The following is a 72,089-nucleotide window of genomic DNA, read 5'->3' on the forward strand; positions in this document are numbered from 1 at the left end:
TTAAAAAGAGGAAGAAAAATGAGCTATTTAGCTTATTGCTGCCAATGGCTTAATTTGGCCAGTGAGCAGTAAGAAGCAGGGTTTGGCATTGACTGCTACTCAACCATTTCTCTCACAACATTTGTCCTGGATTTTTCCCAGGGAAACTGAACAATAGATCATAGATTTTGGGATATTGTTTCTTACTCTTGTCAATTTGTCAGCATGGGTTTTTGAAAGATACAACTTATAAATGTGATACAATAATAATTTTTTTAATTTCAGCAAATTTAAGCTCTACATATGGCACATTTCTTTTTCTATTCTATCTGTCATCTGTGTCTTAGAGATGGTGAGTTCTATATTTTATGAAATAAAAGAATCAGATAAACTTTTTCATAATAAGAACAAGTAATTCATAATCCTAATCTTGGGTATGTTTGTATTTCAAAGGAAGCCTAGAGGGAGAAACTTTCTATCTAAATAATAAAACTTCAGATGACAGTATCCTAAGTCTACTGGCTAATCTGCCTGTAGGGTCATCTAGGGCAGAGGGTTTTATTTTTGCTTCCTATTATTACTAAATAATTGCCAACCTTTCATAAGTCATCATTGATTGTATCCTTGAAAATGTTGCTATGTTTTAGTTTTCTAGTATGCCACTTAAAAGTTAAAATGGCTACCTTCATTTGTGGGACAGTTGATAACACACTCATTATTCCCTCTCACCTTTCAAATGATCAAACACATTAACTTTAGTTCATTTTTTATATTTTTCGGTTTTAGGCATCAGCTATTGATTTAGTTCTTTAATACTCCCACCACTTACACAAACACTGAACACTGGTATCTCCTCCCCCTTTCTGTCAGTGCAGCTGGAATTTTGAGTTAGATTAATGTTGAGTGTGTATATCTTATAAATATGTAAACACTATTCTCAACCAAACCATACAATATATAATATTATTCCATTTCTTTTCTTGCACAATTTTTTAATGTTTTAATTTTTACTCTATTAAAATGTTTTTTGGAGGCAGAATTTCACTCTGTTGCCCAGGCTAGAGTGCAATGGTTCAGTCATGACTCACTGTAGCCTCGTGTCCTGGGTTCAAGTGATCCTCTTTTCTCAGCTTCCTAAGGAGCTGGGGCCAAATGTGTGAGTCACCCTGCCTGGCAGTTTTATATTTTTATTTTTTTGCAGAGATGGGTCTCACTATGTTGCCCAGGCTGGTCTCAGACCTCTGGACTCAAGCGATCCTCCCAGCTTGGGGTCCCAAAGTGTTGGTTGGGATTACAGGCATGAGCCACCACACCTGGCCTATTTTTCTTTCCCACTTTTTAAAAATTACCAATGTGGCTCTCTGTGTTCTTATCATGACTGCCTCCCCAAACATTTTAGCAAATACTCACTTAGGCTTGACTAGGTGCCAAGTAATTTTCAAATGCTTTACAAATATTCATTAAAAAACTTTGAGATAGATAGTATGATTATCCTCATTACATAATTAAGAAGCACATGGTTAAGTATCATGTCTGGGTCAAATTTATGGTTGATAAGGACAATCTGTCAATTGTATTTATAGCTAAATAAGTTCAAAATTTAAATATTAAACTAACTTTATAGAGATAAAATAAAATTTATTATAATTTGGAAAGAAAATACAAATTTTATCAATACTTAATTCTTCATGATTTTGTTATTTATTCTACCAGGACAACTTGAGCAACTAAATAGAGAGTGAGAAAGTCAGAGGACTCAAGTATTCAATTCCGTGGGTTATTATCTTTCTCTGGGTATTTCAGGAGCATAGAAATGAACTTTATACAAAATTAGAGCTTCATCGAACTATTCTTGAATAGCTAAATATCTCATCACCTGGGAAATTTATACTGCTATTATTCTTTCATAGTAAAAGTAACATAAAACTGAACATCTGTTGACTTTTTCTGAGGACTGAGATCACTCACCCTGTCATCAGTATTGAACTACAAGAGTAATAGAAATAATATATCTACAAATCCACTACAAAGATTAAATAGATATTAATAATTTTCTATAGTTATTTCAGATCCCTCTTTTCTCTCACTCTGTATGTCTGTAGCACTTAATGTAAAATTCAACACATAAAGTTGAAAACCAGCTTCTGTCTTTTCCAGAACTTTTCATCATCAATTTGAATTTATCCTTCAATTTGGTGTCTTCATATACGTAATAATTCTATATTTTATTGTTTTATGTGCATTTAAAAAATGTGCTATTTTATGGCATATACAGACTTATAACTTCATTTTATTTGTGCAACATTATGATTTTGAGATTTATTCATTTTTGTTCCTGTATTCTAGCTTATTAAAAATAAATCTGTATATATAAAATTTCATTTTATGATGAAATTATATTTCATTATTTTCTATTCTGAGATACATAGAGATTGCTTCCACTTTTTATATATAGGTAGGATATGTAAGGGCATAATTTGGCAAAGAAAGAACTAGGTCTTTGGCAAAATTCCATGACAAATAACAAACCCTCCTGTGATATAAAACAAAACATAAATACACACACACACGAGATCATGGAATAGGATTTCATGTAATAAGATTTCTTCCTTCTTTTATTTGTTCCATAAATATTTGGGAGCCTATCATTTTCAGGCACTACTTTAAGCACTTTGGATATGTCTTATTTAGTCTGAGCTCTTATAACAAATTACTATAAGCTTGGTGGCTTATAAACAACAGATATTTATTTCTTACTGTCCTGGAGGCTAGAAGCTTGACACCAGTATTCCAGCATGGTGGGGTTCTGCTGAGGGTCCTCTTCCAGGTTGCAGGCTGCCAAATTCTCATTGTGTCCTTACACGGTAGTAAGAGAGCAAGAGAGCTCTGTGAGTTCCCTTCTACAAGGGCACGAATCCTATTAATGAGGGCTTCGTCCTCATGATCTAATTATCTGTGAAAAACCCCAAATCCCATACCATTACACCAGGGGTTAGGTTTTCAACATATGAATTTTCAGAGGGGAAAAAATTCAGCTTATAATGGGATATATTAGTCAACAATACAAATATCTGGACTAAAGCCTAACATTAATCTAGGAAGTTCATATCTTCTTGGGATTTCTGAAACATGGAAACCCCTTATATTTTGGCCTTCTAGCTCCATTGGTCACTGCAAGTGTACAGTAGTTTTACATTTTCAAGAAATACAGAAGCTTTATTTATTTTTATAATAAAAACAAACCATTTTGAAATGCCTTGAAATAAAACTATCCAGTGGTGTCTACTGCATAGCAAAGACGGCATTATGGGTAAAGAAAATGGCAATGTTAAAATGGCAAAGGTAACCGAATGAATGTTGTGTCCTAGAAATTCCAAGTACTCCGGATTGACTGCAGCAGAGGAGACACGTATAAGGTTCTAATTGTAATAAGTTTGCAAACACAAATTGGGAGGCATTGTACAGTGTTGCCTTGATGATCAGTCTGGAGGTTGGCCACTGGTAAAGAACATTCTTCTTCCCTCTCCACCCACAAAAAACAGGATCTCACTCTGTCAACCAGGCTGGAGTGCAGTGGTGCGATCACAGCTCATCGAAGCCTCCAATCCAGGGCTCAAGCTTCAAGCAATCCTCCCACCTCAGTCTCCTGAGTAGCTGGGACTACAGGCACATGCCACCATGCCTGGCCAATTTTTGTATTTCTTCTGTAGAGAGAGATGGGTTTTGGCCATGGTGCCCCAGCAGGTTTTGAACTCTTGGGCTCAAACCATCCACCTGTCTCAGCCTCCAAAAGTGCTGGGATTACAGGCATGAGCCACTTTGCCTGGCCTATTTCTTCTTAATAAGGGGTAAAATATTTCTATTTATCAGTGTTGCTTAAGCTTTATTTATTTATATATTTTCTGTGTGAATTGTACAAAGGTAAATGTCAGCCTTACACTCTAAGAATTAATAAAATTATGATTTTTATATAAGTATAGTAATCTTTGAGTTCAGTTTATTCTAAAAATACATTAAGTAGACAAAGATTTATTTCACTTATTTTCATACCGATAAATTTCAAATGTTCCTATCCTTCTATATGAAACTGGACAAAGATATTATTGCCAAATATATACAGAAAAATAAAACTTCGGTGATAGAATTTTCTTACCCAAATATGTACTTGTATGTCTTCCTTCCCAAAAAGAGTGAGAAGAAAGAAACACAGAAAATATTAATTGCCATTTGTTGTTTTAATAAACATTCATTGAGTGTCTGCCCAAATTCTATTAAAGCCAATGTAAACATATTTTTCAACTTGTTGCTGACTCCTTAAGCCTGATTAGGTGGAAGAATGTTTATATTCACATTGACTGTGCTGGACATGAAGGAACCCACTTCAACCATCATAATGAAATAGAAAGTATTCGTGGATTATTGTTGTCATTCATACTGTTTGAACAATATTAATAAGAAAGAGACAGAAGACATTCCTTAAGAGTGGTTGTATCAGTGGTCTGCCTAACCGGAAGTGAAGCTGTATTTGAAGTTCCTTTAACAACATGTTAGGGTCAAGTCATTAGATATTTCTCTAGGCAGAATCTATATAGAGTATTAGTTTGTTGAGGATCCATCATAATTTATATTTTCTTACATGCAGGCAGCAGACAGTGAACCCCCCTCTTAAGATTGTAATTCTACTTTCCGCTGACATTAAAATTTCTAGAGATGTTTGTAGCAGAGAGGACTACAGTCGGTATGATGCGAACACAGAAAAGATACACAGAACAAACACATCAACAATGCAAGAATGGTTCAAACTACTTATGTGTCGTGAGGGACAATCATAAATTTGAAACATTATACATAAGCTGAAATGAAACAACCTCAATTCACAATTAATTATACAGAAATCATGAATAATTCTTAACCTAATAGACTCTTTGTCTTTGGTTTTGTTGGTTGCTTGGTCTATTTCAATTTGTTTTAGTTTGTTTTTATTTTTTCATGAATCTTCCTTGTACATAAAAGGTCCTGGTACATCTTTCTGTGCCATTCAAAAACAGTTTTATATAGAAGCTTTTCAGGGAAATCTAGTCTCTCCCAAACAGATAATTTTAATAACCTAATTAGATTGTCTGAGTGCTTCACTGTTACAATGATAGACAATATATAAACACCCAGGCTGTCACCTGAACACTCAGCAGAGCCAAATTTGCATTTGAATGGTTGCCAGAATGTATTTTTTTTTGCTTTTGAATTCACCGCATCATGCATTCTTTTAGTCTTTTGTAAAAGAAAAATCTGCAGCAACATTGCAGAAAGCGTTGTTAATTCATTTTTTAATGAATAACGCCCTTTGGCATTCTCTTTGATAGCCATGGTTTGCTGGAATGAACAGTGTACACTTCTCTTTTTGGATTACTACAGCCCTTTTCAAGCTTGAATATGCCTTGAGGTAAAATAGAGGGTTATCCATTTGTACACAGGAGGGAAAGTACTTAGATGAATACCGAAATAGAGGTATTTGGGGGCATAATAAATTTGCTTAGTGGAGATTGAGGGCTAAATGAATTTGCCTATGGAATAATATTTTAATAGAATGTATAGATCAAGGTTATGCCTTTACATAAAATGTGAATTAAATATTTCAAGTAGTTTTCCAGATAATATAGCATAATGGTAATTTCCAAACTATGTTTATCTATGATTTTGATATTCTTTTACCAGCCAAACTTTAACTTGTTTTAATAAATATTCATTGAGTGGATATAAAGGTCCAGTTACTACACAAAGAAGTGAGGATACAAGCAACATAAAAAGTAATCTCTTACTTTAGGATTTATGTCATATGAGAAGAGACAGACAAGTATCTAGCCAACCATGATGCAATGTAATAAGTGGCATAATAGGAGACACATAGCAAGCACAATCATAACTAAATGGAAAGAACAATTAATTTTGCATGGAGGGACATCTGGACAGATTGCACAAAGCATGTGACATTTGAATTGAGAACTGAAGCACTATTTGGCTTGTGGCAGGTGCAAGGGGAAGTCAGGGCATTCCAACAAAGAGATCACTGCAGGCAAAATCACTGAGTCAGAGGAAATCTTTAGGTAATGGCAAAGAAGATTTAAAAAAAAAAAATGGTATGGAGAAGTACCAGGAAATGGCAAGAGATGAGGCTGGGAAAATAAGATGTCAGAATTAGCTTCTACTTAAATTTGCCTATGTAGAAAAAGCCCACACAAGGATCTGACAATCTGGGGCCCCTGGTGACTCCAGAAACAATTTATGTGTGTTTGTCAATTGTTTTCAAACAGCTGCCAATGAGAATTTGGAATCAAAACATGGCTTAAAATTAATCTCTGATTCTGCTATTTTCTATCTGTATTTTTATTTGTGGCCTACTCCAACAATGACATCAATAAAAGCCACAAATATAAAAATTATATAAATACTTTAAAAGTGAATGAGATTAGATTAAGTGATGGAAGATATCAGAGAGGCACTATTTACGAAGCACATATTATGTGAGCCATGAACCAGTCCTTTATGTGTTTTTTCTTGAATCCATTCTTTGCTTCCTCCATGTGGGGCTCTACTTAACAGAAGGTTGATCCAATAGGTTATATTTGCCGGGTCCCTGTGGCAGCAGACTTAGTGTCTGGGTTAAAGCAATAGGAAGCAGTAGTGAGCGATTAAAGGGTAGAACTAAGGGGGAAGCCAGTGTATTTTTCCTCTTTTTTCTGGCAGGTCCTATATTCCCTCTTGGCTCCAGCTCTGACTAAAAAAGCCCTAAGTGGTTACCTTAAAGGAATACGCTTTTGGCTTACCCATTTTCTAGTTGCCAGTGTTACCACCTTCATATTTTATAATACACTTAGAGTTTGCAATGTCTTCTGCTGGTGTTAATACTTTACTATCTCCAGTTTAGTTTCACAGCTTTTCTACTACCAGGATGACAAGTTCTTTCTATCTTAAATATTTTAAGAGAAGTTTTGTTTTCCTGAGTGAACACTGACTGATCCAACACCATAAAACTTACTGAAGACATTAGGTTCACCTAATTACTTTAGGGGGTTATTACTACTATTATGCATTTCTTACAAATGAACAAAAATATAGGGAAAAGAGGTCTGTAATTCTTGTCACTTTTGAATTCAAAACCAATGCTGCTCCACACTACAAAAAAAAAAAAAATGTCATTTTGTGATAACCCTTTCCAGGAGAGCAAAGGGAAGAGAAATATGAATAAAGTAATGCTTGAACCCTCAGCTGTTTTCACTTATTTCCCTCTTTGCCAAGATGCATAGTAAATCTCATCACAACTCAGAAGTGACTCTTGCCTTTACAATCTACCTCAATGGCATTCATTTCCTCCCACCTCCATCCTAGAAATCAGAACAGAAGAACATTTTCTCCTACTAGTACAAGGTTTTAAGTTGCCAATCATAACTGCACCTCTGTTGAATCAATATGTAAACATATTTTAAAAACCCGATAAAGTATTGGCATATAACCCAATCTTTCTCCATATATATGTAAGGGTATGGTAAGAAATAAAGCCAGTTTTAGTGCTGTATGTCTTCGAGTCTCTTAATAGAGTGCTTTTGTCATTGAGAGCTAATTCCACTGAGGCAACATTAAGTGACCCCTACCTCCTCCTTTTCCAAACTAACTGTATATTTTTGTCTTCAATCCTAAACAAAAATTTGAAGTCATTAAGAAATACCGAGAGAAACTGCTATACTTTGGTTTTACCTAGGTATTTTACATAGTGTTCTCTTTCATTGCAGTTTCCCACCTGCTGCTCAATGACATAATTAAAACATCAAAATCACTTCTTTTATAATAGACAGTATTCCTAGCAAGTTGCATTTAATAGAAATGATATATTTGGTAGTTAACACCAAATCTCTTAATTCTTTATATCTCATTCCCCATGTTTAATACTACTGAAACTGTATTTTCTCTCTTTCCTTTCTCTTTTAGTTTAACAATTTAACAACAACAGTGGTAGCATTTTATTTATTTTGGTGCATTGGTAGACAAAATGCTTTTCACTATCATCAAATCTTGAAGGAGTGACTTTAAGGATACATTTTGAACAGGAGATATTCACTGGAAAAATAACTATGTTTTAGATAGGCTGACTTTTCCATACGCACTGATAGGCTTTTTATAACATTTTTTTCAGGGAACAGTAAACTTTAAAAATAATGTCAAAAACCACTGATTTTAATTAATAAGTCCCTTAAGCATTGAATTGAAAGTCCTATAATTTTCTTAGTTAACAACTAGTTTTCTCCACATTTACTGTATCCCAAACTCTCTTGTGAGAAGTAGATGTATATAGAAGACTAATCAACCACGAAACAATAATTATTAGGTATGCACAAGTATCATTCAGGTTTCAGTTAAGGCAACTTCAAACATTGGCAAGGGTGGAGTATCAGCAGAAATGATAGCCAAAGAGTGTCTAGTTGAAATTTGAAAAAGGAAAATACGTTAAAATTTGAAACAGGGAAATGTGTCTAAATTTGATATAATTTCAGCTCTTTGATTGAACTACTATTTCAAATATTCATGTCAAGAAAGGGTCATATACAAATGAGATTATAGAGAGTGAGGTCAAACAAACCACACTGGTATACACAAAGGACCAATAAAGCAATATTACTTATGGAGTCCCAATAACTTTTACCATAAAGCAAGTCTCAATCAACTCCTTAAAATTACTTTTAGAAATCTGTATATACATGTTTATGTCTTGAAAGTTGATAGGTTCAAATTAAAATCCAATAGTCTATTTTGGCCTCTGAAAAGTTATTAGAGGAAGTGTCTTATTTAGTTGAGATAATGAATTATAACTCCAACCATAAGTATTTCTATGAGCCTGTGTTCTGCATACTCAAGTACTTTACTGTTGTATCTACATAGTATATTTTAGATAATAATTTATTCAATGTGATGAAATAGAAATGAATGTGATTCTCCAACCACAGAGGAATCTATCTCATATTCAGCATGGGGTAATGGAAGGATATCATGTTAAATCTGCTGAGATCTGAATAGTACCACATACTATATATGTTACATTAATCATGAAGTTTATACTCCTTAAACTTATTTTCACTTTGAAGATCATCTAAAACTACTAACTTCACAACACCATTAGAATATTTAAATGGTAATACAAGTTTTATTAATCAAAAGACTATCTCAATGACAGGGAATTTTTAATTTTTTAAAATTCAAATTTTGTCTTCTTAATGCAAAATATTCTTCAAACACCAACACAAATGGATCTTATGAGGTTCACAGTTTAATATTATTAGATATTTCTGAATCACAACAAATAAAATATTATATCAATATTTGTGTAGAAGTAATATTTAACCTAAAAGGAATTATTTTATGGCAACCTATGCCAAGACCATTATTTTTCAAAATAATATTATTTTTTGTATAGCTTATTACATGAATATTTAATAATGAGTTATTGGTGTTGATATAGAGATAAATATTAATTTTACAAAATAAATTGCATAGTCATTTCAGATAGCTGTTATACTTACTTCTTATAGGTATAGATTTTATACATTTCTGTGAAAACAGAGCCTAGAAAAATAATTTTGGGTATGGCTAGTAAAAATGTAATCTGTCAGAAGGTTTTCATTAAAGTAAATCAGGTATATTCTATTTGGTTTCCAAGATCTCCTTCAAACTTAAGCCATGCTGGCTTCAATCTTGAATATACTCCAAAACTAACAAAGAAAACTGGTAAGTGCTGAGGAATTATGGGGAATCATGCAATATCTTTCATATGTAGCATAATGATAACTAAAATGAGAACACTTCATGGTCATAATAATGAAAGTTATTTTCAGAATTCTCAGCTTCCTGGGTTTGGAAAGCAATCAGAACATCTATTCCTGTTGGAGAAAATGTTCTTTAATCCAAGTGTTGTCTGAGAAGAGGCTCTTCACAAACAAACAAAACTGAACTCATCCAAACCATTCTATATCGATATGTAGAATGATAAATAAAGAATAGTTACTGTTTATAGATTCCACATTACAGACACTAACTTTAATTATACAGGAACCTTTTTTTTAACTTTATAGTTTAACAAACTAAGTCACTAAGAACTTGATAAGAAACTTGCCAGAACTCAAAAACTTGGAAAGTAGAAAAGATAGACTTTAAACCTAGGTTGTCTATAAGAAAGTTTGTACAGTTCATCACCTCTCAATACTGTCTCTATATTTCATGAGATCTTATTATTAAGTTTAGCCAGAAAGGTTTCTTGTTGATTATTTTTATGTACAAAGACGGGAGAAACTGACCTTAATGATATCTGTATGGTGAAGGAAAAGAAGAAAAGGGAAACAATGGATGCTGATAGTTTATTTTTTGACAGAAACTATTTCTAAACAAATGCAATGATTAAACAGAAGCAATACTTACCTTACTATTTTCAGGTAAATCTACAAATATCAAAGTACCTTTTATATGTATAAAATTGTGCTAGATACACGTCATCAGAGTTCAAGTTAGTTTATGTGTCATTATGACAGGAGATATACGTATGAAATACAACAACTAACAGTACAAAGCAGGGTTAACTATAAATACTCTAGAAATTTTGAGAAAGTTAATCTTGCTATATAATGATAGAGCAGGTATAAATAAAGTAACTGTGAACTGAACTCAATAATGTGCTATATTAAAATAGGTAAAGAGGAGAGGAGTAGTATTCTGGATGGGATGGCTGTGATCACCAAGGTCCTAAGACAGATCTTAGTTTTAGACACATGGTAGGTATGGAGAGGCAAACTAAAGAGAGCTGAAGAATAATAGGCTACTATGCAATGCCTGGCACATAAAATCAATCAATAAACATTTATTGAATAAAAGCATCAAATATCTACGCTAAATATTTGAAAGCAGGTTCCACTGGGACCGGCAGTAGGTGTGAGCCCATGCATGGTTCCAGCTGACAGGAGAGGAGAGCTGAGAAAATATAGGATGTGATCAGCCCTAGAAAAGTTATAAAGAAGGCCAAATCAACATCTTTAACTTGTTGATAATGCAGAACTGTTAATGTTTTAGATCAGATAAATTGAATAATGAATATCGTATTTTAAGACAGAATAATTTGTGATTAATTTCCCTTTTTTTGTTTTTAAACAGAGTCTTGCTCTGTCACCCAGGCTGTAGTGCAGTGGCATGATCTTGGTTCACTGCAACCTCTGCCTTTTGGGTTCAAGCAATTCTCCTGCCTCCGCCTCCCCAGTAGCTGGGATTACAGGCATGCATCACCATGCTTAGCTAACTTTGTATTTTTAGTAGAGATGGGGTATCACTATGTTGGCCAGGCTGGTCTCGAACTCCTGACTTCAGGTGATCTGCCAGCCTCGGTCTCCCAAAGTGCTGGTATTACAGGCGTGAGCCGTCGCACCCAGCCAGTGCTTAATTTTCATATTAAGCACTCATTTGAGATTTTGGGAGTTCTTTGAAAGCTAAGACACTCTTCTCAAAATAACTATTGTCATTTTCACAAAAAATTCCAATTAAAATACAGAAGTGCGTGGACATTTAGAGGCCAGGTTAGGACAGAGTGTATTTGATATGAACTGAGGTAGAGAGATGACGTAGGAGACTGTAGTAATGCAGATATGAGCTAATAAATTATCTATTAGGATTGTAAACATAAGAATGAACAGACATAAATGAGTGTGAGATTCAAGAAAGAGGGGTCCGCAATACTCGGTCTTTTTAGTGGTGTTGTTGTTTTGTTTTTTTGAAGTTTATATTTTAAATCTAATTCATGTTATTGTTTAGCCAATGTGTTTTCATCTCATCTATTGAGTAATCTCATGTTCATTAGCAAGCAGAACTTTAGGTATTACTTACCTTATCTAACAAATTGAGAAATAGATCTAGCAGGTTTTTTTAAATATAATAAAACTGGAGCACATATTAATTTAATTTTTATAATTTCAGTGTTTGTAACACCAAAAATCATGACCTCTCCACTTAAACTCCACTGCTTAAAGGCTGATACATCTACTTGGTGCTCAATTAGGCCACATAATTTTTTATTCAAAGAGAACCAGAAAGTTGACAATAGAAATACATGGTAGAAAGAAAAGATATTAAGTCCACATCGTTATATAAACTTAGATTGTGTAGTTTTGAAAACAGGATCAGGTTGGACAATTTTAAAAAGAAATAGATGCATTTTATACCTTGTCATTTTAATATGCCACACATAATATTTGTATCTTTACAAATATTTATCTTTAATATGCTATATATAATAAAATTATCTGTGTAATGATATATACAAAGATACTTTTTAGGTAACTGACACTTAATAAGTCCTGTAAATTTTATTGTTTATGCTAATAATGCAAAATTTCAATTAGTTTCTCTTTTAAGGATGATTTACTCTTTTACCTCAAGAAAATCAGAATTGATGCCAGCTATATATTTTCATCAGTATGATTTCTTAAAATTTAACTGTGTTCGTTATCTATTGTTGAGTAACAAATTGTAAAGAAAAAAAAACCTCTGAAAGCAGTGCAAATTTGTTATCTGAAAGTTTTTGTAGGTTACAAATCTAGGCAAGGTGTGGCTTCAGGGTATCATCAGGCTTACATCAGGGTGCTGGCTGAGGCTCTAGTCATCTGGGACATGAAGTCTTCTACCAAGCTTATTGACTATTGGTAGAATAACCAATTCTTTGTGATTATTGGTGGAATAATGATTTCCTTGTGATTGTAGGATGGGTTTTCATGTTCTCAGTAGCTGTAAACAAAGGACAACTCTCAGCTCCTAGAGGCCACCTTCCATTCATGGCTATAGGCAATTCATAACAGCCAGAGCACAGTTGTTTGACATACTCCTCTGTGACCAGACAGAGAAAGCTCCCTGCTTTTAAAGAGTTCATGTAATTAGGTCAGGCCTACCCAGATAATTTCCCTGTCTTAAAGTCAACTGTTTTGGGACATTACTTTTATCTTCAAAATTCCTTCAAGCAGTACCTAAATTATCATCTGATTGAAAAACTAAGAGAAAAAGGGTGCCCGGCAGGGCCTGTGAATTCTGGGAAAGGGCATCTTAGAATGCTGCCTTCTATGCTAATTAAAACAATGATAGTGTAATAAAGTAAATGAAGACATGTGATAATTTTCTCTAAGGAATCACCTACTAACTAATCTATTAATGCCTGTCTCATTTTAATAAAATTATTTTCTTTCTTTCCTCAATATTAAAAATTAGCTTTATGAGGAGAGCAATTGGTGTTATATATTAAATATCCTTAATTAGCACAATGCCTGGTAGGTAAAACAGTCAACATAAATTAATGGAAATCAGGTTTGTTACCAACAATTTCAAAATAGTCAAAACACTTAACCAAGCATTTCACTATGGACAACCCATCTTTTCTTGAGGAGATGATTTTACGGAAAGTATAAAAATCTAACCATGCAGCAAGTTTTGCCCATATTCAGTGATATTTGGCATATGAAGGAAACCAGACCCTATACTCTTTGTGTAGTCACTTCGTGGCATTTTGTGCTTTAATTTTAGCATAGAATTTTCTGACTAAGGAAGCATTTGGATGTTTTTTAAAATGTCAACAGTACAAGAGAAAATGTCATGTCTGCTTTTAATGTTTCCCCCTACTTTATTCCTAACATCTAGAAAAGACCCACAAAAGCAGGCAAGAAACAAAAGGGAGAGGTGGCTTTGAGCCATCTCCATTCTTCACTCTAACATGGGCCTGTCATTGTAACAGCTTCACTGAACATGTTTCAAAATGTTAGTATCTCAACAGTTCTATCACCATTTGCCCCTAATTTTTACCTTTCCTTGGAAAAGTGGACAAACAAGTGGGAAATGTTGCAACATAAAAACCAGAACTTATTAACATCTTCCTTCAATTATCTGTCACTGCATAGAAATATAATTCCAAAGACAGATAAATAATAATTTCTAAAGTGTAATTGACTAAGCAATACTGAAAATGAGAAAAATTAAGAGAAATTTTTAATTTATATTCACCTGTTTTCTGACATTATTCTTTTTATCTCTAAGTACAGATAAACAAATATCTCAGTAGAAAACTATCTTGTATAGGTATTTTCTTCTTCATCTTGTCCAAAGACTTTTCTTAATAGGTATTTTTACCTCCTAGAAATCAAACTTTGAATAAAATGGGATCTAGTCCAGTTGCAGATAAGACATTTCACTCTGAACTGGTGGACAGTCTTCAGTCTTACTCTAGTTTTGGGCTAACGATAAACTACGACTTTTTAATTAATTTTAATTTTTTTTTGAGATGGAGTCTCACTGTGTCACCCAGGCTGGAGTGCATTGGTGTGATCTCAGCTCACTCCAACCTCTGCCTCCTGGGTTCAAGCAATTCTGCCTCAGCCTCTTGAGTAGCTGGGATTACATGTGAGCACCACCACACCTGGCTAATAAAGTAAGACTTTTTTAAATTTCAATTTTTTTTTCCCTCAATCTGGTGAGAATTTTAGAAAATTTCCTCAAATAAGTGAAAATAAATAACTCTAAACCTTAAGTTTGAATGTGAAACAATTTCTCAAGCTATTCAAGAAAATACTTTAAATTTCTGATTAGGATACAACATCCATTTCCATGAAACAATACTAAGTAAGTTAAAAAAATCTGATACAAATGCTTGATGATAAAAGTAAAAATGTCATTTATTTTACCTATTTTATTTTTGACTATATTTTTACCCTGTAAGGTATAATAGTTTATCTGTTTTATGTTGTGATCAAAGGTGGAATAATTTTAGAATGAGATTAAAGCATTTATAAAAACTAAATAGGATTACGTTTCCTAGAAGTAAATATAACTTTTATTTTGAAGTGTAGAAACATCACAACTTTCTTTGGCTGTGAATAATTATAAGGTTATACTAACAAGCCCATTTTAAAAGCAGATTAATTTGAAAATAGACACTTTTTCTCTACATCAGAGATAGAAATAAACACTTTTGTTGCTACAGTCACAAATCAAGGGGACAAATAAGAACTGTAAAGAAGAAATAACTAAAGGAGAACAATGCAAAGAGTAAGACAATAAATAAGAATGTTTAATATTTTTAAGAGTATGATTGTATATTGCAACAAACCAGATTCTATATTACCTTGGAAATGCCAGAGAGAACAGTGTGGTCTCTTTTGGCCATGCTAATTAGCTCTATCAATACCTACTCTAGGCAGCTGGAACCCTCTTGCCTGGGGAATAGCCAGCCTCCTCTAATCCAGTAAGTAGATGATTCCACTGAATCCTATCTCAGGTGAGTGATTTTTATCTCTTATCTTTGGAGAAGATAAATAAAACAATTCATCCAAAAGCAGCTTCAGTCTGTGTGTTCATTCCCTTTCTTATAGTCACACCGACTGGCATCTTCTAACTTTAGCTACAGAGACAGAAAGTGAACGTCAAATTTAAAAAATATCCTTAAATGGGTCAAACTATCTGAGAGGTGCCAGATATTTCTGACTGTATGACCAATTTTAACCAAAAGCATATGTTTTTTAAACATATGGTGAGTACGCTTTAAACCAAGGGGGAAACAAACCCAAACCGGGCACAAATGCCTCATCTTTACACTCAAACATCTAATCCAGGTAGACATAGTTTTTATGTATTACTTCAGGCTGAAGCTGAAATGACATAGGCATATCTATCAAACTGGCAAAATTTATACTATTCCCAGTATAACTAACTAAGTTTTCCACACTGAGAATTACTAAATGATAGAAGAAAACTTTTTACAACATATAACAAGGAAATTACATGATTAAGCTCTTTAAAAAGCAAACTGAAATATTGTTTTTATTGGCATTTAAAAAATGTATAGAAAGCCAAGTTTCATTTTTGGTCAATTTGCTTTTCATGTTCTGAGAAACTTTACTTAATTTTTTATAACAATATCAATTTTATAATTACTACTCTCCAAAAACATCTCTAAATTTTAATATTTATCCTGTATAGTTCCACTTCTATTTTCAATAATGTCGAAACTTTAGTTTGCTATTTTTGTCAATCCTTCAAAACCTGCTGTTGTTTTAGAGAAGATAGATAACCTCTAACACCAGGAATTTCACAGTTCAGTGGAAGAGACAGATACTTGATAATTATTATGTAACTTTGTCAGTGCTATGGGAATTTGAGGTAAAGGTAAATTAAAAAGCACAATAAATGCATTGAGGAGAGACCCAAAAGCCATATTAATCCAATTTTGTAACTTCAACTTAAAATGATTCTTGACTTCCACATTAGTAATACAATAATATCCACATGCTTTGGCATGACATTGAATGACTCCACAATATCCTCTCAACCAAGCAGGCCAGCATCATACCCAACAGTTTCCTTGCCCACCCAGCTTTTATATGCCAAATACACTAATATGGTTATTCTCTCCGTAACATACCATAATATTTCTTGTACTTTTATATAGATCATGACATATCCTAAAATGCTTTTATCTACCAGTTGGAGTTAGTGGGTACTTTTGTTAATACCCAGTTCAAATAGTTCTTCTATGATGTTTTCCACCTTTCAAGGCAAGATTTAGCTTAAATAATTTTATTATTTCACTTTTCTTAAGTGATATATACATATATCATATTATACACACACACACACACACACACACACACACACACACAGACATGTGTTGCTTAATGACAGGGATATGTTCCAAGAAACGCATCTTGAGAAAATCTCACCATTATTTGAACCTCATAGAGTGTAATTACACAAACCTAATGGTACAGTCAACTACACACTCAGGCTATATTGTATAGCCCTATTATTCCTAGGCTACAAACCTGTACAGCACATTATTATACAGAATACTGTAAGCAATTGTAACACAATTCTATTTGTGCATTTAAAGATATCTAAGCATAGAAATGGTACATTAAAATATGATATAGTTTGAAGTCAGGTAGTGTGATGCCTCCAGCTTTGCACTTTTTGCTTAGGATTGTCTTGGCTATACGGGCTCTTTTTTGGTTCCATATGAAATTTAAAGTAGTTTTTTCTAATTCTGTGAAGAAAGTCAGTGGTAACTTGATGGGGATAGCATTGAATCTATAAATTACTCTGGGCAGTATGGCCATTTTCACGATATTGATTCTTCCCATCCATGAGCATGGGATGTTTTTCTATTTGTTTGTGTCTTCTTTTATTTCCTTGAGCAGTGGTTTGCAGTTCTCCTTGAAGAGGTCCTTCACATAGCTTGTAAGTTGTATTCCTAGGTAGTTTATTCTCTTTGTAGTAATTGTGAATGGAAGTTCACTCATAATTTGGTTCTCTATTGTTGGTGTGTAAGAATGCTTGTGATTTTTGCATATTGATTTTGTATCCTGAGACTTTGTTGAAGTTGCTTATCAGCTTAAGGAGATTTTTGAGCTGAGACAATGGGGTTTTCTAAATATACAATCATGTCATCTGCAAACAGAGACAATTTGACTTCCTCTCTTCCTATTTGGATACCCTGTATTTCTTTCTCTCGCCTGATTGCTAGAACTTTCAATACTGTATTGAATAGGAGTGGTGAGAGAGGGCATCCTTGTCTTGTGCCAGTTTTCAAAGGGAATGCTTCCAGCTTTTGCCCATTCAGTATGATGTTGGCTGTGGGTTTGTCATAAATAGCTCTTATTATTTTGAAATACTTTCCAACAATACCTAGTTTATTGAGAGTTTTTAGCATGCATGGTTTAAATTTTATTGAAGGCCTTTGCTGAATCTATTGAGATAATCATGTGGTTTTTGACATTGGTTCTGTTTATGTGACAGATTACATTTATTGATTTGCATATGTTGAACCAACCTTGCATCTCAGGGATGAAGCTGACTTGATCGTGGTGGATAAGCTTTTGATGTGCTGCTAGATTCGGTTTGTCAGTATTTTATTGAGGATTTTCACATCGATGTTCATCAGGGATATTGGCCTGAAATTTTCTTTTTTGGTTGTGTCTCTGCCAGGTTTAGTATCAGGATGATGCTGGCCTCAAAAAATATAAGCAGATACTTCTTAAAAGAAGATATTTATGTGGACAACAAATATATGAAAAAAAGCTCATCATCACTGGTCATTAGAGAAATGCAAATCAAAACCACAATTAGATAATATTTCATGCCAGTTAGAATGGCAATCATTAAAAAGTCAGGAAACAACAGATGCTGGAGAGGATGTAGAGAAATAGGAACACTTTTACACTGTTGTTGGGAGTGTAAATTAGTTCAACCATTGTGGTAGACAGTGTGGCAGTTCCTCAAGGATTGAGAACTAGAAATACCATTTGATCCAGCAGTCTCATTATTCAGTATATACCCAGAGGATTATAAATCCTTCTACTATAAGGACACATGCATACATATGTTTATTGCAGCACTATTCACAATAGCGAAGACTTGGAACCAACCTAAATCCCCATCAATGATAGACTGGATAAATAAAATGTGGCACATATACACCATGGAATACTATGCAGCCATAAAAAATGAGTTAATCTCCTTTGCAGGGACATGGATGAAGCTGAAAACCATCATTCTCAGCAAACTAACACAGGAACAGAAACCAAACACCACATGTTCTCACTCATAAGTAGAAGCTGAACAATGAGAACACATGGACACAAGGTGGGGATCACCATACACCAAGGCCTGTTAGAGGGTGGGGGGCTAGGGGAGGGATAGCATTAGGAGAAATACCTAATGTAGATGGTGGGTTGATGGGTGCAGCAAATCATCATGTTTTGTGTATACCTATGTAACAAACCTGCATGTTCTGCTCATGTATACCAGAACTTAAAGTATAATAATAATAATAAATGATATTATAATCTTATGAGACCACTGTTGTATATCTGGCCTGTTGTTGAGCAAAACATCATTCTGTGATATATGACTGTACATATGAATAATATACTTCAATAGACCTTGCCATATTTAAAGAAATTGTTGTAGAATTATACACAGAATTTGAACTGTAAACTCTGCCATTTACCTAAAACACTGTTGCTTTATATGGAATATCTTCTCTGCTAATAATTCACTAATTTTGATCTATCTTTTATTTGGAAGTAGTGCATGCTTATATTCAAAGTATTTTTGAAAAACAGACAAGTAAATGTAAATGATTGAACAACTGTTGTGCTTATGTGTGTGTTAATTTAAATGTAACCACAACACAACTTATTTTTGTCTCTCACTTTTATTTCAAGCTGCTCAGTAGGATAAAATTTCCCCTTTCCTCTGAAAAAACTTCTGCCTTCTCTGGTCACTTACCTAATCACTTCTTATATTCTGTACTCAGCTCTCCAAAACCATGAGGGAGAAGAAGTCAGAGAATAATGAAGTTCTTCCTTACGTGATGTGCTTCTTATTCCCAAGCTATCTTTGTACTCTGGACCTGGCTGATGTTGAAAGCAGAGCATTCACATGAGCATTTTCTGGGTTCTTTAGAGGCTCCCCTGCTGGAATCCCTCAATTGTAAGTTTCCAGAAGTTGCTGCTGGTTTTCAGCAGTTCACTACATGCAGAATCTCTCCATTGAACTTTAAAAAAATGACCCCCAGACTGAAAATTGCTTTGAATAGTTGCATTCTGACACCTTGTATTGGAACTTCATATCAGCTGTGTTATGTGTCCATGGTGGAAAATTCCAATTAAACATTAAATTATATATAAGAAAGAAAATGAAGTTGATTTCTAGTTCCAAATGACCTACACAGAAATAACAGTTGTATATAGGTTTGCACATACTTTACAAACATTTTTAGGTATGTAGAAACAATGTATACACACACATGCACACACACATTAGTGCAAATGCTAGTGTATGCATATCCATATGTATTGTATGTGTGTATATAGATATACATATGTGCAAATATATAATGTATATGCATATATGCAGTGGATGTATGTGCACATACATCTTCTATGTGTGTGTGTGTGTGTGTGTGTGTGTGTATATATATATGTGTGTGTATTTCCACATATAGACATTTGCAACTTGCTTTAATTGCTTAGAATTTGTGGACATCTTTCCAAGTCTAAATATTAATTTACTTGGGCTGGTGCTTGTTATAGTTATTTTCTTTCTGCTTTTAATTTTCTTTTTTGACATTTTAACCAAGCAAACATTAAAAAGAGACCATCTGTTATTTACGCAAACCTTGATTGACCTGCTTAACTAGGAATCACCGGAGCCCAGGTGGACAGATCATGACAGTTGTGTTAAGGAGCTCTAATGGGCTGAGCATGGTGGCTCGTGCCTGGAATTGCAACCCTTTGGAAGATCTAGATGGAAGGATGCCTTGAGGCCAGGACTTTGAGACCAGCCAGGTCAGCATAGCAAGCCTCATCTCAAAACAAAACAAAACAAAACAACAAAAAAAGAGGATCACTAATGAATGACTCTGGCTGCCACTGTCCTCAGCATGGAAAGGAAACAAAAGTTAATACAATGTGTATTGCTTCATCTTCTCAGTGGCCCCATTGTTCAGAGATGGTGTTAACAACCACATACACCATTTTATATCTCTTTAAATTGCTTATGTTGTCATTGCGTAGACATACCATCTGGTTAAAATGAAGATTTTGGTCATTTATATATTACACAAAATTGTATAAAATATCTTCCCATGCATACACACACATACATACTCATGCATGTATATGTTTTATTTTAAAAGCTGATTGCAGGATTTTTCAAAATACACCAATACATAAGTCATGTAAAAATAATCATTTCCAATAATTTAAATGCCTTTGTTAACATTTTGATATGTTTTCTCCCTGTGTTAATAGATAAAATTCACACTTTTAATTACTACTTAAATTGGAATTATTTTGGATTTATAACTTTCTGTGCTATCTTTTAATAACACTGAGCTCTTAGATTGTCTCTTAGAATTGCTATTACAAATAGGTGAAAGTCTTCCTCACACTATTTGAACTCTGATTTATTTTTCATCATTTAAAAAATGTATAACTAAATAAATAAATTTTACTTGCTTTAATTTTGGCATATGTTACTAGATTGAAACAAATTTTATGTCTCTTTGACTTTTCTTATTTCTTAATTCGTGAATGTTCTACTCTCTCTTCCATAACTCTATAGTTATCTCCCCTATCTTCTGATATTTCCCAGCCTTGTTTTCAGTTGGTACTTTATCTTTGTTTCTACTTTTATATTCTGTTTTTCTCTTACATTGCTGTTTCTATGTAGTTGGCAATTTCTGAGTCTACTGTAACCCCTGTCAAGGAAGAGAGCTTCTTTCATTTGCTTTTAGGCTCACCATCATCCTTTTGTATGAGACAAAATTCACCCTGTATTTTATCCAAGTTTCCAACAATTACCACATACAAATAAGCAACACACACACATAAACACATACACATACACACACACACACACACAAACACACACACAGAGTCATCTAGCCTATTCCACTTAAGCATTTCCTACAGTGTACTGTTTCCCTTACTGCTAACATAGCTAACTCTTCCTTCTGCAAACCCCTAGACATTTCAGTGCCTTCTGCTTGCTACAGGTACTCCATAACCATCAAACCCCCTTTATTCTCATCCTCTACTATGAACAACTGTTCACTTTCTTAGCTTACACTGATCTAGAATCTACTCTCAAGAGATTAGCACTTACTCCCTCACATATTATATTTTTTAGGTATAGAAGTTAGGGCTAGTATCTCTTTGTTTCCCATTTTTGCTTCCAGTCTTTTGTTTATTCATCCACAACTAAACCATATTCCTTTCGAGCCTTTCTTTCTGACTCTTTCACCTACTCTTTTCCTTTGTTACTTTGAGTCCTTGCAATTGCTTTTTGTCTTCCTCTGCACCACAATGGGTGATTTCATTATCTATGTGAAGAGCCCAGCCAATACAAGAGCTTCTCAATTCCTTGACTCATGCGCCTGTACCAAACTAATCACTCTAGCTTCACTTCAGTTACTCACCTCTGAGTAACAAACTCACTCATTGAAGTTTGTTGTACTCTGACAGTACTAAAATCACTAAAGAAGCACTTCACTCTAAGATAGATAGATAGATATAACCATGGAGTCCTATTTGTAAAACTAGTTTCAAATACTCCACAACTCATTTTCAGCCCATTGATCTCTAAAATATCCACTTAAGCAATTCATCTGTTATACACATATACTCATAGTACCACATATTAATTAGATTTTTAATTTAGTGGTAATTTCATTCATTTTCATAAGATTTTGCCAATTTTACTCTGTCTATGTAAACTCCTTTGTAAACCCCATGAAAGCAGGAGCCCCCTGTCTGCTTTGTTCACTTTTGTAGTCAGATGCCCATCAATCAAATAGTCTTGGATCTGTTATAGGTACTTATGCATAATTTTGTGAACCAAAAAGGAATAACTTTTACCTGTTGTTTCATAGAGAACACATTTCTTTTATGTTATTAAGGATGCCAGTTTTGTTTTTCTTAAAACTGATTTTAATGAATAATTTTCTGAAAGATCAGTCTAAGGATTTCTTGTTTTTTTTGCAATAGACTTGAAGTTGAGTTGTCTTCTCTTTGTTCTTTCTAGAATGAGGAAAGATATATACAGATATTTATGTGCAGTTTTATGTATGTGTCTGGATTCATCTTCTTGATTATTTTGGAATTCTCCATGCAGCTCTGCAGCCTGGAAGCAGGCTGAGATGCAGAGCTCTTAGGCTAATTTCTAGGCCCAGAGGATATTAATCGAGTATAATCCTGATAGACAAGACTCTACCACGTTGCTTGTTTTTCCTAAAGCTTTGTTCAAATGAAAAAATTCTGCATTGCCCAGAACATTATAAGTGCTTTTTCTGATCTTGCTCCTACCAAGGGAAATTTATTTTTGAAAATCTTTTACTCTAATATGAAGTGTCATTAAATTTCCTTCCTAATTTTATTAGATATTTTAATCTCTGAATGGATTAATAGAGATAAATAGAAGAAAAAGATAGTTATTTATCTTCCTCACGGTATAGTCTAAGGCATCATGTACCATAGAACAAGTCCTTACTTTATAACTATAAAAGGTAACTCACAAATCAAGGAGCAAAAAGCAAACAAACCTAATAGAAAACTGCACAATGTGTCTGAGAAACTATTTCACAGGAAAACAATTAAAATTATTACTAAACATATGGAAAGACATTTAAGATATGCAAATAAAAGCAATATATGTGGCACCATTTAAACTTGTAATACAGTACCAATTTAAACTTTTGGCCATTCATATTTGCATGATGTTCCCTTTGGATTTATTATCTATTCTTTTTTAAATGTCTTTTACCCATCAATCAGGTAAATTAGGAATTATTACATTTTCTTTCTGGAAGTGCAATATTTTGGAAAGGGACAAAAATTTCTAAAGTATAATAATATATAAAGTGGAAAAAGATTTTGCCCCATCAATTAACTTATAGAAAGTTTTTTCCATCAAGTACACCCAATGAAATACTAATACTTATGTGTGATAATGTTCTTTGTATCATTTTTAACAAAATTTCAACACAAACAGAATATTTACTAATATAAAAGAGATTAAATAAAAATTTAAATCATAAAAGACAATGGAATACCAAAATGTTGTGAAAAAGAGTTTGCTAGGCAAGGGATAAGAACAGACACTTCTCAAAAGAAGACATTTACGGGGCCAATGAACATGAAAAAAGCTCGAAATCACTGATCACCAGATAAATGAAAATCAAAACCACAATGAGATACCATCTCATGCCAGTCAGAATGGCAATTATTAAAAAGTCAGGAAACAATAGATTCTGGCCAGGCTGTGGAGAAATAGGAATGCTTTTACACTGTTGGTGGGATTATAAATTAGTTCAACCATTGTGGAAAACAGTATGGCAATTCCTCAAGGATCTAGAACCAGAAATACCACTTGACCGAGCAATCCCATTACTGGGTATGTACCCAAAGGAATATAAATCATTCTACTATAAAGACATATGCACACATATGTTTATTGCAGCACTATTTACAATAGCAAAGACATGGAACCAACCCAAGTGCCCATCAATGACAGACTGGATAAAGAAAATGTGGCACATAAACACCATGGAATACTATGCAGTCATAAAAACGAATGAGATCATGTCCTTTGCAGGGACATGGATGAAGCTGGAAGCCATCATCCTTAGCAAACTAACACAGGAAAAGAAAATCAAACACTGCATGTTCTGACTCATAAGTGGGAGTTGAACACATGGACACAGAGATGGAAATAGCACACACCAGGGCCTGTTGGGTGGTGGAGGGTGAGGGGAGGGAAATTACAAGATGGGTCAATATGTGCGGCAAACCACCATGGCACATGTGTAAAAAAGAGTTTGATATATACCTATGCTCATAAATAATGCAGGAGTCACGACAGTATATATGGTCTCATTTCAGTTTCTTGAAGAAGTGTACACACACACAAATGGAACATTTCTGGAAACATATACAAGAAAAGATTAGCAGTTTTTACACCTGAACAGCATGGCTTGGTAGGCTGGGAAAAAGGACTGTACTTTTCACTTTCCATGATTCAGTATTGTTTAGGTGTGTGTGTGAGTGCACATGCATGCGTAATAATAAACTTTTAATACTGTTAGAATGAAAACTGTACATACTATAATATGTAGAAGAAAAAAGAAAATTGAAATGGTAGCAATTGTGCTAAAGGGACAGGTGTTCATGTTTTCCTTTTGTTTGTTTGTTTGCTTTGGGTAATGTGCACACTGGAAATTTAAGGCTTAGGAAGAACCTTAAATTAGGGTGCCTGGTAAGAATAGGGTATCAGAATGACAGGGGAGCCTCATTTACCAGTTGTAATATTAAATTCTGTTGTAGATAGAGAATATACTACTCTGATTTTTGTAATTAATTACCTCTCTAATTCAGTTTGCTTTATTATGTTTTTGACATGTTCTTGTTTTCATAAATGTTTTAGTAAATACATAGAGGCACAGTATTAGGTAGTGCTATCCAGATACCATTTTAGATATAGTTCAATAAATGTATTAAATTAAATATTATTAAATAGTAACATTTAGATTAAGAGTAGTTTAAGCTTGTTATTGTAGACACCCTATAACTTGATATATTTAAACATATATTTAGCATTAGGAAGCAAGAGGATGTTCTTTGCCACAGTTCTCACATAATTACCCTTAAGAGCGCACTTATATTTATATCTTGGCTTCTTAATTTGTAAAATGAAACAGTAACGCTACTCCTATTAACTTCAAATGAGATGACACTTTTGAAAATATGTAATGCCTTCTACAAGGGCATAGAGATTATTAACAATGCAAACCAGGTTATGTCAGAAAGAGTAGTATAGGAATGCCACAGTCTCCAGTTGTTACATGAACGTTGGCAGCATCCTCTTAAAAGGTGTCCTGATCTCCAGTGCTGCCTCCTACAGGTCATTTCCCACAAAATAATTTACTGATGTATATTTTTCAAATGAGTTACTTTATATCACTTTTATGCTTACTACCTCCTATTGCTTCCTATCACAGAATGAAATCTCAATTCCACCATAATCTAGATGATTCGATCCAATCTAGACCCTACCTTACTCCCTAATCACATACCGTATTCCCTCCATGGCTCTCATGGCTCAAAGCAGCTTAATGTACTTCAAGTACAACAACCTTTTTCAGTGTTCTTCTTTCCACTGCCTGGAATATTTTCCTCTGGATCTTTGCATTGATATTCCCTCACATTATTTATCTCTGCTTAGAGATCACCTCTTTGATAAATGCTCTATCAAAATAGCCCTGCTCATCACACATTATCTCTTTACCCTAAGCAATGTTGTATATTTAAGTTTACTTGTTTATTGCCAGAATGATTCTCCCAGCACCTAAGTTACATTTGGGCAAAGGGTCTACTTTCACTAACTTATACCCAGAGATTAAAGAGGCAAATAATATGTTCATAACACATATTTATTGAAGGAATAGATCAATGAATATTTGAACAAATAAATGATATGTAATATAACAACTATTTACCTGTTATATTTTCACTGTATTTTTACATAAGTTTTTTTGTTTTTCATTTTTCCATCTAATTAATAAAAATAAGGGTTGCACCTCATTTTAATAATCTATAGCATATCACTTTTATAAACTGGTAATTATTGATTCAGGTTTTAATTGAATTAGAAAATTGCAAAGCAACGTTTTTCATCTGATTTCCCATCATGACAGCTTGATATGTTTTTATCTTTTTTATAAAGTATTTTTTAAAAATATTGATATGGTCAATTTGAAATTGCTCGGTTTCCCACTAATTATTTCTTGCTACTGGTGCAGCGAAATGGATGATATATGTGTGCTTCCCAGACTAACATAGGTATTCAGGCATATACAATATAGCACTTCCTAATGCATCCATTTGTTGTGCTGTGTTAAGATAGCAAACAGAGGCTACAGCTACCAGGCCCTTGAAGGTTTTCTCTCGTTTCACTTAACAGCTTTATGTAGGTGCCTGAATACTGGCATCTGGACAATATGTCCCCAAATGAGCTCAGTGTTGCTTTATTAGCATGGTAGAAATAAATTTGAACTGGTGATTTCTTGTGTCCATTTGGTTTTAGTTTTAGTTTAGCTTAGTTTTGCATTTTATACACACTTGCATTAGTGCTACTATATATACCATATCCAAAGTAATACATTCTTATGATGCCTAAGTATTTATTTTACTTAAGAAACATGGGTCTGAATAATAGCATTATAAAACACTGGTGAATTAATGAACACATATTTATTTAGATAAATAAAATGTATTCAAACAAATAACTATTTGCTATCTATTTGTCTTTTTAAAAATATACCAGGGATTACAGGTTGAGTATTCCTTTTCTGAAATGCTTGGAACCAGAGAGTTTCAGATTTTTAAATATTTCCATATATGTAATGAGATATCTTGTAGATAGGACCCAAGTCTGAACACAAAATTCATGTATGTTTTATATATACCTTATACATATAGTCTGCAGGTAATTTCATGCAACATTTTAAATAATTTTGTGCATGAAACAAAATTTGTGTACATTTAATGGAAACATTAAAAAGTAAAGGTGTCACTGCCTCAGCTACCTGTGTGAACAATCTGTAGTTGTCTGGCATTACCATTATTTCTGACTCTGAAATTATATGCTACTGATAAATAACCATTTTCTTTTTTTTTTTTTTTTTTTTTTTTGAGACAGAGTCTTGCTCTGTCGCCCAGGCTGGAGTGCAGTGTCGCAATCTCAGCTCACTGCAAGCTCCGCCTCCCAGGTTCACGCCATTCTCCTGCCTCAGCCTCCCTAGTAGCTGGGACTACAGGCGCCCGCCACCACGCCCGGCTAATTTTTGTATTTTTAGTAGAGACAGGGTTTCACCGTGTTCGCCAGAATGGTCTCCATCTCCTGACCTCGTGATCTGCCCGCCTCGGCCTCCCAAAGTGCTCAGATTACAGGCGTGAGCCACCGCCGCCCGGCCGATAAGTAACCATCTTCTTACACTAAGTCACACACAGTATTTAATAGTAAAAAAAAAAAAACAACATACCGTTCATGCAGTGAAAAAATAATGTGTCAGCGCAACTAAGCAGCACCGTAGCATCACTACAATAACAGTATCAGCTTTAAATAACAGCAACAAGAAACAATGGCAGGCTTTCAGTCTTCCCCTATGATGCTGTGCTCTGATTAAAAGGTTACTGTACCGCACATTTTAATTTTTTAGGTGAGGAAACATCAGAAGCCATTGAGGGACCGGGAAATAGGTCCCTAGGGATGAAGAGGCATTCCACTGGGTGGCTTTTTAAATGTTTCCTCTAGAGTCATCTGCCTCACTAACAATGGTTTTTGTCCAAGAAGTATCTCTTTGCATAATGGGGAAGCTGCTGTGGGCAGGTCCAGCCTGCACAGGTGCCATTATATTACCCTCTGCGGGTCTGCTTGCCTGTGGGCATGTGGGAGAATCTGGGAATGCACTGAAAAAATATATCACAGCTAAAGAGAGCTGAGAAGGCCTTTTACCTGGTGACAGTGAATGAATTCTGTGTTGTGTATCCGCATTTTGACTGTGACTCACCACAAGAGGTTAGGTGTGGAATTTTTCCCTTATGATGTAATATAGGTGCTCAAAAAGTTTCAAATTTTGGAGAATTTTGGATTTTGGACTTCCATATTAGGGATGCTTGACCTGTATAGGTTAAGTGCTTACAGGTCTTATTTCACTTAATCGTGAAAACAACCCTACAGAATGGGTATAGCTATCTTTATTTTATAGGTGAGGTGAGTAGGCCTGAGAAAATTTAGATAACTTTGGCCAATTTACACAGCTGATGAATAACAGAGCCAGGCTATGAACTCATGAATGACTGAAAGCCCGTAGGGTGCTCCCTGTCACCACTGTGTAGTCTTGGAAAAATCACTTAGCTTCTCTGAGCCCAGGGTTACACATCAATAAAATGCAATATTTTTTATCTTTCTTAACTATTCCTGTATAAGGCTGGGCACTAGAAATCTTGTCCAGCATAGGCTTCTTCCCCTAGCTTGAATCTTATGCAATGTTGTGTTACCTTTCCTTTTTTTGTGTGTTTAGGAACATAATAAAGAAACAATTTCAACACTTAAAAACTAAGAAAACTTTAAAAATAAGTGATTTATTACATTTAACTAAAAATATTCTCAGAAAACTAAAGGAATACAACATGTATCAGGTAGGAGAGACCACTTTACGGCTTTCACCATTCACATTCCTCTTGGAGTATTTTGCCGCCTTTGATGACCTGTCATTCTGCATAGAGAAGAATATAACATGGGGAAAAGGATTCTGAAGGTGAAGTGACAGAAGGTACCTGCATAGTCCCTAATCTGAATAACTTCATGAATTTTTGTTGTTTCTTTGTTTCTGAAAGTTTCTGAAGCATTGGGAAGCTGCCATCTAAAATGACCAGTTGCACATTTGTCAGGTTAAATATGTTATATGATGGATTATCCAATTGCTAGTAAGCAAGAAAGGGGCAAAGAAGTCAGTGATTGGGCCCATTTCATGTATGGTTTCCATTGTTATGTTGATTGACAACTCAAATAAAAATGGATGTTTAGATTAAAACTTCAGTTCAAAGGACTGAAATGTTAAAACAAAAACTCTCCTATCTACCTGTAAAGAAACAACTGAAGCAAGCTTGGGTGTCAAACTAGGAAATGGTAAGGACTGTAGTGAACTGAAGTGCATACAGCCTGCCAAATCAGCCACAAATAATTTCCAACTGATTTTTGTCAGAAAAGAATGTGGGTACAGATTTGCCAAATCTTTTTATTGTTCAAGAGAAAGCAAGAATTTGAATATTAATCCAAACATTAATCTGAGTTATTTTAATTTTCAAAGGCTAGTCACAAATTAAAATATTGTGAAAAATATTGTAGAATAATAAAAAAGGAAAGAAAGAAATTACATCCAGTAAAAATTCAGTCTTCTGGTCACTAACTTGAAAATGCTGGGGTAAAGAATAAAATCTTCTGTCCCTCAATTTTACTAAGATATTTTTTCAGTGTTTATTTGGATAAATAACTGTAGCCATTTATCCAAATCAAAGCCTAATATATTGGCTCAAAGTTGTACAGCAACTTGGGGTTTTAGGATGACGTGTATAACACTGTAAGGCTGGGTATGCCTGCAGAACCTAAATATATGCAACATATCTTGTGGACCTGTATATTAATGTACCTGGATTTTGTAAGAATTAAAGAAGATAGTAATTTTAAATCAGCTATTAAATTTATTGTAGGAGAAGCTAGATATATAGAAGTTGCTATAGTATTTTTATAGTCATTTACTAAAGTATTATAATTATTAACTAACAAAGTCATTGTATTGAGTACTTAAAAAAATCAAATCCTACCTAGAAGACAGGAAGAACAGTTATTATTTTGATCTGTACTTTATCAGATGAAGAAAGAGAGACTTAGGATGTGTGGAAGAAAGATGAGGGAGATACAGAAAGACAGACAGACAGACAGACACAAACATACATACGAGAGAGAGAGATTTACTCAAGATTAAAAAGAATTAGACTTTGATCTAGATTATCTGATTCAAGGATTCAGACATTGTTGAAATATTCTTGTGTCAGCTCTGACATGTAAAAAGCTAGGAAATTCTCACTTCCATTTTTGCAAAAAAAAAAAAGCTGAATAAAGTAGAAATCAACAACTTTTCAGAGATCAGTCACAGAAGTCAGGTTGCAGGGCAAACCACCAGTGTGAATTTGGAGAGAGAATGAAGTCAGATCCACAACTGAGATCTGCTTATTGGTAGCAGAAGCCACTGAAGCCAAAACTTAGATGTAATTTTGATGGACTTCTGGAGGCTATGCATATGCTAGCATGAGAGTAAGAAACTCCTGGAGTCCTCACACTAAGGGAGTATCCCAGATACGATTTTTACCCTTCAAAAACCTCAAAGCACCTCATGACAAAGATTAAAGGAATAAAAATAATATTAGAATATGATAGTAATGAAAAATAAAAAAATAATGTGGTAGAAGGTAACAGGAACTGTTCAAATGAAAATTTTTTATAAAGAATGTCCTAGAGATATTAGAAACAAGAGTTTAAGAATGAAACACTTGACATGGAAGTACTGCAGATTTTTTTGCAATGTAAAGTCAAATCTATAACCACAGAGTGGTTGAGATAGTGTGCAGGACATTCAGTAAGAAGAATCTTTTATATGATAACAAAATTACCCAAATTTATGATAAAGGTAGTATTGGAGAGTGGGACAGTATTTCAGAACACAAATCTTCATAGAATGAAGGGAGATACTTGACATTAGATGACTGTATGTACTAAAAATATTAGAAATATTAAAATAAATGAGCTAAGCATTCAACTTAAGAAGTGCATATGAAGACGGTCAATATCCAGAGAAATATTACACAAATCCGAACCTTTTTATAATCATTCAACACACACACACACACACACCATCACACATAAAGTATGATGTTACCAAGATTTAAAGAAATTTGAACTTACATACACTGCTTATGTGCCTGCAAAGCAACATAACCTCTTTGGAGACAAATTTTATTGTAGCTAATCAGTATGACCATGTCTTGTCAGACAGGCCCAGCAATTCCACATGTAAGAATTGTTCCAAGAGCTGCATTTCCCATACTACCTTGGACTTAAAAGTTGGGTGGTCAATTAAAAATAAAGACATGGAATCAACCTAAATGCCCATCAGTGATACATTGGATAAACTAAATGTGTTATATATACATGATGGATTACCATGCAGTCATAAAAACAAGAACGTCTTTTGCAGGGACATAGAAGGAGTTGGAAAATATCCTTAACAAACTAACACAGAAACAGAAAAACAAAAACTGCATGTTCTCACTTCTAAGTGGGAACTGAACGATGAGAACACGTGAACACACAGAGGGCAGCAACAGACATTGGAAAATACCAGAGTGGAGGGTGGGAGGAGAGAGACGATAGGGGAAAATAACTAATGGGTACTAGGCTTAATACCTGGGTGAAGAAATAATCTGTACAACAAACCCCCATGACAGAAGTTTACCTATGAAACAAACCTGTATTTGTACCCTTGAACTCAAAAGTAAAAAGAAAATCAAAACAAAACAAAAAACCAGATGCTTAAAATGTAAAACAAAACAAAACCAAAACCAAAAATCTACCCAGGCTTCTCTAGGGAGGGTCCTGGGAAAAGGTTGTTAGTATTTAAGAATTGGCTGGGCATGGTAAATCACATCTGTAATTCCGGCACTTTGGGAGGCTGAGCCGGGCAGATCACTTGAGGTCATGAGTTCAAGACCAGCCTGGCCAACTTAGTGAAACCCTGTCTCTACCAAATACCAAAATTAGCCGGGCATGGTGGCAGGTGCCCATAATCCCAACTGCTCGAGAGGCTGAGGCTTGAGAATCCCTTGATCCCGGGAGGTGGAGGTTGCAGTGAGCTGAGATTGTGCCACTGCATTGCAGCCTGGGGGACAGAGTGAAACCCTGTCTCAAAATAATAATAATAATAATGGCATTCAAGAACTAAGTAAAAATAAAGTGATTCTTACCACTCAGGCCCCACTACCATAGAGAAACCCCAGCACATAGGAAAAATGAGAATGCTAAGAATATTTATTGACAAAAAAAAGTTCATCACAATAAGAAAGTATCAACTGAAATATATGTAAAAAAATAAGTACATAAATAGTGGCACATTTATATGATGGATTATATAAAGTTCTCAAAGTGAACAGGTAGATATAACATAAAGGAGTGAATCTCAAAAACAAAATATAGAACCAAAATAAGAAAGACTACATGTTCACAAAATGTGATAACAAGAAACATGTCAAATAACACTATGTTTTTCCTATAGATGTGTATACAGATAAAAAATTAGAAATTCTCACCGTATTCCACATATTCCAGATAGTGTTTATCATGTCTGGGGTATGTTACAAAGAAAAATGGCAATGGAAACAACCCATAGAGTTTCAAATCTACCTAAAATATTTTTAGTTCTTTAAATATATCTGAAGCAAATATGGCAAATTATTAATACTTTATGAAGATGTACAATATTTAAAATTTTAAGTTTATATACTTTATATTAAATTATAGTTTATTTCTACATAATTATATTTGGACAACTTTATTCACTTTTAAAATTGATTAAATAAGATAACTAAAAATTATCTGTATGGACAATAGCCACAAATAGAGCATATACTCCATGACAGTGATAGTTTTCATCCTTTGCTACAAGGAACACTTTCCATATAGTTTTAATACTTTGTTATCCAAATATAAAAATTAAATAAAGCTGGGTGCTGTGGCTCACGCCTGTAATCCCAGCACTTTGGGAAGCCGAGAGGAGGGGATCACGAGGTCAGGAGATGGAGACCATCCTTGCTAACATGGTGAAACCCCGTCTCTACTAAAAAAAAAAAAAAAAAAATTGAAAAATTAGCTGGGCTTGGTGGCAGGTGCCTGTAGTCCCAGCTACTTGGGAGGCTGAGGGAGAGAGTGGTGTGAACCGGGGAGGCGGAACTTGCAGTGAGCCAAGATCGCGCCACTGCACTGCGGCCTGGGTGACGGAGAGAGACTCGGTCTCAAAAAACAAAACAAACAAACAAAAAATCAAATAAATAACTTGTTAATTATGGTTAGTCTATAAAATGGTTGTTTGACTTGTAGACTAAAATAAACATTATAAAATAGGTTCTACCCATAAATCAATAAGCAATCAAAAGCTTGCTATATATGTTTTTAGATTACAGAAAATAAGGTTCAGTGTTTAGAGGAAAACTGACTACACAATAAATAATATCATATTTATTTTTAAAAAGAGTTAAAAAATTTTTTTCTGCGTAAGTGTTGCCAGAGGGAATTTTTATGACAATTCTTGTACTTTGGATCCAACTGTATGCATCTACTTTTCTGTTAACTTGAGGTTCTTGAAGGCCAGGGTTATTTCCTTTATTTTTGTTACTCCAGAAGCTGCACCTCAGACTGAAACATCCTAGTGGCCCTATAAAGGCGCAAATTGAAGCCATCTCAGATGCAATAAGGGGGAGGAAAGACAAATAAAACAATAACAATTCACAATAAAATCCCCTGATTAGCTCCGTAGGCTCTGTCTTTACACTGATATTAGCACAAGATCACAACCAAATATAAAAAGAGCCTTCTGCTATTTAAAAAATCCAGGTTATCATTGTCCTTAAAAGTATTTTTAGGCTATCTTTATTATACTTCAATATATACTCCACACAATATGTGACATGTCTGTTCTTTCCAGAAAATTTAAATCTACAAATGGCACTAAAAGGAGAAACATTAAAAAATAAATTCCTTGATAAAAAGAAGAAAAATGGAGGACAAGAACTTCCAGACCACAAATGGAAAAAAGTAAGTGAAGTTCTTGAGATTAAATTGCTTTTTCTTATTAATTAAAAACATCGTCTCTGTGTCAGAGTAAATTTTCTCAGTGCGGAGAGATGCATGTTTAGTGATGTTTTAGGAATTTCACACACAGAATATTTAATCACAAATAGACACTTTATTCAAGGATACAGTTGGGATTGTATAAAAAGGCAACTAAATTTCTATAGAGTTTGCTATTAAGACTATAAAATTTGATGTTCTCTTACTATAGGTATTGCAGCACTAAATATTACTTACTTTTGAGTATGCTTTTACTTTCTTCTGTCCAGTAGGTAATGTGCTCTATTAAGAGATAGTCTTTTATCATCTGCTTCCAAAATAAATAGTTAACACTCTCTGCAGTGCAGGTGTTCAACATTGTAAACCATTTCTAGCCAATAGTAGTAAAAAATAATGAATTTTTTTGACAAGCTTAAAAATTATCTTTTCAGAATGATTTCCTGAAGGCATATCTTTGGGTAATATGAAAGTAAAATCTAAAAATATTTTTGATTACCTGGCATATATGCTTCAACAGTAGATTTATATTACAGAAAATCCTTATTTTTCTTTAAAAATTGTGAGCAATGTATATATACGTTTTGGCTGATCTCAATATTCTAAATTTTGAAACAAATCTCAGAGCATATCATAAAAAATCATAACTAAATCTAAATGAAGGCTTGCTGATATATCACCTAATTTCCTTAACAAGATGGTAAACAAAATGCCCTTTTGTCTGAAAGATGTTAGATGGATTAGGGATGGTTGATATGTGAAATGTCTCATCCTGTTCTAAGATAGTTTGCTGATTTCCGTTTGATTCAGTTTCTATATGTATTTGATCTCAGTATAGACTTATTGTATTGATAAGTTATGTTCACATTGAATGACTTCTTACTTTTCTCAGGTATTAATATATGCAATATTGATGCCAGTGTGTGTGTGTGTGTGTGTGTGTGTGTGTGTGTGTGTGTGTGTTTTCTACATAGCCGACTGCTGTTCTTTAATTTTTTTTTCTATGAATGAAGAGGCCCTGAGACATTGATTATAGCTAGTTCTTACACTTTACAATGCTACAATGCTGTTTGTCAAGTTGACTTGCTTCAGAGAAAAGCCTAGACAGACTAAAAAATCCCATTTATGTTAATCCAAATAACATAGTTGGGAGCAACTCAGGGTCTGTGTTTTGTTTTGATGCAATAGATATTTTAAAACTCCATGATATTATAGAGATAACAACCCACAGTGACACTACTCCATGAATAGGGCATGAGACATTCTAAAGTTACGTCATCTCAAAATGAAATAATTTTGAACTTAACTTTTCATTTCTTTTGGTAGGTAGTTCCATATTAGACCTGTTTTCTGTCAAATATTATTTTATACATTATTACATTGCAGTCAGTTTTACATAAGCAGTCAGTTTTACATAAACACACAGACACACACACCAAAAACCTGACTATGTTAGAAATAATCCTTTACCATTCCTTCTGAAACTATTTCAATCAATAGAAAAAGAGGGAATCCTCCCTAACTCATTTTATGAGGCCAGCATCATCCTGATACCAAAGCCTGGCAGAGACACAACAAAAAAAAGAGAATTTTAGACCAATATCCGTGATGAACATCGATGCAAAAATCCTCAATAAAATACTGGCAAAACGAATCCAGCAGCACATCAAAAAGCTTATCCACCATGATCAAGTGGGCTTCATCCCTGGGATGCAAGGCTGGTTCAACATATGCAAATCAATAAATGTAATCCAGCATATAAACAGAACCAAAGACAAAAACCACATGATTATCTCAATAGATGCAGAAAAGGCCTTTGACAAAATTCAACAGCTCTTCATGCTAAACACTCTCAAAAAATTCGGTATTGATGGGACGTATCTCAAAATAATAAGAGCTATTTATGACAAACCCACAGCCAATATCATACTGAATGGGCAAAAACTGGAAGCATCCTCTTTGAAAACTGGCACAAGACAGGGATGCCCTCTCTCACCACTCCTATTCAACATAGTGTTGGAAGTTCTGGCCAGGGCAATTAGGCAGGAGAAGGAAATAAAGGGTATTCAATTAGGAAAAGAGGAAGTCAAATTGTCCCTGTTTGCAGATTACATGATTGTATATTTAGAAAACCCCATCGTCTCAGCCCAAAATCTCCTTAAGCTGATAGGCAACTTCAGTAAAGTCTCAGGATAAAAACTCAATGTGCAAAAATAACAAGCATTCTTATACACCAATAACAGACAGAGAGCCAAATCATGAGTGAACTCCCATTCACAATTGCTTCAAAGAGAATAAAATACCTAGGAATCCAACTTACAAGGGATTGGAAGGACCTCTTCAAGGAGAACTACAAACCACTGCCCAACGAAATAAAAGAGGATACAAACAAATGGAAGAACATTCCATGCTCATGCATAGGAAGAATCAATCTCATAAAAATGGCCATACTGCCCAAGGTATTTTATAGATTCAATGCCATCCCCATCAAGCTACCAATGGCTTTCTTCACAGAATTGGAAAAAACTACTTTAAAGTTCATATGGAACCAAAACAGGGCTCGCATTGCCAAGACAATCCTAAGCCAAAAGAACAAAGCTGGAGGCATCACACTACCTGACTTCAAACCATACTATAAGGCTACAGTAACCAAAACAGCATGGTACTGGTACCAAGAACAGATATATAGACCAATGCAACAGAACAGAGCCCTCAGAAATAATACCACACATCTACAACCATCTGATCTTTGACAAACCTGTCAAAAACAAGAAATGGGGAAAGGATTCCCTATTTAACAAATGGTGCTGGGAAAACTGACTAGCCATATGTAGAAAGCTGAAACTGGATCCCTTCCTTACACTGTATACAAAAATTAATTCAAGATGGATTAAAGACTTAAATGTTAGACCCAAAACCATAAAAACCCTAGAAGAAAACCTAGGCAATACCATTCAGGGCATAGGCATGGGCAAGGACTTCATGTCTAAAACACCAAAAGCAATGGCAACAAAAGCCAAAATTGACAAATAGGATCTAATTAAACTAAAGAGCTTCTGCACAGCAAAAGAAACTGCCATCAAAGTGAACAGGCAACCTACAGAATGGGAGAAAATTTTTGCAATCTACTCATCTGACAAAGGGCTAATATCCAGAACCTACAAAGAATTCAAACAAATTTACAAGATAAAAACAAACAACACCATCAACAAGCAGGCAAAGGATATGAACAGAGACTTCTCAAAAGGAGACATTTATGCAGCCAACAGACACATGAAAAAATGCTCATCATCACTGGCCATCAGAGAAATGCAAATCAAAACCACAATGAGATAACATCTCACACCAGTTAGAATGGCAATCATTAAAAAGTTAGGAAACAACAGGTGCTGGAGAGGATGTGGAGAAATAGGAACACTTTTACACTCTTGGTGGTACTGTAAACTGCTTCAACCATTGTGGAAGACAGTGTGGCGATTCCTCAGGGATCTAGAACTAGAAATACCATTTGACCCAGCCATCCCATTACTGGGTATATACCCAAAGGATTATAAATCATGCTGCTATAAAGACACATGCACACGTATGTTTATTGTGGCACTATTCACAATAACAAAGACTTGGAACCAACCCAAATGTCCATCAAAGATAGACTGCATCAAGAAAATGTGGCACATATACACCATGGAATACTATGCAGCCATAAAAAAGGATGAGTTCATGTCCTTTGCAGGGACGTGGATGAAGCTGGAAACCATCACTCTCAGCAAACTATTGCAAGGACAGAAAACCAAACACCACATGTTCTCACTCATATATGGGAACTGAACAATGAGAACACTTAGACACAGGAAGGGGAACATCACACACCAGGTTGTGGGGTGGGGGGAGGGGGGAGGGATAACATTAGGAGATATACCTAATGTAAACAACAAGTTGATGGGTGCAGCCCACCAACATGGCACATGTATACATATGTAACAAACCTGCACATTGTGCACATGTACCCGAGAACTTAAAGTATAAAAAAAAAGAAATGTCATCATAGCACAAGATAGAGTCTCTATTTCCCAGTCTCTGTAGGATGGTAGAGACCCAAACTCAGGAGGCAAGCACCTTGCTTTAAGTTATAAAATTAATTTTTCCTTTGGGTAATGTCAAAGGAAACAGAGATAGCCTGTGATCCTTTTAATCCCAGCTCCTAAAAATTTTCCTGCCCTTTGTATCAGCAGAGTTGAGCTCAGACTGAGTTCTGATCTCTCTCTCAGAGATCAGAAGATTGCACCAGACTTGAATAAATCTTCCTTGCTTGTTTATTTTGGTACAATGCAATTTTTGCTTTGACAGTTTTCATTGTAATTTTTTATGGTGTTTTCTAAGAACCTAGAATAGTGCTTGCCTACCTATTAGGTACTAAAAGGTAGTTATTGAATGAGGGAATGAGTAAATGAATTATTTTTCTTTTTTCTAGTGGCCAGATTTCGAACTTGTTGACACAAGACTTTCTAAAGAATTCTTTCCTTCAATCTTCAAATCCTAAAATATTCAAAATGGTAATTGCTTAATCAGTCTCAGAGCAAAACCGTTGGCTTATGGAGGGTAAATGGATAGCACGAATAATAAGTTATTGATTTTGGAAGCCACTGAGATTTGGGGGTTATTTGTTATTATAGCATAACTTTGCATATCCTGATTGTATTGGGCCTCTAAAATCACGTTGTAGAAGGAAATTATGGAAAATTAAAATAAAAAATTGATGAAAAAAATATTGCTCAAAGAAGTAACTAAAACGTACGTTTTCAAATCAAGGAATCACATAAGGATATGTTTTCTACAATAAAGATAAATCTAAAAATAATTCTTTAGAAGATCATTATATTTGTTTGTAAATTTCCCCTTGACTACATTACTAATATATGTGTAAGAATGGAGCATAAGAATATATCTGCATGGTTAGAAGGATTGGGACCATAATATCAACATTTTAACCAAATTTTTACAGAATTTTCAAAAGCCATATGAGGAAATGGTAAATAAAAATAAATGCATGCTTTTTACATGGACAGCATTATAATAATTTAAAGTCATTTATTTTAGTTCTGAGTCTACCAATGTCTAGTAAATTACGGGTCAAAAAATGTTTATAAATGTAATTAAAATTTTCGAGGCATCATGTGCTTATGAATACAAAAGAAGTCACATCAGCAGTAGAACCTGACTTTGACTGGCTTATTACTTCTGCTTTTTAATTGAAAGGACTCCCTTGTTATTGAGAGAGTACTTGAAGAGATCTTATGAATGCAGAAATTCCACAATGCCTACATTGCTCCTCTCAGCAGCATCAATATTCTGCTGCTCCACACCAGTCCCGTCTGGTGCTGACCTGCTTTGTGTTGCTTCACCAGATGTGAAGGTTGCTGCCATTATTATATTAAAGAACATTATTCTGCCCCTTGATGCAGAAATGTTCTGTGCTAATGACCTCCAAGAGCCTCAAAATGGCAATTCTGAGCACTGCTCTGAAAGTCAGAAAATGGTCCTCCTCATGTCGTGTTAATGACATGCTTTTTAGGTCTTGTGATTTTTTGCACATTTCAGTAGCACATCTATTTTGATTTTGCTCACAGCATGTTCAAGACTAGATTCAGGTGTATTATAACTGAAATTTTCTTTAAAGTACTTTGTAGACATATGCGTGTCACATATGTTTTATCTATACCTTTTCAATAGTTTTAACATTGAACTTCCTTAAACTAACCCGAAGCTCACATTCCAGAAGGAACTATGAACAGACTTTAGCACTCTTTATCTCTGATCAAGCATGGGTATTACTAATTAACATAATGGATGCTAGAAATTATTTTACAGGTTTAAAGATTGGTATTCAAAACGTAGGAATTGAGTAACTTTTCTTGGAAAAAAATATAGCCAATGCTCTTTGGAATGAGTCTGTTAAATTAGGATTCAGGGCAATCCCGTGTACAAATGATTATCGAAGAATTCTGCCTCCTGACTCTGAGTTTAAGTTTGGATGTATGGTGCCTGAAGAATACTGATGCGCTTGCCTCTAGTGAAACTTTTATTCTAGACGCTCTCAGAACACCTAAAATGATAGGGAGTTGAGGCTTTGCTGAGATTACAGAACAGTTCGTTTGACTGTTTCTGTGCCTGTTTACTAATAAATGTATGTACAGCAGAATTCAGTCTGTAACTTGGTTCCATTGAACATAACTAGAAAAGGGAAGGGGATGGGCAAATAGGGTGAGTGCCTACATGGTCCTCATGTACATTTTACAATTCAAGGCTAAAAATGTTTTCTAGTAAGATTTCCAGTAATCCTTAATGTTGAAATTAATAATGGAAATAGTACAGGTCAGTTTGCACAAGGTAACAGCCAACAAACACAGTTCTACATCTCTCAAGAGCTTTGATGCTGAATCTCACTTGTGGTGCCCAATTTCTTATTCTCCTAGAATGAATTATAACAAGGTCAGTTGCACAATATGCATGTAAATTAACCAAAGGTGGCACAATTGACAAATGCATACTTCAACATATATTCAGTGATGTCTGCATTTCCAACTGGACAGCTTGATTGTGTTCTTCTAGTTCCTCTGTACACACTCAAACCATTTATAAGAGGCCTGTTCCGCCACTTTTCCACTTGGGTCCAGGCATAGCCAAACTCCTAAGAGAATAAGGTCATATCTTCACCATATATGACAAATCTATACACAATAAAATATGAATTACATGTGATTCAAAACACAGTATTTTTTTCAGTGTGAGATTAAGCTACAGACAATTTAGGGGTATCACCAGTCAGACTCCTAGGAAATACTGGTGCTTGTCAGTTTTGATATCTTAGGATCTGAGCTAATTTCAGTCAATTTAATTGAAAATGAAGTGTTTTGGGCATTTTTGCTCTCATAAGAGTCATCTGGGTTAGTTAATAGGCAAATAAACAAAACAAAACAATTTATTTTTCTAAAAGTCTTGTTTCTTCATCTGTGTGAACACAGAAAAACTTCCTCCCCAATGTTGGTGCCAAGGTTCTATCTTGAACTGTTAGATAAAACACAGGATGCCAGTTAAATTTGAATTTCAGATACACAACAAACAATATTTTAGTATAAGTATGTATGATGAAATGATGGAGATATATTTAAGAATTGCTTTTCATCAAAAATCCAAATTTAAGTGGATTTTCTGTATTTTTATTTGTTAAATCTGGCAATGCAGATTATATAAATACACACACATATACACATACACACAGAATTATAGATTTAGACAATTTAGGGACTAAAAAATGATCTATAATGAAGCAAGTGGTCTTTTATATATCTTTCTAATCTGTATACATTGAGGACTTGTTTATTCTCCTGAAAATTCTGCAGATACATGGCACATATAGCCCTTACCCAACTGCACTTTCCATGGATCTTTTAGTTTAAGAATACTTTGACTTCAAAAGCCAATAAATAATCAGAAATAAATCCTTCTCCTGGGCACAAATGTGAACTAAACTCTAAGCTGACTGATTTGGAGAGCTCAGCTTCCCATCAGCTAGCAAGTCTTTACTTTCAATTACTTTTTTTTTGCATTCTCTTTCTGTATACAGCATTTTAGGCCCTTTGCTCTTAATCTTGTTAACTGAATTAGTCACAATAACTGATTTTTCATTTTACTTTTCTGGCTTTTATCTGTTAGATAAACTGCAAATATAGACTGTCTGCAAAAGAAAATGCTTCTATGTGCTGTACTCCATCTTTTTCTAGTGCCTCTCTACTCTCTTTCCTTCGCAAATGTGAGATATTCTGTATTCTCACCAATTGTGTTAGGGACCAAAAGAGCCTCAGTGCATTTCTTTATAACAGGTTATAAAGTTTTAGACACCTTTCTCTAAGGAACTCAGTAAACATTACTAACATTATCTAGTTAGTTCTCACAGCATACATGTAAGGCTTAGTTATCCGACTCTTGTAGCTTCTGAATGATGAAATGACCATAAGGTCACGAAGCACATTATCAGAACTTCTCAAATTGTTAAAAGGAGCTCATAGAACTTCTGATAGTTCCTCTAACCGTTCTCTCATTTAAAATCTAGACATGTCTTTTTTCTGAGTTCTTCCCACAGGTTTCTCCTTTTCATAGCCCTAATTCATGCTCCCGGATTATTTATTTTTTAAATAAATAAATATCACTGTGACGTGCTATTTTTAAATAAATATATCACAGTGGCAACAAGGACTGCACTTTATAGGTTCTTGGTAAACTGTGCTACTATGTGGGCAAGTTGTACAAACTTTCTGAGCCTCAGTTATTTCAAATGTGAAAAGTACTTTTTTTTTCTGAGTTGTGATAGGAATGTACAGTGCTGAATATAAAGCACTAGATATAGTTTCCACTGATTAGAAGGCTGTTGGTAATCTTCGTTGTTATTAGGTGTATATCCTTCTAAATTTTACCAAAGAAATTTATGTGTAAGAAAAAACATGGCAGAACAACATATTTAGGTTTGAATTTGGGGTACATTATTTACTCTTATAAAATCTTAGTTTTTTCATCTGTAAAATAATTGAGATAGCAATCATATCTTGCACTTGTAAAAATTAAATTGCATAAAATTTGAAGATGTGTCCAGCATGGTGTGGATAGATGGGCAATAAATTAATGTTAGTGAAAATATTAAAGAGGAGAATATCTTTAGAAAATTTTAGTGTCGGGCCCTTTAAAGCTTTTACTGGCCTGCAAACTTACTTATAGATATTTTGAGCATACCAATTAGTAAACACAAATAATCGTTTTTGTTATTAGCACTTCTTAATTATATGATTTATGTATTTTAAAAATAGTGATTATTTGTGGAACAAAATGCAATTCTCTGGAAAATCTTAAGGTCCTGAAAAGTTATGTTCTAATTTCAACATAAAGAAGTATGTTCTAAAATAAAATGGGTTCATGCTTTCATCAGTTTCTCCAATCTGTCTGGTCTTTGGAAACTAACCTATTTGATCATATAACACACTATACCTGGGGCTATTTATAAGTTTAGTAATGTTAATTTCCTATGCTTACTTCTAGGGGTCATCTTTAAGATTTTGTTCTGACTGCTTATTTTAGTGTTCACTACAATATTTTACATATTACAACTACACATAAAGACAATAAATACCACTTCCATTTTGACCTGTCACCTTGGATTTTCCATTTTGGTTTTAAAAATTAAAATTAGTTTTTATTGTTATCCCAAATTATGACTTACTATCTTTCTCTGAATTTAGAGTTTGTGTTTCATAATTCATATGAGAATGTGATGGTCAAACCACCATTTAAATAAAAATAAAAAATTAACTTGAAACTCAGGCAAAAAAAGAAATGGCATATCATATTTATTTCTGCTTTACAAAATTTAATTTATTAATTATTCATTGTCTTTTAAAGTGATAGAAACTGAATTTTAAAATTAAATTGAAAGTATTTGAATATTATAGAGCAGTTTGTTTTTTTGCATTTTTTTCCTAGCCATTTCTAAACACTCTAAACTTCCCGTACTCTTTTAGTAAGATTTTTATGTATAATAAAATTTTAGGAAAGCTATAAATTTTATATTTGAATAGCATCAGTCATGCTTTAAATTGACCCAATGGAGTGGTTTTACATCATAAACATGAATGATAAGAGAAAATTCTACTCAACTTAAGTATATGAAAGATGTTTTTAAATCACACCCTTCACTGAAGTTATTGGTTTAAACCTTAAACTCAACCTCAATAAAGATGCGAGCGTGGGCTCAATCATGCCTACAGTTATTCATGCAAAAACCCTATGGAAATCAACTACTTATTGCTTAGAGTTTTGTATGACTTTTTGAGAGTAGAAATTGGCTAATTCCTGTTTAAATCACTCCAGTCTTAACTTGGAATGTGATAGGAAAATTTGTACCTCTCCTTGGGAAAATAAAATTGAAAATTAGTTAAAATGGAAAATCTTCCTTTTACTCCCTCACATCTTCTGCTGAACTATCTTCTTGAACATATAAATGACTTTATTCTGCACTAACCTAAATTGGTGGCAAACACCCTAATTATAAATTTATTTGGCTGGTATTGAATGCCTATAAATTAAATATAATCTTCTATAGGCCATAGACAGACCTTGTATAAATTAGATTATTCAGTCAGAAATAGAAGGTATGTAATTCTGAGTGTATTTTCTCTCACATGATATGAAATGTAGTAAACCAATTTCTCTGGCTACTCTAACTTGGCAATGTCCATACAATTATCACAGAACTCAACCTTAAGGGGCTTCAAGGACACACAGATGCATCACCAAATCTCCCCTACATGGCTGAGGCACACGTTCCCTCAGCTGACGGGAGTGCTGGCTGCAAAACCACATCACATATTGTCTCTGGATTACCCTCAGAGGAAAGGAGATGCCACCCTAAAGTTTATGGCCTTTTTCTGGGGCAGCTCATATCCAGTGACTATTTGATGAAAGAGGTACAAAACCTGGTTCATTTACCTGAATTTGAGAGAAATCTATAGGCCACCCTAGCTCCAGGGTTTGCCAGTGGATCATCTGAGCCTTCTGTTGAAACACTTCATAGTTCAGCTTCTCCCTCTGCTTAATCCTGCTTCCCTTACCTTATGTTGGGTGTAGACCCTGAGTGCATTCTCAAACTTGGTCCTGGGTACACAAACAATGGCAGAGTAGGGTGTACCTCCATGAAGAACTGGGGATTCACTCTTTCTCTGTGGCATTATCAGGAGTATATTCTTCAAAATGCTTGGTGATTAATTTATTAGTAAACCTATGCAATTTATTAGTAAACTTCTAGGTTCAAATGATTATTCCTTTCAGTCAACAAACTCAGGCCAGGCCTTTCTAGTGTGGCCTACTCCTTACTATTCATGGTTCAGTAATGTTTGTCTCGTGCTTTAAAAGTTCTGAAAAGTAAAATACCTGTGTCCTATATTTGGGAAGATACATAAGTGAATAAAAGCATCCAGTCATTAACTCATTTATTCATGTAAGATATATACTATTTCTGCCCCTATTTAGCAGATAAAGAAACTAAAGCGCATACTACTTTAATTTACCCAAAGTCATGCAGCTCATAAGTGGATAAGCTGAGATTTAAACCCCAACTGTCTTGCCATGAAGAATTCAGGAAAGGAGAAGGAAATTTAAAAGTGTGGATGTGGATGTTGAATTATGTAAAATATATTTAAGCAACAACATGTTCAATGGTTCTGTGGAATATGTGGCTGGAAAAGTACATTGATGACAAAGCACACGGCCAAGACATTTGGTTTTTACTCTATGTGAGTGCAGTCAATGACTAAATTGTTTTGGAAAGTAAACTGAGAGGATAACCAGGGTGTGTAAGAAAAGAATATTTAATTTTTTCATAGCGATTATTTTAGAAATTGGCTGAACCTAGAAATCCTTTAACATCTAATAAGTTCTGTTGTAGCATGCTTTAACTCTTCCTTCCTCTCTTTCATTTCTAGGTTAATGAGGGCTCCTCTGAATAGAGGAAAGATGCCTCATTTGAGCCTTTTATTTGGGTGCATTAATTACTTTAATGGTAGTAAATATAAATTTTAAAGGTAGAGAAATGAGGCTTTTCTTAATTAAATAACTCATTTAGGGGTATATTTATTCTAGGGTGGCTATTCTTCCTGAACAGGGGACTACCTAAGAATGAATGGCCTGCTGAAAAGAATCAAGTACCATGAAACTGAATATTAAAGAAAATATTTAGCAAATAAATATCTTCAAGGAAAATATGTGAAGATTATGATTGATTTATATTTTCAAATTTTTTATAACAGACATGTTCTAACAAAGGCATTGCAATGAAAACCTGAATGGAAGATTGGTCTCCTTATGGGAAACTCATGAGAACCTTGTGGAGTATAAATTAAAATGAAATATAATTTTTACTACTGTAGAATATGTCATTTTATTCTTTCTTCTATTTTTCTACTTTAATGATTTCACTAATTTTTCTTTCTTATCTGAAAGTGACCATTACATTTTCATCTAAAAGTGTCAATGTCCCAAAAGTGATTGATAGTAAAAATGAAAATAAATACACATATAAACTAATAAAAAATCATAACAAGCCACATTTGTGGTAAAAATAAATAAAAATTGATTGCTCTTGCCCTTAAACTCACTTAACTTTCTTTAATTATGAAGTATTACACAAAAATACAATTCTTCTTTATTTTAACTATGAACACAAAAAATAATTCACGCATAATTGTTTGAATATTCTCTTGAAGCAAAGGATTTGAAAATATATCATAAACATTGAGTTAAATGCTGCAGCTGGATACTTGGATATGTACCAGATTCTCTCAATTTCCACTAATGAGTGTGTCATTACTTTCTGTTTATTATAATAATAATCTCCTTTCAATACACCATAGAATATATAATAGAGCCAAAATTTTTAACATATGAAAATGCCTAACCTTATGTATCTCTTTCTGTCCCTTCTAACTTTTATTGCTCTATATGTTTTAATAATTTATTATTTTCATTAATGCAACATTTTATTCCTTACAGTAGTTAAAAATTTATTTACAAAAATATTATTTTCTCTGGTTATTATTATGTTGCTCTCCGTAAGTTTTTTATTGGTCCTATTTTTTTTTAAAAAATTTGATATATTCATCTTATTTCCTTTCTACTCTAGAAATGTTTTCTTTCTTTCTTTTTCTCTTTCGTTTTTTCTTTAAACTCAGCTTAAATATATTAGTCTTTTGTGTTCCCTTTTTCAATTATCAGCCTGTACATTTTTCTTTAGTTTCCTAAACCAATCCTCTGATTCAAACTCCTCATCAAGACTCATTTATGCAAGAGAAAGCAAAATAATGGAAAATAGCACTAGCGACTGAACAATTAAGAAAGAAATATTAGGTGGTTTCGGGCCAGGCGCGGTGACTCACGCCTGTAATCCCAGCACTTTGGGAGGCCGAGGCATGCGGATCACGAGGTCAGGAGATTGAGACCATCCTGGCTGACACGGTGAAACCCCGTCTCTACTAAAAATACAAAAAAATAGCCGGGCTTCGTGGCGAGCGCCTGTAGTCCCAGCTCCTTGGGAGGCTGAGGCAGGAGAATGGTGTGAATCCAGGAGGCGGAGCTTGCAGTGAGCCAAGATCCCGCCACTGCACTCCAGCCTCGGCAACAGAGCGAGACTCCGTCAAAAAAAAAAAAAAAAAAAAAAAAAGAAACAAACAAATATTAGGTGATTTCATTATGTTATTATACTCAATATCTACTAAACACCTATTCTATTGCAAACATGGTAATATAATCAAAATAAATGCTGTCAAAAATGGGGAATCTTATGTAAACTTTTCTTCTAATCTCAATTCTAAAGCAGAATAGTTGACATTAGCAAAAGTATGGTGTATCTTGGAAATGTTAATACAGTTGATTACTCCAAAAGCAGCCCTACATATTGAGATTTTCTCCTGATTTTTTTGGTCTTAAGTTAATATGCCAAGAGCGTGCTTTGGGGAGCAATTTAATGACTGGAGATATTGCCATTATCTGTAAAAGTAGACTAATTTTTTTTCATGTAAAAATGTACAGTGGGAAGTTCTGATCTCACTGGCATAAATGTTCAATTGACTTAACATTTGTATAAATTAGCAGAGATTCAGGTTATCAAAACTTGACCATTAATATAAAATTTAATACATCCTAGTTGAGTTGAAATATTTTAAACATATTTTAGAAATATACTTTTTTGTTCAATAAGGGTATTTTATATCAATAGTAATGCTAAGACTATGTTCAGTGTTAAGCTTCACTCTTCTAATTTCAAGCTTCTGGATTTTTCTTGTCCATTTAAAGTTTATATTAATCTCTAAAGAAGGTCAAGTGTCATTGGCCCATGTAATCTGATCAAATGAAAACAACATTTTTATTGTTTGGATTTTATTTTCTTAAAGTGAAAATTTAAATTATATAGTTTGTTGCAAATTTGATACGAACACATTGTTGCTGCAGAGCTTTTATCAAACTCAGGAAATTTCAGTTATGAGATGATAAAAATCCAAGCAATTAAAGATTTCCAATATGAAAATTTAAACATCTTTTTTACATTGAATGATTTTACTATTTTCAGATGCATTATATCTAATTAGCTAATAAATATTATATATGTTGACATAATTATTCTAGTTATCTGTTTGATAAATGTAAATATGTCATTTGAAAACGTAACATGTGCCCCTTTCAAAATACTAAGGTTTGCATTTAAAACCAAACATTTTCCCAAGTGGCATAATTTAAATTAACATGGTATCATATGTTGATTTGACCCAAAAAATTAATAATGGTTTATATTAATGAGTATTTTCTATCTTCAAGGAAGTTTTGTAGGGTCTTTTTCCATAAATTAACCTATTCTAACCACATGATAACTAAAGAAGTTACGCATTAAGATTATCTTCATTTTATGGTAGAGGATACTGAGGCACAGAACAGTAAAATAATTTGCCCAAAGTCATAGAGCTACAGAAAGTTACAAAACTAGAATTTGACTATTTAGGTATATATACATAGATATATATATTTCTGAATATTACCTTTTTATCTAGATATTGCCCATTTACATTTTAGTGGTCTCTTTCCTGCATGTAATTATACTGTATTTGAAAGAAATGTAGACATTTTTATTTGAAGAGGGACTTGATTATAACTGTCCTAAAGAATCATGAACTTTTTACTCAATACTACTTAAAGTAGGGAGCCTGATTTTATATATATATATATTTATGTTTTTATATATATTTATATATTTTTATATATTTTTATATATATTTATATATATTATGTATATGTATGTCTATGGAATTAATCAGCTTGGGAATTCTAACAGAAACTGCAAATAAAAGATATCCAACTTTACACAAGCAAAGAAGAAATTCTTGTTCTATAATTTGTGAATCCAGTTAAGCAAATTTCAGAATTGCTATAATAATCAAAGAATTTGAGCAATTATTCAATAATCAATGAATATCACTATTTAGTGTTAAGCACCCTTCCAAGTACTTGGTAAAACAGATAAATAAGACAGTTTTTTACAAAAGAAGGTAACTGTCTAATGAAGAACACACATACACACTTAAACAATATATTACATTACTTTGTAAACATTTTCTACAATAGAAGAAGTCATTAGTGCTATAAAAATACAAATATGATCTGTATGATGCGGCCTGGTGACTCTGGAAGATTTTATTCTCACCTTCTTCAAAAAATATTGAGGACCTATTTACATGCCTTATACGGTTGTTAACCCTTAGGATACAAAGATAAAGCAGATCTCCTGCACTTAATATTTCATGGTCTAAAAGTCAAGAAAAACAAACAATTGGGAGGCCGAGGCAGGTGGATCACGAGGTCAGGAGATCGAGACCATCCCGGCTAAAACGGTGAAACCCCGTCTCTACTAAAAATACAAAAAATTAGCCGGGCGTAGTGGCGGGCGCCTGTAGTCCCAGCTACTTGGGAGGCTGAGGCAGGAGAATGGCGTGAACCCGGGAGGCGGAACTTGCAGTGAGCCGAGATCCCGCCACTGCACTCCAGCCTGGGCGACAGAGCGAGACTCCGTCTCAAAAAAAAAAAAAAAAGAAAAAAAGAAAAACAAACAAATATATAGAAAAAGTAATGAATGTTATAGTGGAAAGTTACGTAACAAATTTATGGGATAAACATGAATATTAAAGAGGAAGTTTCCAAAATAAAATATCAGGTAACAGAAAGCAAAGGAACACATATGGAAAAAAACAAATTTCAGGAGAATACAATGTACAGAGGAGTGTTTCCAGCAGAGCGTGCCTATAGGAATTAGCCAAGGAGAAAACTAGAGATATGGGCAAGGCCAGGTCAGGAGGGCCAATGAAACTATGATTGAGAATTTTGGATCTTTTTTTTAGCTCATTCTTTATGTTTTTGCTTCTAAATTTTCTTTCACATAAGAAGCAAACATTCTGATATTTTGGGTTACAATTATACCTTTGAGGAAAGTTTTCTAAGTGATGGGAAGAACTGAAATTAGAAGATTATTACAGAAGCCAAGATAATAAATGATAGAAACCAGAACCATGACAATAGTCAAGAAGATTTAAAAAAAAAAAGTCATCTATTTAAATAATCAAAAGGTAAAACTAGAGTGCCTGTTGGACGGACTGGTGAAGAAGAACAAAAATAAAACTGATAATTATTTTTGATCACGTCATCTCATATTCTTGTGCATTAAATATGGTCATAGAGATTTTCGTTCTGCTTTGCATGAATAGAATAATAGCCTAGTGGTAAATCATAGTTCCTAACCTACAATTGTGAACTGTGTTAGAGATGATTTTATGTGGGGGAACAAAAAAAAAAAAACACTTTGGAAGGTTGAGGTGGGTGGATCACCTGAGGTCAGGAGTTCAAGACCAACCTGGCCAAAATAGAGAAACCCCATCTCTACTAAAAATACAAAAATTGGCTGGGTGTGGTGGCAGGCACCTGTAATCCCAGCCACTAGGGAGGCTGAGGCAGGAGAATCGCTTATACCCGGGAGGAGAGTTTGCAGTGAGCCGAGATGGCGCCATTGCACTCCAGCCTGGGCAAGAAAAGCAAAACTCCGCCTCAAAAAAATAAAAAAATTAAAAAATTTAAAAAAAGTGCTTTGCAGCATGTCATAAATTTTATTTAACTGTTGTATAGGAAAAGCAAAAATTATATTTACCCAGTATTATTGGCATTGAAATTGGACTAAAAATTTTGAAACGTACCTGTCATATTTTGATCACGTATTAACAATGCAAAAGCATGTAAATGACTGCCGAATTTGGAATGTATCTTCAAATGTGATTAGAGCACTTGGTTAGGATCACAACTGAGGAACACTAATAGCAATGCCTGATGTAGTTAGACATGCAACTGAATTTAGGAGTGCTGATTTCCTGCTCTCCGTTTACCTCTCACTGAGTTATTTTATACTCCCTCTCATTAATACCATTAGATCAATTTGAAAATATGTCTACTAGTCAAAGAAGATGTCCGAGATCAACAGTATGGGAAGGATGTGAATGAAAAGAGAAAACTACATTAATTGCTTCATTCAATTCATTTAGCATAGGTGTCAAGTTGCCTATTCTTTAAATAAATTAGGATTGTAAATGGCCTCTATTTGGGTCATTCCGGCTCTACTTATAGGATATGATTTATATCTTTCTTATTTTCTCCTGTTATGTATTTCTGAGGACACTTAAGTCATCCATAAATTAATCAAAGAAGCACAAGACCCATGATTAATTTTTTAAAAAAAGTTAAATTTGTGTCTTGGAGAAAAACTTTAAACTACAGTGCTGGGATTGAAGTTTTTAATTAAATTGGTTCCTGTGTTCTTTCCTCCAAATATGTTTGGTTTACATTAAAATTTGACATTTTAATCAGGCTGACTGCAAGCGAACTCCAAATTAAATCTGTACCCAATGTACCTAAGTGATAAGAGATGTGAAACATGTCACTTTTTTGAGAAACCACAAATATCAAAAATTCATCAAGCACTATTTCCTGAATTTACAAATACTTGTATTCATTAGATGGGAATCTTGTATAATTTTAAAAAATATTATCACTTCCATGTGATTTGATTTTAAACAATATACTTTTTGTCTATTTTATTGTTGTAATATTTCTAGCTATGAAATAATTTTGCTTATCAGATTATCAGTGTTGGATGACAAAAAATTTCCTTCCGTTAACATTTCAACTCCTCTATGAAGGATTTAAGCATTCTTTATTATAATCCAATAGAAGCTTGAAGTTTTTTTGTTTGTTTGTTTGTTTTCCCACTACTTCACAACGTGCAGCCTGTACTCTACCTAAATTGGAATCTTAATTCTGTGCATGACTGAAAATCACCTCCACGTCTTCACCCATGTTGTTCTCACTAGCATGTCTTCCTCTGTTTAAATCCCTTCCTTTGAGCATGTTTAAGTATCTTACTATCAAACAGTTAATAGTTCCTTTCACCAAACTTGTTCCCTCCCTTCTTGAACTAACATAGTATCATATGTATTTAAATCATATGGTATTATAAATATTGCAACAGTGACTTATATGCATACTTATTTTGGAGTTGTACCATTGTTAATCTCTTCTATTGTACTGTGGGGAAAAAATGTCCCTCAACAAGTATTTAAATTTAATTATTCTTCCCTGGAAATGTTATTCTTTGTTTCTTTTTATTGCACTGAGTCATTTCTACTCTTTTTGAATGTATAATTTCCCACTATTTAACTACTTAAGTATCTTCTTATAGTGTTATTAGTAAGCTTTCTAAGATCTGAGAATGTATCTTATATATTTTGGATCTGCTCAGATGCATAGCACATTATTGCTCAGTAAAATACAAAGGTTGTTAGATTTCATTCCTGTGAAAATTATTCTGTTTAAAAATCAAGAATGCTCATTTGATGTGTTAAATAGAATCAGTTTCCTTGGTACATTTAAGATAATGAGGCATTGTTCAAATCATAGCACCTCAAAGAACTTAGAGTGATTTCAGATAAAACAATATAATGAATATACATTGTGCAAATAATCAAAATATTATTAATATGATACTAGAGATTAAACACTAGGGCCCATGATCTGTTTACTCAAGATGTTTACAGTGAAATGCAGCATAGGAAAGAATTCAGAGTAAGTTTGCATTACCCCCAAACAATGTAAAATGCTAAATTGCTAACATGTTTTTGGTGGATTTTAAGTTAAGGATGTCTAAATATAATTCATTTGGTTGATCCCCCACTTTTTTTCATGTGTGTAAAATAGAGTGAAATAGTCAATAAAGTTAATTTACTGTTACAGTGAGATCCGGAAAGCAAGCAACTATGAATCTGAATAGTTTCTGGAAGCATCCGATTTATATCTTTTCCTTCTTTGTGTTTTGTTGTTTATTTCTTCATTTTTAAGCAATGCATTTTTGACCTACAGCTTGGCAGCCTCAAAGCAACAACCCTTTTATTCTTTCTTAACCTGCAATGGCCTCACTTCCAGAGCATTATGACTTTATTCACCAGCAGGTTTGTTTTAAGACTACAACGAGTCCTACTTCCTGCTCAAAAAATGTGCTAAAGTTTCTGGCTGGGCCTTAAGACATTTTAGAAGCTCCTCTTTGCAGGAGAGAAAAGGCACCAAGCCAGTTACTATGCACATGCATAAATCTGTCAATTATCTAGAATCTGGCACAAAATTCATGTCACTTAGAGGAAAAACATGCTGAGAGGTTGCAGTTCCAACACAGAAATTGCTATTTGTTTTTTTGTTTTTTTTTTTTTTTTGGTTTCATGAATGAGGTTTGTAGTTTGTAGTTTGGTCCCTTAAAATGGACAGGGGGAAAACAAGAAAGATAAGCAAGCATAAAAAGCATTCACAGAATGTTAATGCACTCTGATTTTTAGGGATAGCTTATAATCTCTTGAATATGTGCATAGTAAAAAGGCTTCATTTCTGATATATGAAGATCTATGAATTGTTAGAGTGGATGAAAGCAAACAGTGTAGTGAATTCAACCTTTAGTCTTTTGAACATTCTTAGTTTCTATTATCTTCTTTGGTGGTAATTGTCATTTTGAATTCACTTGGGGTGATTTCACTAATTTAATTACAGAATAGGTATGTAGATAGAAAATGAGGTGAGGAAGGTGAGGAGCTAGAGCTAAGGAAATCAGAGCAGATATGTTCTACCACGTGAAATAGTTGATGGAGTGCTATTATTGGCACCATTTGTAACTAAAATTGAAGGTGATCGCATCCTAATGTAGTCACATGCTTGAGGTGCTTACTTAACCCGACAGCTAGCAAAGTGTCTGCACTATAGAAGACTTCAACACATGAGTGCTATAAAACATTCCAGTTCGTTGTCTTTGTGCCCAATTGTGTACCTGCATTTCAAATTCAGAGCTCAATACTTTTATGGAAATGCAACTCTTGAGAGTGCTGAAAGACGCAGGCAGATCATGCTGCTCAAATGAAGAGAAAAGGAAATGTTTCTAAGACAGTTATACTAAATACAGTGAGCATGTAATGATCAAGAGAGGTTTTTCAAAGCTTTTAGGTGCAAATCAAATCTCCTTAAAGGATAAGCTTGCAAATTATTCAGCATTATACTTGGAAGAATGTATCCCTAAAGCTGAAGTTGAAAACAGTTTTCTCTGAATTTATTTAGTTTATCTAAGTTGTAGGACAGTTGGTGATTCATCCTTGGGTATTTGTTCTTGGCAAAGCTTCTGATTTGATGGTAATTTCAAAAGTAAGAATAAAAGCACTACTTTAATAGTAAATTCTCAAGTACATTTCATTAAAAGTGGTCCAAAGCAAATTTTAATTAAAGGTTAAATGCTGTTTGCCATGCAAGACACGGCAGAAGTTAAAGCAAATATGTCATTCCTTCCAAATTCTACCTCTGTTTTAATAAACCATTCTAAAATCACATGCACTTTAACACATTTTCATTATCAGAATTATTTATTCATCCTTTTGATCAATTAAATGAATGATACTTATGATCACCACAGAAATATAAAAACTTAAACAAAATGTTAAACATAACAAATGTGATTGATAGGAACCATTGATCTGTTTTCCATTTTTATAATTTTGCCATTACAGGAATATAGCAAGTTTTATATAAGTCAATAGGTTCTTAAAAGAATGCATATTCTGCTACTGCTGAAGGGAGGTGGTCTATAAATGTCAATTACATCCTGTGGGGTGATGGTATTGGTCTTCCAAATCTTTGTTGATTTTCTGTCTAGTTATTCTATCAGTAGTTGAGAGAGGGGTGTTGGAGTCTCCAACTACAGTACTAGATTTGTCTATTTCTCCTTCTATCAATATATGCTTCAAATATTATGCAGTTTTGTTGCCTGTGGTATACACTGAGGATTGTTATGTCTTTTAGGTTGATAATTGTTACTAGGTAGTATCCCTCTGTGTCTCTGATAATTTTTATTTTGTTTTGAAGTCTACTTTATCTGACACTAACATAGGAATTCTTGTATTCTTTTACTATTTCATGATATAACTTTTTTCATTATTTTAATTACCACATAACTACGTTATTATATTTGAAGTGAATTTCTTATAAATAGCATATAGTTAGGTCACTTTTTAGAATCAACTCTTCCAGTGTCCTTTTCTGCACAGGTTTATCTATGTCATTTACAGTTAATGTAATAGGAACCGGCATTATTTAATAGTTTAATGTTTTGTTTTATTTCATTTTGTTATTTTATTTCAATAGCTTTAGGGGTGCCATTGATTTTTGGTTTCTTCAATAAATTGTACAGTTATGAAGTCTGGACTTTTAGTGTACTTGTCATCCAAATAGTGTATTTTGCCCCATCTCCTTTCCATTCTCCCCACTTGTGAGTCCGCAGTGTCAATTAGACCACTCTGTAAGCCTTCGTGTACCCATAGCTTAGCCCTTACTTATAAGTATATTATTAGGCATGTGTTTTTTGTGTAGCTATTATAAGTGGGAGTGGGATTGAGTTCTTTTTTTTTCCTACTTTTAAGTTCTGGGATACATGTGCAGAATGTGTAGGTTTGTTACATAGGTATACATGTGCCATGGCGGTTTGCTGCACCTATCAACCCATCATCTAGGTGTTAAGCCCCGCATGCATTAGGTATTTGTCCTAATGCTCTCTCTCCCCTTGGTCCCCACCCCGCAACAGGCCCTGGGTGTGTGATGTTCCCCTCCCTGTGTCCATGTGTTCTCATTGTTCAACTCCCATTTATGAGTGAGAACATGTGGTGTTTGGTTTTCTGTTCCTGTGTTAGTTTGCTGAGAATGAAGGCTTCCTGCAGGGATTGAGTTCTTGATATTGTTTACAGCCTGGCTGTTATTTTCAGCAGTGCTACTGTTTTTCGTACATCCATTTTGTAACCCAAGACTTTAGTGAATTCATTTATCAATCTAGGAGACTTTTGAAGGAGTCTTTAGGGTTTTCTAGGTATAAGATTATAGTAGGCCATTCACGCATTGCTATAAAGAATTTCCTGATACTGGGTAATATTTAGACAAAAGAGGTTAATTGGCTCACAAGAAGCATGATGCCAATTTCCACTTGGTTTCTGGGGAAACTTCAGGAAGCTTACAATCATGGGGAAGGTAAAAGGAGAGCAGGCATATAACATGGCAAAAGCAGGAGCAAGCAAGAAAGAGAGAGAGATGTCACACACTTTTAAGTGACAAGATATTGCACAAACTCACTTTTGTGAGGACAGTACCAAGAGGATGGTACTAAACCACTCATGAGAAATTGCCCCCATGATTCAATCACCTCTCACCAGCCCCCACCTCCAACATTGGGGATTACAATTCAAAATGAGATTTGCATGGAGGATACAGATTTAAACCATATCATTCTTCCTCCATCCTCCATCGAATCTCATGTCCTTCTCACTTAGAAAAATACAATCCTGCCTTCCCAATAATCCTCCAAAGCCTTAACCCTTAAGGCATTAACTCAAATTCCAAAATTCAGAGTCTCATCTGAGACAAGGGCTGGTCCCTTTCACCTATGAGCCTGTAAAATACAAGCAAGTTAGTTACATACAATATAAAATGGGGGTGTAGGCATTGGGTAAATACTCCCTTTCCAAAAGGGAGAAATTGGCCAAAAGAAAGGGCTACAGACCCAATGCAGTTTGAAACCCAGCCAGGCAGTCATTAAGTCTTAAAGCTCCAAAACAATATCCTTTTACTTCATGTCCTCCTTCCAGGGCAAACTGGTGTGAGGTGTGGACTCCCAAGGTCTTGAGCCACTCCACCCCTGTGGCTTTGCATAGATTAGCCCCCACATCTGCTCTCACAGATTGTTGAGTGCCCACAGATTTTCCAGGCTCAGGGTGCAAGTTGTCTGTGGATCTAACATTCTGCAGTCATGAGGATGGTGGCTCTCTTCTCACAGTTCCACTAGGCTGTGCCCTAGTGGGGACTCTGTGTGGAATTCCAACCTCATATTTTCCCTCTGTACTGCCTTAGTATAAGTTCTCTGTGAGGGCTCTGCCCCTGAAGCAAGCTTCTGCCTGGACACTCAGGTTTTTCCATACGTCTCTGAAATCCAGGTGGAGGCTTCCAAGACTCAACTCTTGTATTCTGTGTACCCAGTGGCTTATCACAATGTAGAAGCCACCAAGGATTATGGGTTGCACCCTCTGAAGCAGTGGCCTGAGCTGTACCTGGGCCCCTTTGAGTCACTGTCAAAGCTAGAGTTGCCAGGATACAGGGAGCAATGTCCTGAAGCTGTTCAGGGCAGTGGGTACCTAGGCCTGGCCCACAAAGCCATTCTTCCCTCCTTGGTTTTCAGGCCTGTGATGGCAGGGGCTGCCCTGAAGGTCTCAAATGCCTCTAAGGCCTTTTCCCATTGTCTTGGCCATCACACTTGGCTTCCTGGTTATTCACATATCTAGAACAAGTGGTTGCTCCACAATCTGCTTGAATTCCTCTCCTCAAAAGTCTTTTTATTTCTTTGCCACATGGCTAGACTGCAAATTTTCTAACCTTTTATCTTCGGCTTCCCTTTTACATATAAATTCCAACTTCAAGTCATTCATTTGCTCCTGCATCTCAGAATAGGTTGTTAGAAGTGGTCAGGTAAACTCTTGAACATTTTGAACACAAATTCCTTTCACCAGATACCCTAAATCAGCATTCTCAAGTCCAGATTTCCATAGGCACTCTAGGACATGGACATAAAACAGCCAACTTCTTTTCTAAGGCATAGCAAAAGTAACTTTTACCCCATTTCCCAATAAGTTTCTCATTTCCAACTGAGAACTTTGCAGCCTGGACTTTATTTTTCATATTATGATGAGCATTTTGATCACAACCATTTAACCAGTCTCTAAGAAGTTCTAAACATTCTCTCATCTTCCTGTTTTCCTCTGATCCCACCACATGCTTCAAAATTCTGCCTGTTACCCATTTCCAAAGCTGCTGCCACATTTTCAGCTATCTTTGTAACAATGCCCCACCCTTCAGATACCAATTTTCTTTATTAGGCGGTTGCTATAAAGAAATACCTGAAACTAGTTAATATATAAAGAAAAGAGGCTTAATTGGATAATGGTTCTGCAGGCTTTACAGAAAACATGGTGCCAGCAACGCCCCCTTGGCTTCTGGAAGGCCTTAGGAAGCTTACAATCATGGCAACAGGTGAAAGAGGAACAGGCACATCACATGGTAAAACCAGGAGAAACAGAGTGAAAGGGGGGAGGTGCCACACCCTTTTAAGCAACCAGATCTCATAAGAACTCACTCACTATCATGAGAACAGCAGAAAGAGAATAGTACTAAACTATTCATGTGAAACTGCCCTCATCATTAAATTACCTCTCACTAGGCCCATATCAAACACTGGGGATTAAAATTTAACATGACATTTGGGTAGGGACACAGATCCAAACCATATCAAAGATCATATTATAAGCAAACTGGGATAGTTCGACTTTCTATTTTCCAATTTAGATGTTTTTTACTTCTTTCTCTTGCTTAATTGCTCTGCCTAGGACTTCCAGTACTATGTTGAATAGAACTGGTGAAAGTGGGCATCTTGTCTTGTTTCAGTTCTCAGGGGGAATACTTTCTATTTTTACTTATTCAATATGATGTTGGTTGTGGCTGATATGGTGATGTTGTTTGGCTCTGTGTCCCCACCCAAATCGCATTTTGAATTGTATTTCAATAATTTCCATGTGTTGTGGGAGGGACCCGGTGGGAGATAATTGAATCATGGGGGTGGTTTCTCCCATACTGTTCTTGTGTTAGTGAATAAGTTCACGAGATCTGATGGTTTGATAAGGGGAGACCCGTTTCACTTGGCTCTCATTCTCTCTCTTGCCATCACCATGTAAGAAGTGCCTTTCACTATGATTGTGAGGCCTCTCTGGCCACATGGAACTGTAAGTCCATTAAACCTCTTTCTTTTATAAATTGCCCAGTCTTTGGTATGTCTTTATCAGCAGCATGAAAATGAATTAATACAGTAAATTCGTACCAGTAGAGTGGGGTACTGCTGAAAAGATATCTGAAAATATGGAAGCAATTTTGGAACTAGGTAACAAGCAGAAGTTGTAACAGTTTAAAGGACTCAGAAAAGACAAGAAAATTTGAGAAAATTTGGGACTTCCTATAGACTCGTTGAATGGCTTTGCCTAAAATGCTGATAGTGATATGGACAATAAGGTCTAGGCTGAGATATTCTCAGATGGAAATGAGGAACTTTCTGGGAACTGAAGCAAAGTGACTCTTGTTATGTTTTGGCAAAGAGACTGGTGGCATTTTGCCCCTGCCCTAGAGATTTGTGGAACTTTGAACTTGAGAGAGACAATTTCGGGTATCTGGCAGAAAAAATTTCTAAGCAGCAAAGCATTCAAGAGGTGACTTTGGTGTTGTTAAAGGCATTCAATTTTATAACGAAAGCAGAGCATAAAGGTTTGGAAAATTTGCAGCCTGACAATGCGATAGGAAAGGAAATCCCATTCTCTGCGGAGAAATTTAAGCCAGCTGCAGAAATTTGCATAAGTAACGAGGATCTGGATGGTAATCCCCAAGACAATGGTGAAAATGTCTCCAAAGCATGTCAGAGGTCTTCACAGCAGCCCCTCCCTTCACAGGCCTGGAGGTCTAGAAGGAAAAAACTGGTTTTGTGGACTGGGTCCAAGGTCTCCCTGCTGTGTGTAGCTTAGGGACTTGGTGCCCAGTGTCTCAGCCACTTCAGCCATGGCTGAAAGGGGCCAACATAGAGCTTGGGCTGTGGCTTTAGAGGGTGAAAGCCTCAAGCCTTGGCAGCTTTCACATGGTGTTGAGCTTGCCAGTGCACAGAAGTTAAGAAATGGGGTTTGAAAACCTCCATCTAGATTTCAGAGGATGTATGGAAACACCTGGATGTCCAGGCAGAAGTTTGCTGCAGGGGCAGGGCTTTCATGGAGAACTTCTGCTAGGGCAGTCTGAAAGGGAAATGTGGGGTTGGAGCCCCCCACAGTATCCCTAGTGGGACACCACCTAGGGGAGCTTTGAGAAGAGGGCCACCATCCTCCAGATCCCAGAATGGTAGATCCACCAACAGCTAGCACTGTGCACCTGGAAAAGATGCATATACTCAACACCAGCTCCTGAAAGTAGCCAGAAGGAGTGCTATACCCTGCAAAGCTACAGGGGCAGAGCTGCCCACGATTATGGGAACCTACCTCTTGCATCAGCATGACCTGGATCTGAGACATGGAGTCAAAGGAGACCATTTTGGAGTCTTCAGATTCAACTGATCTGCTGAATTTAGGGCTTACTTGGGACCTGTAGCCCCTTTGTTTTGGCCAATTTCTCCCATCTGGAATGGCTGTCTTTACCCAATGCCTATACCCCCATTGTATCTATGAAGTAACTGATTTGCTTTTGATTTTACAGGCTCATAGTCAGAAGGGACTGGCCTTGTCTCAGATGAGACTTTGGACTGCAGACTTTTAAGTTAATGCTGAAATGAGTTGAGAGTTTGGGGTGCTATGGGGAAGGCAGGATGGTTTTGAAATGTGAAGATATGAGATTTGGGAGTGGCCAGGCATGGAAAGATATAGTTTGGCTCCTATGTCCCCACCCAAATCTCATCTCGTAGTTCTCATAATTTCCAAGTGTTGTGTCAGGGACCCGAAAGGACATGATTGAATCATGGGGGCAGGTCTTTCCCATGCTCTTCTCATGATAATGAATGGGTCTCACGAGATTTTATAGTTTTAAAAAAACTCTGCACAAGCTCTTACTTTGCCTGCTGCCATCCATGTAAGATGTGACTTGCTCCTCCTTGCCTTGCACTACGATTGTGAGGCATTTGCAGCCATGTCGAACTGTAAGTCCATTACAACTTTTTCTTTTATAAGTTGCCCGGTCTCAGGTATATCTTTATCAGCAGTGTGAAAACGAACTAATACATATGGCTTTCATTATTTCAAGGTGTGTACCTTCTATGTCTAGTTTGTTGAGGGTTTTGATCATGAAAGGATGCTGGATTTTATTAAATGCTTTTTTTTTGTATCTGGGGAAATAATATGGTTTCTGTTTTTAATTCTCTTAACGTGGTGAATCACATTCATTGGCCTGTCTATGCTGAACAGTCCTTGCATCCCTGGGATGAAACCCAATTGTTTATGATGAATTATCATTTTGATGTGCTGGTGGATTCACTTCGCTAGCTTTTTTTTTTTTTTTTTGAGAAATCTTACATCTACGTTCATCAGGGATGTTGGGCTGTAGTTTTCTTTTTTATTGTGTGCTTTCCTGACCCAGTATCACTCTCAGGGTCATAATGACTTTGTAGAATGAATTAGTGAGGGATTCCCTCCTTCCTGATCTTTTTTTTGGAATAATTTTAGTAAGATTCATGTGACTGCTTCTTTTAATGTCTGGTAAAATTTGGCAGTAAATCCATCTGATCCTTTGCTTTTTCTTGTTGTTGGGAGGCTTTTTATTACTAATTTAATATCATTAGTTGTTACTTATCTGTTCAGGGTTTCTGTTTCTTTCTGATTCAAGTTTGGGGGGTTGTATGTTTTCAGGAATTTATCCATTTTTATTAGATTTTCTAGTATGTAATGCATAAAGATGTTCATAATAGTCTCAGATGATTGTTTTGTATTGCTGTACTATGAGTTGTAATGTCTTCATTTTCATTTCTTATTGAGCTTACTTGAATCTTCCCTCTTCTTTGCTTGGTATTTTAGCCAGTGACCTATCAATTTTTATTTTACTTTAAAACAATGTTTTTTTATTGTATTGATCTTTTATATTGGTCTTTTGCTTTCAATATTATTTAGTTCTGCTCTAATATTTGTTTCTTTTTTTTTTTTTTTTTTTTTTTTTTTGAGATGGAGTCTTGCTCTTGCTCTGTCACCCAGGCTGGAGTGCAGTGGCATGATCTCAGCTTGCTGCAAGCTCTGCCTCCCGGGTTCACACCATTCTCCTGCCTCAGCCTCCCAAGTAGCTGGGACTACAGGCACCCATCACCACACCTGGCTATTTTTTTTTTTGTATTTTTAGTAGAGACAGGGTTCACCATGTTAGACAGGATGGTCTCGATCTCCTGACCTCGTAATCCACCCACCTCAGCCTCCCCAAGTGCTGGGATTACAGACGTGAGCCACCATACCCAGCCCCATATTTGTTTCTTTTCTCCTGCCATCCTTGGGTTTGGTTTGTTCTTGTTTTTATAGTTCCTTGAGGTGTGATATTAGGTTACCAGTTTGTGATTGTTCTGTCTTTTTGGTGCAGGCATTTGGAACCATAAACTTGCCTCTTGCTACTTCTTTTGTTGTATCCCAGAGATTTTGATAACTTCTGTCACTGTTATCATTCATTTTGAAAACTTTAACAATTTTCAGCTTATTTTTTTCATTGACCCAAAGATTGTTCATGAACAGATTCTTAAAATTTTCATGTAATTGTATAGTTTTGAGAATTCTTAAAATTGATTTTAAATTTAATTTCATGGTTGTCTAAGAAGATACTTGATAGGATTTCTTTTTTGTTTTGTATTTATTGAGACTCATTTTGTGGTCTGTCATATGGTCTATCTTAGAAAATATTCCGTGTGCTAAGAAGTATGTATAATTTGTTAGTTTTTGGGTAGTATGTGCTATAAATATATGTTAGGTACATTTTTTTCTAAAATCCAGTTTAGTGTTTCTTTATTGACTTTCTGCCTTGATAATCTGTCTAGTGCTGTCAGAGGGATGTTGAGGTCATCACTATTATTGTACTGCTATCTATCTCTTTTCTTGGGTCTAGTGGTAGTTAATGAATCTGGGAGCTCTGGTGTTAGGTGCATATCTATTTAGGATTGCTGTATCTCTTGTTGAATTGATTCCTTTATCACTATATAATGACTTTCTCTATTTTTTTTCTCTTACTCATTTGAAAGTCTGTTTTATCTAATATAGGAATAGATACTCCTGCATGATTTTGGTTTTCAGTTGTGTTGCATATTTTTTTACACCTTTTTACCTTGAGTCTATAAAAATCTTTATGAGTTAAGTGGGTCTCTTGAAGCCAACATTTATTTTGCTTTTTTTAAGTCCATTCTTACAATTTATTTCTTTAATGAAGGGCATTTAGGCCATTTACATTCAAAGTTAGTATTCATGTGTTGAGGTACTGTTACAGTCATCAAGTTGGTTGTTGTCTATTTACTTTGTTGATTACATTGTTTTATAAGCCCTGTAAGTTTTATATTTTCAAGTGTTTTATACTGGTGCATATATCCTTAATTTCAATGTGTAGAACTCCTTTGAGTGTTTCTTATAGGACTGGTCTAGAGGTGGAACATTCTCTAAGTATTTGCTTGTAGGGGGAAGATTTTGCTTCTCCTTCATTTATGAAAATTACTTTTGTAGCCTATAAAATTCTTTGTTGACAGTTGTTTTGTTTGAGGACTATAAAGATAGGACCCTAATCCCTTCTGGTTTGTAAGGTTTCTGCATGAGAAGTCTGCCAGTAGCATAATAGGTTTTCCTTATAAGTTGTTTGGTGCTTTTGTTTCACTTTAGTTAGGGGAAGTACTCAGATGTCACAGGTGATGGGAGGGGCTGTGGAACTCTCAAAAGTCTCTGTGTTCTGCTACCAAGGCAGGTAAAGGGGCAAAGCTGGGTGAGGGCTGGATCAGACAAGTCTGCAGTCTGGCTCCCCAAGTGTGAGCACACGTGGAAGCCCCAATGGAACTCAGAGGGCATAAAAGTAGTACTATAGCATGCAAAAATCAAAGATTTAAGAGACTCATGGATATGGGTTTTGTAACCAGTTCTATGTTTACTAGTTGTATGAGTTAGGGCAAATTATTAAGCTAACACACACACACTTCAATCTCAAATCTCATATTAACTTCTAGATTTTACATCATAGTTTTCCTAAGGATTAAAATGAGATATCATACCTGCTGTAGCTTATGAAATATGTTACCCAATAAATCATATCTAGTAGTAGCATAGCAACAATATATGTTGGATCACTAACTTATAAATTAAAACTCTCTCACTTATGTATTAAAGATAGTTAAGTTGTTTTATATTCCATGGAAAGAAAACTTTTTTTTCATACATTTCATCAAATACAATGTCAAATAATTTACAAATAAATGAAAAATACACAATGTTCAAAAACTAATGTTATTTTATTGAACTGAAAATTTTAATGGTTCTACAAGGATAGAGATTCTTACTCTAAGTAACAGAACCTATATAAGAGATTCTCAACTCAGCTGTTCACTTTAATGCAGATTCCTGGGTCTCACCCCTGGAGGTTCTGAATTAATTCAGCTGGTAGAGAGCCTGGGCATTGTGATTTAAAAAAAATATTCCCAGATAGTTCTTATGTGTTGCCTAGGTTGAGAATCCCTAGTCTAGATTACTCTTTCTCAAACTTCAGAGAGCATACACATCACTTAGGGATATATTAAAAATTGTACAGTCTGATTCAATAGACACAGGATGAAGCCTAAGATTCTGCATTTCTACTGAGCTCCTATATATTGATGATACTGTTTTACCACATTTTGACTAACATAGATTTAGATGATTATATCTGATTGATTCCTGTTAATTGTTAAAGATGGATTCTAACATTGAAAATGTTTCACACTTTAAAAAAATCAAAGGAAAAAATTATTAAAATTGAAAACAGAAGCAAATAAGCCTAATTCTACGAGTGAGATTTACTATAAGGACACTGAAACTGCAAAGCAAGCAGCTGTATTGTTAGCAAAATTATTGTCATATTGAAACTCCATTAGCAATATTGTAGTTAAAGCAAATAAGTAATTATATGAATTGTTGTAAAACATGATTTTTATGTAAACAAGAAAGATATAAAATCAGAAAACTTGAATAAAACTTAACTTTTAACATTGTAATATTAAATGTGAAAAGGAAATATCAGTGTAAACTCTTGATTGATATGTATGAAAGAACATATAGACAAAGGCACCCTAGCAGTAATGAGCACCCCTAGTGCCTAGTGTTCTCTAAACTACCATCATACATCCACTAAGTATTTTTAGATACTGGAAGAAACTGAGGCTAATTCCAGGTCTAAATCAGGGAAAGCATAAGATATGGATCCATTCAAAATGGATCCTAAGAGTTTTTATTATATTATTCTTGCAACTTTAAAAGTTTGAGCATTTTCATAATAAGGTGTAAGGAAGGGATCCAGTTTCAGCTTTCTGCATATGGCTAGCCAGTTTTATAATACCATTTATTAATAGGGAATCCTTTCCCCATTGCATATTTTTGTCATGTTTGTCAAAGTTCAGATGGTCGTACATGTGTGGCACTATTTCTGAGGTCTCTGTTCTGTTCCATTGGTCTATGTATCTGTTTTGGTACCGTTACCTTGCTGTTTTGGTTACTGTAGCCTTGTAGTATAGTTTGAATTCAGGTAGGGTGATATCTCCAGCTTTGTTCTTTTTGCTTAGGATTGTTTTGGCTATGCAGGCATTTTGATTAGGTAGGATTAGAATAGCATTTGGTCTTAAACTAATTTTCACCACCACAGAAGAGTAATTCTTCCACATACTATACCTGATACTGCATGAATTACTAATTTTTTTCACCCTCAAGAGTGATGTCAGGAAATATTCTCACCCCTCTGAGAGTTTGGGACATTTCTCCCTCTAATCCTTTCAGGTAGTTATTTTGCTAGCCTCTGTTAATTTTCTTAGACATGTGCTCTAATAAGTATTTAGCTGAAGGCTCAAAAAAGATTCTGTGAAGTTCCTCAGATATCACTCTCTCTTTCTCTAATTCTGTCTCTCTCTTTGTTCTCTTCAAACTTCCAGCTTTGTGTCTTCAACTCAGTAAGATTACTAAGCTTCACCTAGATTCTATTCTCTTTTACTGCCTAAAAACTCTGTCTTGGTATTGGGCTGTGGCAATCACAGTACACACACCTCACTTGTTTGCCTTCTTTCAGTAATCATTGTTCTTTGTTGCCTGATGTTCATTATCTTAGAAACCATCATTTTATGTATTTTGTCTGCATTTTTATTTGTTTCAGATGGGAGGTTAAATCCACTTTGATACTCTTATCTTATCCACTAGCAGATATTTTGCGTTTTAGCATTATATACTTGTTCAGTTTATGTTACCTATATTTAACCCATTCCACTTCTTATTGCCTTTTTGTTTAAACATAAACCCTCAAAAAATCTGAAGACTATAGTAAGAGAAGATCAATACTGTTTATTTTCATAACATTAGAATAAAGTAGGTTGAGATAATCAGATTAAGTAGGAAGCAATAAGGACCCACAGTGATAATTTGGGGATTAGGTAAAAGACCATAGAGTGAGCAGAATAGGTTTTTGTTTTTAAATAAAAGGAATGTACTTAGAACTCACATATAGGATATCACATTGTATTTTAAAGAATATGGAAAAAGAAGGCAAATACTGCATGGTGAAATATACTTTTTTATTTCTGATTTAATTCTTTCATGAGAAACCTAGATATAGTTTTCAGAAAAAAATCATTTTTAAGAATATGTAATATATGTTTAGTATATAGTTTCATACTGAGCCACTGTAATCCTTGCAAGGATTATTGAAGAACAATTTACTAACTCATGTAGTCAAATTTAGGAAATTCATAGAAGTCAACTTATAGGGTTTAGAGGGAATAAAGTTGCTATTATGCTACATGAATAAATATATTTTTTAAATATGCTGGATTCTGGCTATTACTTTTAATAATAATTATACTTCAGGGATTATAGAGAGGCATCTATAAGGTGTTCCTACTCATTTCCTTTCCCATATTTTCAGAAAGAACTAGAAAAAATAGAGATGCACAAATATATTACTTAAAAGATAAGCATGCACAGGCCCAGACACACACACACATACACATAAATACCCTTCCAAAGATCTGTAGAATAACAAGAAACAGGCTTGCTAATTTTCGATAACAATGTCTTCATCGTTGCTCATTTTTAAACATTTAAAAATTATATAAGTTAACAAAGCCTGCCCCAGTTTTTTTAAATAAGATAACTGTTCTGAAGGTCTTGTTAATGATATAACACTTCAGCTTCTAACCAATGGTATTTCTCTGTTTCATTAGTTGAAAACCCTTTGAACTGACAATCTTTTGTGCACTCAAATTCTCAATACTGAAACCAGTAGTAATACCCGTGCTTAACTAGATGAAGAACAAAGAGCAGATTATAATAAGATTTTCTTTGTATAATAATTGAAAAGTAAAGAAAAAATACTACACTGACAAGAAACTTAGGGCATGTTTTATACTCTCATCAATTGTAAAGCAAATCTATTAAGGACTGTAATAATGTATTTATGCAAACAAGGTGGTTTTCTTATTATATAGAAGATGTCTTATTTAACGATAATAAGTTAGGAATGAAAATACGCTTTTTTGTAGCAGAGGAGGTGCTTATGAGTGAAGTATCTCATAGAAGTACAAGTTGTAAATAGTGGTATTTATTTGCAAACCTTTAATTTCTAGGTATATATTTTTATCTGTAGAAACATGATATCACATTTATGTTTCAAATTATGTTATTCCTGCATGTTGCATTGCAATATAAATTGTCACAAATAGCAACCAATTTTTGGATAATTAAAATAGATCTTATTTACTGCAACTTGAACTTTTCACATGGGAGCAATAAACATTTATTTACCATCACTCAGGGTGTTGATATATTTTAAACATTTTGCCATACTGTGCTCTTGAATCTCAAAAAGATGGGCCATCACTATGTTGCATATGTTGCTATATATATTAAAATCTTCCTAATGCTAAATTTAACATATAAGAGGAAATTCAGTCCCTAAGTATTGTCAAAGGAGAAAAAATTGTGTTCCTGAACAATGACCATCTGTCAAATGAAACTATACTAAAGTAGTATGTGGTAGCCACATGATAGGATCTCATTTACTGAAATTGAACTGGAAACACTGAATGAATTTCATATAAGTAAGGGCCTCAATTTGACCATGGAGAGACATATAAAAGAGAAAACTCACTCAGCTTGCAGATACATTACTTGTATTTTTCTCATTACCCTACCAAGATATTTAATGAAGAAAAAGAAAGTTGGGGGACAGGGAATCATACAAATGACTCTTCATATATATGAACACATTTATCTAATTTCTATATAGGTCCTGTAGAAATGTTTTATATGTGATAAGCTGGAAGAAACACCTGTGTCAGGTTCACCATAACACACACAGTAAATTCAAAAATGTAAAAAAAGTCTTTGAAACCGATAGGACCACACTAAGTCTCTTCCCATTTCAATGGTCCCATATATAGTCTGATTTTTACCCCTTCAGTTTTTCTTTCAGGCTCTATAAGCCAAATAATTTAGGTGAATTTTGTGCCCTCTGTATGCCAAATCTATTTTGGTCCCTCTGCTATTTAATATTGGCATTTTGCAGAGAGAGTATTTTAAGTCTTGATGCTTTTTCCATTTGTATATATAAAACAGACTTGTTTTGTTTCTCCCTTATCCAAATATAAAGATAGTCAAGTAATTTTATTCTTTCTAAATTATTGTTACATAAATGCAGTTATCAAAATTGTTATAGTCCAGGCCAACCAGAAGCAAATTAAAAACAAATTATTTGATATAGCAACTGTCTTACATAATAGTTTTCAATGTATGCTGTATCCATTTAATGTAGCAATTGCAATGTTTTGCCTTATGCATTGGCTCTTATTTAGAATTCATGATTGTTGCTCTATTACCCGAAATTTTATTGCAAAAGAATAAAATATTGTTTGATTTCATTTCGTTGACACTATGTTTTGACACCTGCACATGCAAAGCCTACACATTCTTTGGTACTTCTGGTTGAATCACTGACATTTCCTTCAGTTCTATCTTTCATAGGCTTTTGTAGTGTCTCCAGTTTATTCAGAATGTTAATTTTGCTGATATGCTTGATATTCATTCTAAAAGGTATACCCACTTATTCTTCACACAGAAGTGTCTTCCTTTTTCTGCCTAACATTCAACATTGATTAAAATTGACTTGTTAGGTATTTCTCCTAATACCTAATGTAGATGACAGATTGATGGGTGCCGCAAACCACCATGGCACCTATATAACAAACCATGTATACCTATGTAACAAACCTGCACGTTCTGCACATGTATCCCAGAACTTAAAATATAAAAATAAAAAAAGTAACTTGTTAATGCTGTTCAAAGCACAGTTTCTCCCTCAGGTAAAACTTACAAGTCCTTGATATGCCTTTTATCAACACATCTACTTAGTGTCCAGTATCATGTCTAGCACTATGTAGATGACCAATGAATGTTTGATGAATTAATATACTAACAAATTGATGACTGTTACATCATCAAAAGATAAATTTGGTGAATTTTACCTTTTACTTGTCTGTGACAATCTGATGTAAAAACTTTTATTCAGACTGACCGCTGATCATGTCAGAGGCAACTGTCTCTTGCTCTAGCTTGGAGGGAGAACAGACAGATTCCACCTCCACTTCTGTCTTCCACATATAGCTATCACATCTTGGCTGGGGGCTACACTGCTGATGCTGTCCACAATGCTCTATGTCCTTAGACACAGTAGGGTGGCCCACACAGGTCTAGCCCAATATGCACAATCCTGATATGTCAGGGAAGCTAAAACTCCAGGAGCTAAAACTTGACCATTGTGGTATAGGAGTTAATGGGCAAGTAGACAAATTCTTCTCCATTTTTGCTCCTTATAAACACTTGTGAGACACAGTTTATATGGTTTCTCAGGGGCGTGGTCTCACATATCAGACCATCAATCACCTGCATGGTAGAAGACAACTTGATAATATATCTTCATGGACTGTCTCTCATTTCTTGATTTGATTTTCTTATTTTTTATCCTTCATTCATGGAACTGTATTATCGCATAAAACAATATACACAAGCTCCATGTCAATGGCTCTGGCTTCTGGAGAACCCAAGCTAAGTGCACCCTTATCAAACTAACCCAAAATTTCCTGTGCCCCTTATTATTTCTAGGTTTTCACATTATAATAGAAATCTATTATACTTCAAATATCCCCTTCATTAAAGCAAAGTTACCATTAAGTAATGCATTTGTACAACATAACTTTTATAGGTTCTTCAACTAAGTCACAGAAACTCTAAGATAAAAAGACATGTCTCAATTTTTAAAGTTCCTAGATCAAGAAGAAGAAACATGCAATAATGCAAATACGATGCCTTACAGAACAATACACAGTAAGATAGAGTGAATGGGATTCCCAAAATCCCCAGCTATTTAAAATAACTAAGATTAAATTTAAATGGAATAACATGTATCTCATATATATGTATCAGATTAATGTTTTTGGTCTCTCTACTCTCTGACTCAGTGTCTATTTCTGTAATGGTTCTGCCCGCAGGATAGTGAGAAAAGAAAATGAGCATGTGTGCCTCATTCTCTCTTTGAACTATCTGCTGTCAGACAGAGTATTTATGTTATAAACATTAGAAGGACAAAAAAAATTTGTAGGTGAGATAGAACATGGTTTGCACTGAGGCTTGTGAATGGTGTGTAGTCTGCAATAATGGGTGTTTTAGTCTGTTTCCTGTTGCTGTAATGGAATACCTCGGACTGGGTAATTGACAAAGAATAGATGTTTATTTAGCTTACGATATTGGAGGCTAGAAAGTCCAATCAGGTGGTTGCATCTAGTAAGACCCTCGTGCTGCTTCATAACATGGAGGAAAAGTGAAAGGAAACAAGAGAAAACTGAGGAAGCCAAAGTGGATTTTATAAGAACAAAATCTCATAACTGGCCTCTCTCAGTCATCTCTTTAATGCCCCATCTCTTAATACTGTTATATTGGCAATTAAATTTTCAACACATAAAGTTTTGGGGAACACATTCAAAGCATAGCATTCCACCCCAGTCTCTAAAATTTACATCATTTCACAGTACAAAATGTATATATTCTATCCTAATAGTCCCAAATTCATAATTCTTTCCAGCACCAACTTAAAAGTGCAAAATCTAGAGTCTCTTCTGAGACTCAAAGCACAATTCATCCTTAGTCCAATTTGCCTCTTTCTAAGAGCCTGTAAATTTTTTTTTAAGTTATGTTTTGTCATGTTATGTTCAAAAATATAATGGTGATACTGGCAGAGGGCAGATATTCCCATTCAAAATGGAAAAAGTAGGTAAGAAGAAAGAAGAAACATGTCCAAAGTAAGTCCAAAACTCAACAGGAAAAAAAAATAAGTCTTAAAGCTAGAGAATAATATTTCACCCCATGTGTCCCTTCCTGGACATACTTGGGAGAAAGTTGGTCCCTCGAGGCCTCGGGCAATCTGGGTCTCATGGCTTTTCTGGTTGCACCCCCCATGACTGCTCTCCTGGGGAGAAATCAGTTGCCTGAGGCTTTGTTGCATGCTGGCATTGCACACTGGTAGCTCTACAGTTCTTGCTTTCTAGCAGCAGTTCTGCTTGTGTGGCTCCAGTGTGCACTGCCCTGGTGGAGATTCTATACAGTAGCTCCAACCCCATATATCTGCTCTGCATTGCCCTGGTGGTAACTCTCTGTTATGACTTTACCCCGTTACAAGTTTCTGCCTGGGTCTGAGAGCTGTTTGATACATCCTTTGAAATCTAGTTGGATTTTGCATCCTGTACACTTTGAATGCCTTCAGAATTAGCACCTCATGGACAACACAAAGGCTTACTATTTGTGGCCTCTGGATTAGTGGAATGAGCCATATCTAGGTTTGCTTCAGCTTTGATGTAGTGATACCAAGGTTTCCAGCTTTAGTGTGTTGGGACAGTGAATCAAGCTGTACCTGGGGCCTCTGGAGCCATAGCTATAGTATTGAAGGAATGCTGCTTCAGGATGCAGGAAGCAGGGACTCAAGGCAGCTCAGGGCAGTGA

The 72,089-nt window shown here is 34.8% G+C and overlaps 1 long non-coding RNA gene across 7 annotated transcripts; it reads left to right on the plus strand.

Annotated features, from left to right (window-relative positions):
- Nucleotides 1-28,271: 28,271 nt before the first annotated feature.
- On the plus strand, nucleotides 28,272-45,980 carry LOC105377259 (uncharacterized). 7 transcript variants are annotated; one of them, XR_938834.2, is made up of 4 exons: nucleotides 28,272-28,368; nucleotides 28,769-28,930; nucleotides 33,911-34,020; nucleotides 38,525-38,819. It is a non-coding gene; the product is annotated as an uncharacterized LOC105377259 (long non-coding RNA). The 7 variants fall into 7 exon arrangements; XR_938838.2 differs by having other exon boundaries at nucleotides 28,797-28,930; XR_938836.2 differs by having other exon boundaries at nucleotides 28,272-28,363.
- The last annotated feature ends 26,109 nt before the right edge of the window (nucleotides 45,981-72,089 follow it).

Source organism: Homo sapiens, chromosome 4 (assembly GCF_000001405.40).
Source record: "Homo sapiens chromosome 4, GRCh38.p14 Primary Assembly".
NCBI classification, from domain to species: Eukaryota; Metazoa; Chordata; class Mammalia; order Primates; family Hominidae; genus Homo; species Homo sapiens.